The following is a 71,408-nucleotide window of genomic DNA, read 5'->3' on the forward strand; positions in this document are numbered from 1 at the left end:
TTTATGTTCTGCACCAGATAGGTCTGTCTCGGTTTTCACATTTGTTATTTTGTATTTTTGTATAGTGTTCACGTATTCGTCTCTTTGTTTATTAAATATGTTGAACACTAGCCGCGCTGCATTTTGGTCCTCTCCTTCACCAATGGAAGAAAACCGTTACACCTGAGTGCACTTATTTCTCGTTTGCCTGAACGAAAGCCAGTATGCGTGTGCGGAGCCTTTCACCAAATGCAATTCTTAAAGTGGAGTAACTCTACAAGTTCACGGTCAAACCAGGGGCTGTGTTTGTTAACAATACCACTGAAATTATCAAAAAAGAAGGTCCAAGCGTCTTGGACAGAGGGGATCAAGCTGATTCTATACCATTTTACAGAGGCCAGTTCATGAAGGAAGGCTTGCTCATGAAAGTTTTTTAGCAAGCGTCTATGACAAATCAGGACAGGTCGTTTCACTGAGCAGCCATTACGAACACAGGCTGTAAAACAGTGATCACTAAGGTCATTACAGAAAACACCAGACTGATACCTATCAAGATTATTTTTGAGGATAACATTGAGAAGAGTAGCCTTTTCTGGGTGTTTGGAGTCATACCTTGTGGGATTGGTAATAATCTGAGAAAGATTTAGGGATTCCCATTGCTTTAGGACTTGATCTGGTGGTATAAGCATGTCCCAGTTTAGGTCACCAAGCAGGACAAATTCAGACTTAGTGTAAGGGGCCAGGAAAGAGATTAGGGCAGGTAGGGTACAGGCCGGTGCTGATGGAGGACAATAGCATCCAGCAACAGTCAAAGAAGAGCTATTTGAAAGTTTAACGTTTAAAACCAGAAAATCGAATTGTTTGGGGACAGACTTGGTGGAGACAACCGAGCACTGAAGGTGATCCTTGGTAAAGATTGCCACTCCCCCACCTTTGGAAGATCTGTCTCGCCGAAAAAGGTTGTAACCAGCAAGGTTAACATCAGTATTCAAAACATTCTTCCAACACTTCTCAGTAATGACCAACACATCTGGATTGGAACTGTGAACCCACACTTTCAATTGATCCATTTGAGGTAATACGCTTCTAGTGTTAACGTGCAGAAAACCCAGGCTTTTACGAGAGCAGAAATCAGTGAAGCAGATATCAGAGCACAAGTCAGAAGTGGGGCTAGCAACAGTAGATGGGCCAGAGTGTACATGCACATTTCCAGATATGATCAACAGTAATACAATCAAGGCACGGCATAGGACAGGGAGAGCTCTGCAGTGCTGATGTATGACATCTGAATGTGCAGGTAACATGAATACAAAGCCGGTGATTGGTGGTTAGAATAGGATGGGAGGCCAAAAGTCTGTGTAACCAATAGAGAGTCAGAGTCCCCAGTGTGGGAACAAACATAGTCTGTCCCACGTTTGTGTAGAGAAAGTTTGTAGTCAACAAAGTATGCAGGAGTCATGAGGCAAATAGCAAAATAGCAAAATGCACAAGAAAAATATGAAATATATAACGACTTGGGGCTAGCCATTGTAAGTTCAGAGTCACTCGCCCCAACAGTGCGTGAGTGCTGGAGGCGAGCGAAACCTCGGGAGAGAGAGGTGAGTGTGGTGGGGGTACCTGTACCAGACAGCGGTCTGCTACCTGAATTGACTCAGGAAAAAATAAAAAAAATACTCTGAAAAAACTAGGCCTACAGTATCACCGCGAGGTCAAACAGGTGTGTGTGTTTCATTATCTAGGATCCACAGCAACAATATTGATAATTCTCAACTCTCAGTGCATGTGGTACTATCTTAGTCATGCTCTCATTAACCCTAATCTTTTCTCTTTCTCCCCTTCCGGAGGGCCTGAGGCTCTTGGACCACAGACCTTATTTTCAGCGTTTATCCAAAACCCCTTCAAAAGTGGCATTCATTTCCCTGTAGGCTTTGTCCAACGAACCGTGGCAGAGTTACTCCTCATCCTGAAGTTGTGCCATCGACTAGCTTTTGGTGTAGCGCTGACTGGTAAAACGCTTCAGGAGGGTGGTCACGTGTGCCAGCAAGGAATTTGAGGTGGCGCGATAAGACGCTTGAGGGAGGACGGTCAGGCGGTCACACATGGTTTTGATGGTAAATATTTGTCACGCAAGTAAAAGAGAATATGTTACATCATCTATGTTCATTTACATTAGTGCAAATTTCCCACCGATATTCATGTAATTTCTCACCCTTTTTGGTTTTATGAAAGTTTATTTCCCCTCAGACACACACTTTTGTTTTTTGTTATTATGAAAGTCATTTTCCCCACATTTTTCTTTACATTGCTTATGTACTGTATATTTGGTGGCCTGATTGCATCCAGACCTTCACTTGGATTCACCTGTTCAGACTGTCATGGAAGAGCAGGTGTCCATAACGTTTTGTACACTCAGTGTACATACCATGCACAATTTTGACAAGGTGGAAGATACATACTGAATTTATACTGTTTTTCATACTAAGATGGACTAAGATATGTGTTTTGCAAGAGTTGGTTGATTGGTTGGTTCAATTGTTTTCCAATATGTTGATGCCATTGGGTAAAAGAGTAAGAATAGGATACAATGTCTAACCCAAATTATAAGCTTGTTTTACTCCATTGTTTGTAAACAATATAATTGTACATAGCAATTCTTAGTTGGTTGCATAAATAATTATGATTAACTACACTAAACAAAAATATAAATGCAACATGCAACATTGAAATAAAAAAAATCGGAGTTACAGTTCCTATAAGGAAATCAGTCAGTTTAAATTAAATAATTAGGCTCTAATCTAGGGATTTCACATGACTGGGAATAGAGATATGCATCTGTTAGTCACAGGTACCTTTAAAAAAAAGGTAGGGGCGTCAATCAGAAAACCAGTCAGTATCTTGTGTGATCATCTTTTGCCTCATGCAGCGCGACACATCTCCTTCGCTTAGAGTTGATCAGGCTGTTGATTGTAGCGTGTGGAATGTTGTCCCACTCCTCTTCAATGGCTCAGCGAAGTTGCTGGATATTGGCGGGAACTGGAACACGCTGTCATACACGTCGATTCGGAGCATCCCAAACATGATCAATGGGTGATATGTCTGGTGAGAATGCAGGCCATGGAGGAACTGGGACATTTTCAGCTTCCAGGAATTGTGTACAGATTCTTGCGACATAGGTCTGTGCATTATCATGCTGAAACATGAGGTGATGGTGGAGGATGCATGCCACGACAGTGGGCCTCAGGACAAATGCAATTGTGTTCGTTGTCTGTAGCGTATGCTTGCCCATATCATAGCCCCACCTCCACGATGGGGCAGTGCTAGATGTGCCATTAGAGATCCAGGTTAAATTCCAGGCTCTGTCGCAGACAGCCGCGCCTGGGAGACCCATGGGGCGGCGCACAATTGGCCCAGCATCGTCCGGGTTAGGGGAGGGTTTGGCCAGCAGAGATGTACTTGTCCCGTCGCGCACTAGCGAATCCTGTGGCAGGCCGAGCGCAGTGCACGCTGAGGTCGCCAGGTGTACGGTGTTTCCTCCGACACATTGGTGCGCTTTTGGGTTAAGCGGGCATTGTGTCAAGAAACAGTGCGGCTTGGCTGGGTTGTGTTTCAGAGGATGCACGGCTCTCTACCTTCTCCTCTCCCGAGTCCGTACGGGAGTTGCAGCGATGGTACAAGACTTTAACTACCAATTGGATACAACAAATTTGGGGAGAAAAAGGAGTAAAAAAAAGAAAATATAAAAGATCCTGGTGGAGACGATGAGCACGCAGATGAGCTTCCCTGAGACGGTTTCTGACAGTTTGTGCAGAGATTCTTCTGCTGTCCGGGTGACTGGTCTCAGATGATCCTGCAGGTGAAGAAGCCGGATGTGGAGGTCCTGGGCTGGCATGGTTACACATGGTCTGAGGTTGTGAGGCCGGTTGGATGTACTGCCAAATTCTGTAAAACGACATTGGAGGTGACATACAACTACAAACAGCTCTGGTGGACATTCCTGCAGTCAGCATGCCAATTGTATGCTCCCTCAAAACTTGGGCCATCTGTGGGATTGTGTTTTGTGACAAAACTGCACATTTTAGAGTTGCCTTTTATTGTCCCCAGCACAAGGTGCACCTGTGTAATGACCATGCTGTTAAATCAGCTTCATGATATGCCACACTTGTCAGGTGGATGGATTATCTTGGCAAAGGACAAGAGAAATAAGCTTTTTGTGCATGTGGAACATTTCTGGGATCTTTTAGCTCAGCTCATGAAACATGGGACTAAGACTTTACATGTTGAGTTTATATTTTTGTTCAGTGTCAATGTTACATGAAATGTAAATATGAAATATCAAAACAGAATGGAAACCGATTTGTTAATATGTATTGGCAATAAATTAATGGTGAGGCATGGAATAAATAAAAATGTATATTTTGTCACGCTGGATGTTTGAAATATGAGTAGGTTATTAATGCTTCTTCAGTAGTGGAATACAGTTAATTAGCACTTGAATGTTGCAAATAAATTGTGATGTATGATTGTTAATAAAATAGTTCATAGACCAATTTCTGATACTGTGCACATGTGTATGCAAATACATTGAAATTATGTTGTTTTCAATTTATAATTTCAACCAAAACCGAACGTCTATTGGACGTCTGGCACATTCGTCTTTTCAACGACATGTTGCTAGGTGGGATAGTTCTCTATATTATGCGGGGAATACTTTGGAACAGATTTCCAAAATGGAAATCACTTGGAGCTGATATCATGGTGTTAAGAGTTTTTTTTTTACTGTATGCCCCCCACCCCAAAAAATGTTTTGCTCAGAAAACTTGGGGGGGAATCGAATCAACCGCGGGACGCCAGATAGGGACAGACCTGTTGTTTCAATGCTCTCTCTTACGGTCGGGTTGACGACACTATTTTAAGAAAGGTGTCCATGTGCGCGCACGCAATTGCATCTTTTTAGTCGCGCGCTGTCTATCATAATGTGAGAAAGCAGCACGTGAACACATTTACGAAGAGCAATTTGCTGCAACAGAGGTATGTTGCCTTGTACAATAATTTCTCAGGAATAAAGCTATATTTTATTAGTTAGGTTATGCACCGTGTTGTATTTTCATCACGTTTACATAGCTACAAACCTACAATAAAGACGAGTTTTGGAAGCATAATGTCAGTCAACTAGCTACAGTTCGCATAGCTGGCAACATTAGCGTGCTAATAAATTAGATGCAACGGCAATTGTATTAGCTATCAAGTGCACTGTATGACAGATAAAGCAATCACGTGCAAGAGTGGCCACACTTATGTAAAGTGTGATAAACCACCAGTCACATTGTTTTGTTTTCCCCTCTGCCCTCATTAACAGTAGCACCACTTTCAGCATCTAGCTACTTGCAGACATGGTAACAGCAGTGCAGTGTGTGATAGCCAAGTTGTTGGCCCCACTATGGAGAAAGGTAGAGGAGGATGAAGTGGATGGGTTATTTGGCGCAGGTAAGTCTACAAATGAGCTCACCAAGCAGCCTGACAGCTTCTCAATGCACCTGTCCTGTTTCAGTCGACAGCAAATGAGTGCTATAAATCCCAGAATGAGAGCGATCCAACACTGCCAGTGGCTACAACCCACCTGTTCTCAAAGGAATTTTAAGTACTTTTCTGTGTCAAACCTCTGATTTAGTCAAAACCCTTGACAGTTACAGTAACAAGAAAAAGTATGTGAACCCTTTGGAAATACCTGGATTTGTGTGTAAATTGGTCATAAAAAATGTAATATCTTCATCTAGGTCACAACAATACACAAACACTGTCTGCTTAAACGAATAACACAAACAATTATATGTTTGTCTTTATTGAACACACCGTGTAAACATTTCCAGTGCAGAGTGGGAAAAGTATGTGAACCCTTGGATTTTATAACTGGTTGACCCTCCTTTGGCAGCAATAACCTCAACCAAACATTTTCTGTAGTTGCGGATCAGACCTGCACAACGGTCAGGAGGAATTTGGGACCATTCCTCTTTACAAAACTGTTTCAGTTCAGCAATATTCTTGGGATGTCTGGTGGGAACCGCTCTCTTGAGGTCATGCCATAGCATCTCAGTCGGGTTGAGGTCAGGTCTCTGACTGGGCCACTCCAGAAGGAGTATTTTCTTCTGTTGAAGCCATTCTGTTGTTGATTTATTTCTGTGTTTTGGGTCGTTGTCCTGTTGCATCACCCAACTTCTGTTGAGTTTCAATTGGCGGACAGATAGCCTTACATTCTCCTGCAAAATGTCTTGATAAACTTGAATTCATTTTTCCGTCGATGATAGCAAGCTGTCCAGGCCCTGAGGCAGCAAAGCAGCCCCAAACCATGATGCTCCCTCCACCATACTTTACAGTTGGGATGAAGTTTTGATGTTGTGTTGTGCCATTTTTTCTCCATACATAGTGTTTTGTGTTCCTTCCAAACAACTCAACTGTAGTTTAATCTGTCCACAGAATATTTTGGCAGTAGCGCTGTGGAAAATCCAGGTGCACTTTTGCGAACTTCAGACATGCAGCAAAGTGTTTTTGGACAGCAGTGGCTTCTTCTGTGGTGTCCTCCCATGAACACCATTCTTGTTTAGTGTTTTACGTATCGTAGACTCGTCAACAGAGATGTTAGGATGTTCCAGAGATTTCTGTAAGTCTTCAGCTAACACTCTAGGATTCTTCTTAACCTCATTGAGCATTCTGCACTGTGCTCTTTGCAGGATGGCCAGAGAGTAGCGACAGTGCTGAACTTTCTCCATTTGTATACAATTTGTCTTATCGTGGACTGATAAACATCAAGGCTTTTAGAGATACTTTTGTAACCCTTTCCAGCTGTTTGCAAGACAATTCTTACTCTTAGGTCTTCTGAGATCTCTTTTGTTCGAGGCATGGTTCACATCAGGTAATGCTTCTTGTGAATAGCAAACTCAAATTTTGTGAGTTTTTTTTATAGGGCTAGGCAGCTCTAACCAACATCTCCAATCTCGTCTCATTGATTGGACTCCAGTTTAGCTGACTCCTGACTCCAATTAGCTTTTGGAGAACTCATTAGCCTAGGACAGGGGTGGGCAAACTTTGTCTCGAGGGCCACATCGGGATTTTGAAAGTCAATGGAGGGCTGCATTTTTTTGAGGGACCAATTGTTTGTTAAAATCAATTTGCGGGGGCCTCCCGAGTGGCGCAGTGGTCTGAGGCACTGCATCGCGTCACTACAGACCTAGGCTTGATCCCAGTCTGTGTCACAGCTGGCTGTGACTGGGAGACCCATGAGGCTGTGCACAATTGGCCCAGCGTCGTGAGGGTTTGGCAGGCAGAGATTTCCTTGTCCCATCGCGCTCTAACGGTGACACCAGGTGTATAGGCTTCCAGGTTAAGCGGGCATTGTGTCAAGAAGCAGTGCGTCTTGGCTGGTTCGTGTTTTGGAGGAAGCATGGCTCTCGACCTTCGCCTCTCCTGAGTCCGTACGGGAGTTGCAGGGATGGGACAAGACTGTAACAACCAATTTGGATACCACGACATTGGGGAGAAAAAAGGGGTAAAAAACAGTCTCGTGGGCCGGATTGAAGGGCCGTACTGTGCCCCCAAGGGGCCTATACTTTTTCCAACCTACACTGTGAATGTTTAAATGACGTATTCAATATAGACAAGAAAAATACAATAATTTGTCTGTTATTAGTTTAAGCACACTGTTAGTCTATTGTTTTGACTTAGATGAAGATCAGATCAAATTTGATGACCAATTTTTGCAGAAATCCAGGTAATTCCAAAGTGTTCACATACTTTTTCTTGCCACCAAGTTTTTCAATGCACTGATCAATGACCAGTCATAATCTTTTGTGTCAGCGATGGAGGAGGTCCGCAACCTGCGCTGCGGCGTGGTGACCCTACTGTGTCAGGACTACGGCATGATCGACGACGATGTCTACTTCACCACAGGAGAGGTGCTGGGTGGCGTGCCGCTCAGGGTCGGGGATGCAGTCAACGGCCTTGCAGTACGAGACAGTGCCCAAGGAGGGTGGAAAGCACTGAGGGTAAGACACTTTGACCAAGACCTCACTTTAACCAGTATGTTTTTGTTATCTACGAAGATGAGACCTGGCCTTTATTACAATTGCCAGGTGAAATGACTAGAGCCCGACTGATATGAGATTTTTGGTCCGATTTTAGAGTGGAAATATACAATATCTGCAGATATTTTTTATTATAGTTTTAATAATAAAATAAAAACGTCTGTATGGATTGTGCTTAAAACAGCCCAACAAAGATACTCAGAAAGCTGATTTCTTAAATTTGAGGAAAGAACATTAATGTGAATGGCGTCAAGTACACTCACAGGTAGTTAGCTGGCTAACTAGCCAGCACTCGTCATGGAAACGGGGTTGGCGAAAAGGGAATTTGCACCAGTCCCTGACAAGTGACAAAACATGCATCCAAGCGTCGCTATGAAGCACTACTTTGTAACCTTCTATGTTAGTGTCTCTGAAAACATTTGAATGACAGAGCTTGAGGAATACCCTTGGCAAAGAGCAAATATAACACTCCAGATTTCGTGGGATTCACTCGTGGGCTGCAACGATAATGTTACCACAGAGTAGAACATTCTGCTTGCTTTACATTTGGGCATAGCATCCATTGTTTGTCAAAACACCCTACCATGACACTTTACATAACAGTACATGGCCAGTGTGTATTTTTTGCACTTTATTGAGCTGGCAAGCTTCTACCTACTCAGCACTCACTGTAGAAGCAGTAACTTCACTCTCCTCTCTGACTGGTGTAGTTGCGTTGGAGAATAGTGTTGAGTCTTGCTGTAGCACGCCAAGGCAAGATAGGCTTATAGCCATGTAAAGAGCGCCCTCTCCAGGACAAATAATGAGATACAAAAAAAAGTCAGTCTATGATGGGGGAGGGGGATTTTGGTGCGTTTTCTCTGCATCTTGTATCGGTCCTTTTCGGTGGATTAAATATATCTGATACAAATACATCTGTAAAAGGCTAATATCAGCCGATTAATATCGGTCAACCGATAATTAGGTTGGGCTCTAGAAATGACTATAGGTTTCAACAATGTATTTTTTTACAATATGTTATTTTTTATTCAAAGAGTCAATCATGGACACTTACTGACAGTTGTGGCTGCTTCACGTGATGTATTGTTGTCTCCATCTTCTTGCCCTTTGTGCTGTTGTCTGTGCCCAATAATGTTTCTCTCATGTTTTGTGCTGCTGACATGTTGTTTTGCTACCATGTTGTTGTCATGTTGTGTTGCTACCATGCTGTGTTGTTGTCTTAGGTCTCTCTTTATCTAGTGTTGTGTTGTCTCTTTTGTCGTGATGTGTGTTTTGTCCTATTTTTTTATTTTTAATCCCAGCCCCCGTCTCCGCATGAGGCCTTTTTCCTTCTGGTAGGCCGTCACTGTAAATAAGAATTTGTTCTTAACTGACTTGCCTGGTTAAATAAAGGTGATTTATTTTTTATTTTTCTAAAATTGGAGGCACTTTTCAAATCATTGGTTGTGAAGGAATGGAGAAAGGAGCATATTGAAGAGTATTGGGACACATCCCCCTTGTTTGTCTTGTATGTTACAACCATAGAGATGCATACATACTATGTTCTGTGCTTACAACTGTGGCCATTCCGTTCCTCAGGTGGAGAAGAACGCTGATGCCTGGGAGGAAGGAGGGGGAGGAGCCTCCCTGGAGGCAGACAGGAACCAGCTCCGTCCTCTGATTGGTACTGTGACGTCATGTGACCGGGACGGTGGCTTCATCAATCAGACCACTTTTTTTCCACGACAAGCTCTTTGTGATGGTACTGTCAACGATCAAAATAGATTTACTTCTATTTATGTTCTACTATTCTATTTCTATGCTGCCAAGCTGTCCCAGATGCTATACCCGTTTAGGCTTTAATTTCCTGTTCTATGCTTCCTTTTTTTCAATTCCTTGCTCCTGTCTATCAGGTTTTGAACCCATGAAAGGGGACTGGGTCCAGGCCCAGTACTTCATTAGTCCCACCCAGTGGAGCAGCCAGGCCCGGTCTGTGTCCCCCTTACGCTACCGCCGCATGGACCAGGTCAGTCCCTCCTCTAGAACCCCATTCATTCCTTGCAAATGGCATTTCAACTTTACCTCACTGAAAACATGGCAACATACAGTACCTACGTGTTTCCTGCCCATGGACTTTGATCTGTAGTCCAATTATCACAGTCAAGTCCACATTAATGTGATGATACAAACTTTTAGTCTCACCCACTTCTGATTTGGAAAGGCACACACCTGTCTATATAAGGTCCCACAGTTGGCAGTGCATGTCAGAGAAAAAAACAAGCCATAAGGTCGAAGGAATTGTCCGTGGAGCTCCGAGACAGGATTGTGTCGAGGCACAGATCTGGGGAAGGGTACTAAAAACATTTCTGCAGCATTGAAGGTCTAGTCTCACCCCCTTCTCTGCACACACACACACGCACACTCCCCCCACCCTACCCAGGTGCGTGTGTCCAGTGTGTTTGGCAGCAGCGGCGTGGTGGAGGACAGTGTGTTCTTCAGCCTGGACAACCTGCTACTCCCGGCCGGGTACCGTCCCTCCCCTGGGGACATGGTCAGCCTAGTGGTGGTGGAGAGCAGCCAGTCCTTCTACTGCTGGAGGGCTCTGTGCATGGCTACCAGCGAACACAGGTAAATAACCACCAAACAGTTCTGCTGGAGGCTCTGTGCATGGCTCCAGCGAACACAGGTAAATAAACCACAACAGTTCTGCTGGAGGGCTCTGTGCATGGCTCCCAGCGAACACAGGTAAATAACCAAAACAGTTTCTGGAGGCTCTGTGCATGGCTCCCAGCGAACACAGGTAAAATACCACAAACAGTTCTGCTGGGGGCTCTGTGCATGGCTCCCAGCGAACACAGGTAAATAACCACAAACAGTCTGCTGGAGGGCTCTGTGCATGGCTCCAGCGAACACAGGTAAATAACCACAAACAGTTCTGCTGGAGGGCTCTGTGCATGGCTCCCAGCGAACACAGGTAAATAACCACAAACAGTTCTGCTGGGGGCTCTGTGCATGGCTCCCAGCGAACACAGGTAAATAACCACAAAACAGTTCTGCTGGAGGGCTCTGTGCATGGCTACCAGCGAACACAGGTAATAACCACAAACAGTTCTGCTGAGGGTCTGTGCATGGCTCCAGCGAACACAGGTAAATAACCACAAACAGTTCTGCTGGAGGCTCTGTGCATCATGGCTCCCAGCGAACACAGGTAAATAACCACAAACAGTTCTGCTGGAGGGCTCTGTGCTCATGGCTCCCAGCGAACACAGGTAAATAACCACAACAGTTTGCTGGAGGCTCTGTGCATGGCTCCCAGCGAACACAGGTAAATAACCACAAACAGTTCTGCTGGAGGGCTCTGTGCATGGCTCCCAGCGAACACAGGTAAATAACACCAAACAGTTCTGCTGGAGGGCTCTGTGCATCATGGCTCCAGCGAACACAGGTAAATAACCACAAACAGTTCTGCTGGAGGGCTCTGTGCATCATGGCTCCCAGCGAACACAGGTAAATAACCACAAAACAGTTCTGCTGGAGGGCTCTGTGCATGGCTCCCAGCGAACACAGGTAAATAACCACAAAAGCATTCTGCGGAGGCTCTGTGCATGGCTCCAGCGAACACAGGTAAATAACCACAAACAGTTCTGCTGGAGGCTCTGTGCATGGCTCCCAGCGAACACAGGTAAATAACCACAAACAGTTCTGCTGAGGCTCTGTGCTCATGGCTCCCAGCGAACACAGGTAAATAACCACAAACAGTTCTGCTGGAGGGCTCTGTGCATCAGGCTCCCAGCGAACACAGGTAAAAAACCACAAACAGTTCTGCTGGAGGGCTCTGTGCATGGCTCCCAGCGAACACAGGTAAATAACCACAAACAGTTCTGCTGGAGGGCTCTGTGCATCATGGCTCCCAGCGAACACAGGTAAATAACCACAAACAGTTCTGTCTGGAGGGCTCTGTGCTCATGGCTCCCAGCGAACACAGGTAAATAACCACAAACAGTTCTGCTGAGAGGCTCTGTGCATGGCTCCCAGCGAACACAGGTAAATAACCACAAACAGTTCTGCTGGAGGGCTCTGTGCATGGCTCCAGCGAACACAGGTAAATAACCACAAACAGTTCTGCTGGAGGGCTCTGTGCATGGCTCCCAGCGAACACAGGTAAATAACCACAAACAGTTCTGCTGGAGGGCTCTGTGCATGGCTACCAGCGAACACAGGTAAATAACCACAAACAGTTCTGCTGGAGGGCTCTGTGCATGGCTACCAGCGAACACAGGTAAATAACCACAAACAGTTCTGCTGGAGGCTCGTGCATGGCTTCCAGCGAACACAGGTAAATAACCACAAACAGTTCTGCTGGAGGCTCTTGGCATGGCTCCCAGCGAACACAGGTAAATAACCACAAACAGTTCTGCTGGAGGGCTCTGTGCATGGCTCCCAGCGAACACAGGTAAATAACCACAAACAGTTCTGCTGGAGGCTCGTGCATGCTCCAGCGAACACAGGTAAATAACCACAAACAGTTCTGCTGGAGGCTCTTGTGCATGGCTCCAGCGAACACAGGTAAATAACCAACAAACAGTTCTGCTGGAGGGCTCTGTGCAAGGCTACCAGCGAACACAGTAAATAACCACAAACAGTCCTGCTGGAGGCTCTGGCATCATGGCTCCCAGCGAACACAGGTAAATAACACAAAACAGTTCTGCTGGAGGGCTCTGTGCATGTCTCCAGCGAACACAGGTAAATAACCACAAACAGTTCTGCTGGAGGGCTCTGTTGCATGGCTCCAGCACGAACACAGGTAAATAACCACAAACAGTTTCTCGGAGGGCTCTGTGCATGGCTACCAGCGAACACAGGTAAATAACCACAAAACAGTTCTGCTGGAGGGCTCTGTGCATGGCTTACCAGCGAACACAGGTAAATAACCACAAACAGTTCTGCTGGAGGCTCTGTGCATGGCTCCAGCGAACACAGGTAAATAACCACAAACATTTCGCTGGAGGGCTCTGTGCATGGCTCCCAGCGAACACAGGTAAATAACCACAAACAGTTCTGCTGGAGGGCTCTGTGCATGGCTCCCAGCGAACACAGGTAAATAACCACAAACAGTTCTGCTGGAGGGCTCTGTGCATGGCTCCCAGCGAACACAGGTAAATAACCACAAACAGTTCTGCTGGAGGGCTCTGTGCATGGCTCCAGCGAACACAGGTAAATAACCACAAACAGTTCTGCTGGAGGGCTCTGTGCAAGGCTACCAGCGAACACAGGTAAATAACCACAAACAGTTCCTGCTGGGAGGCTCTGTGCATCATGGCTCCCAGCCAACACAGGTAAATAACCACAAACAGTTCTGCTGGAGGCTCTGTGCATGGCTACCAGCGAACACAGGTAAATAACCACAAACAGTTCTGCTGGAAGGCTCTGTGCATGGCTCCCAGCGAACACAGGTAAATAACCACAAACAGTTCTGCTGGAGGGCTCTGTGCATGGCTACCAGCGAACACAGGTAAATAACCACAAACATTCTGCTGGAGGGCTCTGTGATGGCTACCAGCGAACACAGGTAAATAAACCACAAACAGTTCTGCTAGGGCTCTGTGCATGGCTCCCAGCGAACACAGGTAAATAACCACAAACAGTTCTGCTGGAGGGCTCTGTGCATGGCTCCCAGCGAAACACAGGTAAATAACCACAAACAGTTCTGCTGGAGCTCTGTGCATGGCTCCCAGCGACACACAGGTAAATAACCACAAACAGTTCTTGCTGGAGGGGCTCTGTGCTCAAGGCTACCACGAACACAAGTAAATAACCACAAACAGTCCGCCTGGGAGGGCTCTGTGCATTCTGCTCCCAGCGAACACAAGTAGCTACAAAAATAGACCCTAGACAATGATCAGTGAATTAATACATTTTCCACTGCTACCCACACACCCTTGTATCAATTAAATGACCTATGATGGTCTCATGGCATTATCAGGAATTCCACCATGTATTTTGTGTTGGGTGAAATCTCAGGAAGAATTCACATGGTATTAAAGGCTGATAATGAATTAGGACTCGGGCCTCTGACCTACACCATTACTCTCTGGTCTTTTTCCTCAAACAGTATGAATACTGTCAATAACAGGTCCATCCCAGAGGCGGAGATCAATAGTCTCCTGGAGGACAAGGGGGGCCTGGTGGTTGGCGACAAGACACACTTTGGGGTTCTGCTGCTGGGAGAGAGCCGGGAGCTGGTTGTCTGGATACAGTGAGTCAGCCATGGAGTGTCTACTTGTCTTAAATGACAGAGAACTACACTGTAAATCTGTAAATACCCTGATGAAGGCTTTTGTTGAAATGTGTTAATTTTACAGTGCGTTCAGAAGGTACTCAGATCCCTTCCTTTTTTCCCACATTTTGTTACATTACAGCCTTATTATAAAAATCATTAAATATATTTTTTTTAACTTATCAGTCTACACACAATACCCAATAATGACAAAGCGAAAACAGGTTTAGAAATTTTTGCTAATTTATTCAAACAAAAAAATCAGAAAGGCCTTATTTACATAATTATTCAGACCCTCTGCTATGAGACTCGAAATTGAGCTCAGGTGCATCCTGTTTCCATTGATCATCCTTGAGGTGTTTCTACAACTTAATTGGAGTCCACGTGTGGTAAATTCAATTGATTGGACATGATTTGGAAAGGCACACACCTATCTATATAAGGTCCCACAGTTGACAGTGCATGTCAGAGCAAAAACCAAGCCATGAGGTTGAAGAAATTGTCCGTAGAGCTCCGAGACAGAATTGTGTTGAGGCACAGATCTGGGGAAGGGTACCAAAACATGTCTGAAGCATTGAAGGTCCCCAAGAACACAGTGGCCTCCATCATTCTTAAATGGAAGAAGTTTGGAACCACTAAGACTCTTCCTAGATCTGGCCGCCCGGCCAAACTGAGCAATCGGTGGAGAAGTGCTTTGGTCAGGGATATGACCAAGAACCCGATAGTCACTCTGACAGAGCTCCAGAGTTCCTCTGGAGATGGGAGAACCATCCAGAAAGACAACCATCTCTGCAGCACTCCAACAAGTATGCCTTTATGGTACAGTGGCCAGACGGAAACCACTCCTCAGTAAAAGGCACATGGCAGGCCCGCTTGGAGTTTGCCAAAAGGCACCTAAAGGACTCTGACCATGAGAAACAAGATTCTCTGGTCTGATGAAGTGAAGATTGAACTATTTGGCCTGAATGCCAAGCGTCACGTCCGGAGGTAATCTGGCACCATCCCTACGGTGAAGCATGGTGGTGGCAGCATCATGCTGTGGAGATGTTTTTCAGCGGGCAGGGACTTGGAGACTAGTCAGGATCTAGGGAAAGATGAACGGAGCAAAGTACAGAGAGGTCCTTGATGAAAACCTGCTCAGGACCTCAGACTGGGGTGACGGTTCACCTTCCAACAGGACAATGACCCTAAGCACATAGCCAAGACAACACAGAAGTGGCTTTGGGACAAGTCTCAATGTCCTTGAGTGGCCCAGCCAGAGCCCGGATTTGAACCTGATCTAACATCTCTGGAGAGACCTGAAAATAGCTGTGCAGTGACACTCCCCATCCAACCTGACAGAGCTTGATAGGATCTGCAGAGAAGAATGGGAGAAACTCCCCAAATACAGGTGTGCCAAGCTTGTAGCATCATACCCAAGAAGACTCGAGGCTGTAATCGCTGCCAAAGGTGCTTCAAATTAGATATTTCTGTTTTATTTGTATATATTTTTTTATATATAAATATGCAAACATTTCTAAACTTGTTTTTGCTTTGTCATTATTGGGTATAGTGTGTAGATTGAGGGTGTGGTAAACCATGGGGTGTTGGGTTTGAGCACACAGATGGACACATACAAGGAGGTTCTAGTCAGAAAACATGCCTTTACTGGGCAACATAGAATAAACGTAACAACAAAATAACTTCGGGTTGGCTCGGTCCTTCTTCTGAGCCACCGCCTCGCATTCAGTTCCGTCCCCCGGGAGCTTCGTTCCCTTCTGTAGGTTCACTCCCTGCCTCCCTTTTTCTCTCCCGTGGTCTTTACGGCTGGTTGGCACTCCCCCTAATTCAGTGGTACTCATTGCGCTGTGGTTTTCCATTCATAATACATAACAATGATTCAACTCAATGTGTTGTAATGTAGGCCTGGATCACTTCATTGAATATATCTATTGTTCCCTGGACGGCAGATAGATGGCAGCATAGCGTAGCTGTTGAACAGAAAGGCCGAAATAGAATGTTTGCCTAAACAGAACGCAATTGCTCAGCTACAGCGACCGACACATCAGTTTGCTACTTGATAATTTTGCAGTCTGGCTGACATGGATCGATTTATTGTAAAAAAGAAACGTAAATCTATTGACAATGAAAACGAGGGGGAAGAGCTGGAGAACAACGTGACAGCTATGAACGGACAACCACCGGAGAATCAGGAAGATGGAGGCGGGGAAATGCAGCTAGCTAATGTGGCTCTGGTGGCTAAGAGAAGGATACGGACGATTCAAGAACACAAAGTTCCAGGAGAAATGAACAGACAAGTGGGTTTTTTTTGTACTGCATAATGGGACTAGTTCACTTTGTCTTATTTGCCAGAAGGCAGTCAATTGTTTTAAACAAGCAAATTTAGAGCGACATTTCCAGTCACACCATGCCCACTTTGACAAAACATATCCACCACAAAGCAACCTCAGAAACAACAAAATAGCACGCACAACTCAAAAGGACAGCTCAATGGACAACAACAAATGGACAGATCTAGCACTGTTGCAGAGAAAACGACAGAGGCAACATATGAGATTGCTTGTCTACTCGCGAGAAACAAGAAGGCCTTCAGACTCAGATTGTCAAATAAATATTTTTTGACCTCAGCCACAATATTGTATGCTGATTTCACAAACAAGGAAGCTATTTTAAAGCAAAATAAGGGACTCTGACTCGACCATAACAAGATGCATAAAATACATCAGCGAGGACATCGCTAAGCAACTGATTACTGACAGATCCGTGGCCCCGTGTTTTAGTATTGCGCTTGACAAAATTCAAAAGGAACTCGCACATCTGAGCAATCTTATTTGCAGGTGCATGGCAACAATTGAACAAGATGATGGAAAAAGGAAACCACACACTGCTCTTGATAGTATCACTGATATTTAATAAGCTTACGTATCGGCCTCACGGCCTTCAACAGCGCTTTTGTGAATTTTGGGAAATTTGCACCCTTAATATAACTATGCATTTCATAAATATTACATAAGTTCAATCAGGAGGAACAACAGGGATTATCCAATCGCAGTACATTTTAATGACTTAAAGCATGACATTTCTACCTTTTTTAGATTTTGTGGCATAGAGAAAGTTAAGATATCAGACAGGGGAGGTGATATTAATAATCCTCTGAGTAAAAGAGAATGTTTTGGGATTTTCACCCTCCAGACATTATTTCCTAAAGGACTTAATGATGAAATGCCTATGTATGTTATGTTGTGAATTTGAACATGAATTATGTGCCTATTTAAGATGACTCTGTTTTTCATACGATGTACCCAATGACTAATGAAAACTTGCTATGTCCTCATTGTGGTTTTACAGATGTGTTTAATACGTCTTATTTATAACACTTGTAATATTTATGAAATGCATATTGTTATATTTGGTAGCACTTATTTGTTTTTCCTTTGCCTCCAACCCCCTTCGATGTGTGGAACGGACGTGGGTGGGGCTAGGTTTACATAAGGGTGCAAATTTTAAAAAATCTACACAAAAGCTCTGACGAAGGCCGTGAGGCCGATACGTAAGCTTGTTAAATATCAGTGATACTATCAAGAGCAGTGTGCGGTTTCCTTTTTCCTTCATCAGTATTGCGTTTGACGAAAGCACTGATGTGTCATTACCCATTTATGTGTTTGGGGCCGTTTCCCTCAAAACGAATCGTTCAGAGAGGAACTTGTAGGTTTACTGCCCCTTCAGGAACAAACACGAGGAGAGCATATTCTGAAAGCCCTTGTTACATTTTTTGCTGATAATAATATTGACCGGTCAAATCTGTCATCTGTGTGCACTGAAGGAGAAGGGACTCATAGGTCTGATGAGAAAGAGAGAGGATGTTCCCGAATTTTGTTACGTTTCATTGTATCATTCATCAGGAAGCACTAGTGGCTAAACTCAGACTGTGACTTTCAGAATGTGATGCAGCAAGTCGTGCTCGTGGTGAACATTATTATTGCAAGGGCATTGAATCACCGGCAATTCCACCAGTTACTGGTGGAATACCAGACAGAATACGACAACTTGATATTTCACAATGAGGTTAGATGGCTGTCTCGTGGCAGAGTTTTTGAATGATTTCCTTTTCTCCTCCCTCAAATCTGTGAATTTGTTGCAAGCAAGGGGAGAGAGGAGTCACAGCTAGATGATCCACAATGGATATTAAAGCTGGCTATTTTTTTAAAACTGACATCACCTGCCACCTGAACACAGTGTATCTCCAGCTCCAAGGGAAAGATAAAACTCTGGGCAAAATGCTGCGTGTGGTCACAGCGTTTCAACATAAAAACACCACGCTGTTCATACCTGACAGTTTGTTCATTTCCCAAACCTCAGAGCAGTCACCACATCCAACCCTGACATACTGCCACATTTTAGCTATGATGCATTTGTGCGTGTGTTGTAGGAGTTGAATTTTGAGTTTGAGTAAAGATTCATGGATATCATGGAGTACAACATCATTGAGAACCCCTTTTCATGTGCCAGTGTCATCTCTGACCCTAGTCATCACAGCCCTCTGTCCTGACCGTGCTTTAATAGAGAATGAGATTGTGGAGCTGCAGGCAAATGACACATTGCAAGGTGAACTAAGATCAGGTGTTACCCATTTCTGGAGCCTTGTGTCACACACAGAGTATCCACTTCTGAAGCCGTGTGAGAAAGGTGACTTTTTTTTGTCAGCACTTATTCTTGTGAAGCAACATTATCAACAATGAACATTGTGGAACAAAAACAGAGAATCAGACTGACCAATGCACACCTGGATCGCCTCACAAGGATAACAACAACAGACTATACATTTAGAATGAATTCAGTCAAGGAGCAGAAGGGACATTTTTTGCTCATCCAACTACTGAGGTAGCCCTTAATATGGGTCTTATACATGTGATGTAGCCTTATACATGTGATGTAGCCTATGTGATGTGTGTATGTTTATATTTGTGATGTGCTGTACATCAAATCAATTGCATGTGCTCTGAATTTGCTCTCAATTGATAATATTGGAATAAAAAGTACAACAAATTAAAGATCTGTGCGGTCCTCTGTCTCATCTCAAAGTGGTCCCCTTACAAAAAATTGTGAATAACACTTCCCTTTAATTGTTGCCGTCGGGGTGCCCAGCACGGGTACTCCCAGCAGAGGGAGCCAACGTCGCGGCATGTACCTCCCCCTCTATCACAAACCCCCAGGGTAGACCTCCCGGGATGCCGCGAGGGGGAAAAACTATTTAATCCATTTTAGAACAAGGCTGTAATATAAAAAAATGTAGAAAAAGTAAAGGGGTCTGAATACTTTCCAAACGCACTGTAATAACATTTAAGCACAATTACCAGCACGATTGTCCTACCAAGACTCTGAATATCATTTTATTGTGAGACTTATTTAACCTTTTTATTTCATCAGGTGAGCCCTGAATTAGAAAAAAAAAAAAAAAAAAACATTAATCAGTAATAAGGTCCTCAAGCTTTCTGAGTTGACCTAGAGGCACCAGAACATTTAACATTTTGAAGATTTTACCCCAAAAACAGTGCAGAAAAAGCTAAACGCTGATTTTACCTAACTCTGTAGAGACTGAATGAATTTCCAGAGTTGGCCATCCCTGAGACCGGGTGTGGTAACTAGTATGTCTAAAGGTTAGTAATGATGTTCGATAAAGTGGGACTTTTTTCTAAAAGGGCTTTGTAAATGCAACCATAGCAATGTATCAACCTACGTGACATCAAAGAGGGCCAACCATGCAGTGATGAGTACTAAACCTAATGACCCTGCTGTTTTAATCAGCTTCTTGATATGCCACTTGATATGGCATATCTTGGCAAAGGAGAAATGGTCACTAACGGGGATGTAAACAAATTTGTGCACACAATTTGAGAGAAATAAGCTTTTGGTGCTTATGGAACATTTCTGAAATCTATTATTTCTATTATTATTATTATTTCAGCTCATGAAACTTGATACCAACACTTTACATGCAGAGTTTATATATTTGTTCAGTATAGATGCCCAGATATTTGTAAGCAGGGACACGATCAATATGGGCACCATTTTTAAAGTACATGTCCTTAAATAATCAGTTATTTGTATGCGCTCTAGAGAACAACATATACTTAGTTTTAACTGCATTCAATACTAATTTCAGGTCAATAAAGTTTTTCTGTAAAACAATGAAGGCAGGCTGTGGTTCAGATAGAGCCTGTTCAACCGTGGTGGCAATACCATACACAACAGTATTATCGGTATACAAGTGGTTACAATTTCTTTTACAGACAAGTCAATATTGCTAATGTAAACAGGGTAAAGTACAGGACTAGGGTTAGGCAATATGGCCTAAAAATCATATCTCGATTATTCTTTTCAAACTTGTGGGCAATTCAGGATATGTCTCTCAATTATAAAATAATGATTGTTCTCTAAGCGGCGTTGTACAATTAAAGGTCAAATACACTGCATATCAAATTAATTCAGGACTTGTGAAGTTATACCCAGGTTAATATAAGCCTTCCACAACCATAAGACCCACTAATAACTTTATTTTATCAAAATAGTTTAACATTTGTAGGAAAAAATGCATCTAGAACCATGCATAATGCACGTTCACTAATAATGACTAAGTTCTTGTAGCAGACATTAGGCTATCGAAAATGTAACTGCTTGTCAGAGGAAGATGTGATCTCTCAACTTTGTTGGCGTGTGAGGCAGGGGGAGGGGCTTGGTTTGTGTGTAAACCATAGAGGATAAGGCGACGCGAGAGGTTTCACTCACACTAAAATCGGTCCAAAATAAGCCTGATGTGTTTCAATGGGCTTATTTTGGATCTAAGCTTGTCGCCTGCCTTTGTGACCACTCCCATTGTTAGGGGCGGAGGCGTGCATCTCGTCATTATATATAGCTCTCTGGGGTAAATGGTGAGGTGCACACAGCACAGAAGGAGCGAAAGAGACGACCAAAAATACAAGACGAGAACAAGCGGACATAAACGCTCAAAATCGATACAGGCATTTGGAATATTGCTCAAAAACATACATTTAATTAATCCGATCATCCAGCCCTATGCAGGACCCAGAATCGACACCTTTCGTTATATCCAGAAAACCTGACTTAACAACAGGATGGGCAACTTTGATGGGGGTGGGGGCCCCAAAAAATCTGAACTCATGAGTCTGTGTACTTACATCCATACCCGCTGTCATAGCTGACCCTAGCTTTTTGGGTGCTTTAAGCAAAAATTGTCTCCCCCCACACCCACCTTGCGAGCAAAACATTTTAGCGGCCTACCTTTTGACAGCAGCGAAAAATTGAAAGTTTTAAAGTACATTTCCTGAATACTGCACATAGTGCCATGGGCGTAGAGAAAATGTTGCAGTTTTTTTATAGCAGGTTTGCTGCAATTCTACACATTTTACGATTTGGTGGAGAGAAACGTTTGCCGTGTTTAATATTCTATCTGAGTGAGAGTGACTAACAATCAATGCCCCCCCCCCGGTCGTTAATTTGACCATGATTACTATATGTTTAGATAGCTGACCGCTTAACTACTAGCTGACATGGGCTAATGGGCTAATTGACTGACTGTCAGTGACTGACATAACAAGAGAGAAACTGCTGATGCGCAACCAAATTTCGAAGTTGCACCTTGTGCAATTTTCCATCCCTGAGCTGCAGATACATACAGCCTGGTCTAGGCCAATTTGAGGAACGCCTCTGAATTAGCAGTGAGTGATCAATAGTATCGAAGGCCTTTGACAGGTCAATGAAGAGGACAGAACAATGTTGCCTGTTATCCATTCAATTAACCACTTTTATAACTAGGGATGCAATGACCTGCTCTAAAACCTAACTGATGTACATTTTGCTATGAAATGTGTTCTAAGAAAGATCTGATAATTAATCAAGGATTCTAATATTTTAGCTAGGTAAGGAAGTTTTGAAATAGGGCAATTTTAGTTATGTAGGTCACAAGGGTCACCAGCTTTGAAGGGGAGTACATGAGCCACCTTCCAAACCTTGGGGATAGCACCAGACAGTGGAGGCTGCTGACGGGAGGACGATTGTTAATAATTGCTGGAACGGAGCGAATGGCATAAAACATATGGAAACGATGTGTTTGATCTTGTTGATACCTTTCCTCCTGTGGTACCAGATATACAGTGCCTTCGGAAAGTCTTCAGACCCCTTTACTTTTTCCACATTTTGTTACGTTACAGCCTTATTCTAAAATTGATTATATATATTTTATTCTCAGCAATCTACACACAATACCACATAATGCCAAAGTGAAAACAGGTTTAGACATTTTTGCTAATTTATAAAAAATAAATAAAAAGTGAAATACCTTAAGTATTCAGAGGCCACTGTGTTCAACTTGTAGAAACATCTCAAGGATGATCGATGGAAACAGGATGCACCTGAGCTCAATTTCGATTCTCATAGCAAAGGGTCTGAATACTTTTGTAAATAAGGTATCAGTTTATTTTTAATAGATTTGCAAGCATGTCTAAAAACCTGTTTTTGTTTTGTTATTGTGGTATTGTATGTAGATTAGAGATTTTTTTTTTATTTAATCCATTTTAGAATAAGGCTGTAACGTAACAAAATCTGGAAAAAGAGAAGGTGTCTGAATACTTTCCGAATGCACTGTATTCTCTTTTCTCTTGACAGGAACCAAGGCTCTGAGACCCATAGACTGAAGTGCTGTGAGTTTGCTGGCTGGGACTCAGAGGAGCAGTTCAACCTAGGGACTGTGACAGACCCACCGGGACAGAGAAAGGGGGTAGTACAGCTTCCTGCTCTAACACAGATCCTCTATCAGGGTATTCAGGGCCTATCCAGCAAGCGCACTCCCATGGTGGGTCCCGCTCTCTACCCGCAGTCCGTGTCTGCTGGGCCTACTGCACTGCTCAATGGTGATAGGAAGGAGATGAGTGAGATAGATGGAGATGTGGTTGGAGAAAATGGTGAGGCACATCAGGACACTGTTCACAAGCCTGCCATACGGACAGATGAGCGAGACGTGGAGATTGCACCAGGGGAGAAGGTATCTGTGAAAGTGGGCTGCCGAGCCAAGTAAGTCATGCTTAGCTAGCTGCTGTCTGGTATAGTTGTCTATTTCTGGTGGTGTCACAAATTATCTGACTGAATCAATTTCATCTGAAGATTCAGGTTTTTAAAACACTGATTTATATATCCCTCCATCTTACCCTAGGAACTTGGGGCGTTGTGCTGAGCTGCTGCTCCTGCACTTCCCCTCTTTCACCATCGGGAGGCGTCTGGAGGTCACAGTAGGCAGTAAAGAGGAAAGTCTTCTCCAGCCCTATGCTCCCTACTGCCCGGCAGCCCCACTGCCCCTTCCTCAGGCTGCCCAGGTTGTCACTGTAATGGCTGCACATCCACCTCAACGGTAAACTACACCCTGATAGTGTCTCTGTGCTGTATTATGTAGTGAAGTATGTTCGGCATACCTTCGAACCACATTTCCCTATAGAATAAGGAAGATTATCTTGACTAGTTGGTGATACTGTCCACCAACGTTCTCTCTATAATCAAATGTTTTTTTCCTCTAACCTAGTTACTCTAACCATGTTGAACATGTTGAATGATGACAGTTTGGTCCACATTGTTGAATTACACCCCTCCTGTGTAGTTAGATAAAGTCGCTAGCCTATGACTTTCTATTCTTATTTTTTTATTTCACAGGCTGACTAAGCGCCACCTGCCTAACTTCCTGAGTAACTACCCGGTGCCCCAGGCTCTACGGGACTGTATGGAGGCCGACCGTGACGTTTTGGTGGCCCAGCCATGTCTAGGAGAGGTAAGGGAACCGCAAGTTAACTCAGAAGGAAGTCTTCTATAGTCAATTAAATGCTTTGTTCCCGCCAGCATACAGGAATTTGGCACCAATTTGGTTTTGATTGAAAAGTCGCTCTGGATTTTGATATGGGGGCCTTCGCGCCTCCACTGTAAAATAATGGATTAGTTAATCTCCCTCTATTTCTGACAGACTCTGTCGGCGGCCAACATGCGTCTCCGTTTCTCGTCCCTGCTGTGGCTGGAGGAGCTACAAGCTGAGAGCGAGCTCAGGGAGTTCAACATCAGTGGAGCCCTCCTCAGGAGAGGTGCCATCTATCTGCACCTAGAGGTGCTTGGCCTGGCTGAGGGCAGGCCCAGTCTCTTCATAGGTATCTGTTGAGTCTTCATTTGGCCATGTAATAATAATAGGACGTTTGATTGTCTCACACTCCAGATAGGTACAATGTAATGTGTCGTTTCACAGAGTCAGCCATACTTGAATTGAGATGTTTGACATAGTGTTTTGTCTGCTCTACAGGTGACAGAGTGGCACTGAAGAAGCCAATCAGTGGAGGCGTGGTGATGGAGTACATCGGTTACGTCACAGAGGTACTCAGAGGTTTTGATCTTCTTAGCGTTTTGCTTGCCTCTGATATTTCTCCTTGTGCTTTGTTCACACTGACCTGAACACTGTTTGTGGACCATATCCACAGATCAGTGACGAGGACGTGAGTCTGAGAGTGAACACTGAGTTTCAGCATGGCTACCTGGGAGAGCCTCTAGATGTTGAGTTCACCTTCAACAGGTACCTGCCTTGTCCTGGTTCTGGGAAGGATCCTTTCTGTGTCACTAAGTGTTGATCTCTGTTCCTTTAGCATAGATAACGTGTGACAGGTTGACAGTATATATATTTTATTATTTTTTTTTTTTTTACCTTTATTTTACTAGGCAAGTCAGTTAAGAACAAATTCTTATTTTCAATGACGGCCTAGGAACAGTGGGTTAACTGCCTGTTCAGGGGCAGAACGACAGATTTGTACCTTGTCAGCTCGGGGATTCGATCTCGCAACCTTTCGGTTACTAGTCCAACGCTCTAACCACTAGGCTACGCTGCCGCCCCTATACAGGTTGATAGTATATGAATTATGTATGATGATGTTTGCGTTGACAGTATATGGATTATGTATGATGTTTGCGTTGACAGTATATGAATTATGTATAATGATGTTTGTGTTGACAGTATATGAATTATGTATGATGATGTTTGTGTTGACAGTATATGGATTATGTATGATGATGTTTGCGTTGACAGGTTGTCCATGAGGCGATGCCACTTAGCACTGGACCAGAACAAGCACTTTGAAGAGAATGGTGATCTTGGCTTTTTTTTCTCAATCCCATTTCCAAAATGTGTTGTATTTAGTCAACTATTTCTTCTCTTGTCTCTCCCTATCCCCAACCCCTGGTAAGTTTATTTCCTGTCTGGTCCACTCCTGATTGTGTCCTCTCCTCTCTTCCCAGTGTTCTTCCCTAAAGCTGTGACGCTTCAGACCCCTTTATGGACGGGAGAGTGGGGTCCAGAGGATTTGAAAGAGGGCACCCTCACAACCGATGGGGTGAAGCTGTCAAGCGTCTCCGTTGACATGGTCTCAAAGGCCACACAAACCAAACCAGGTGATATAAGCATTGGGACTCCTTCATTCTGACAGCACAGAGATTCCCTGTATACTACAGCTGCTGAAGTGTCATAAACATGAAGGGCATTCGAACTCGTGTCCTAACTAGGACAGTTCAGTATATTTGTGAGACCGAATGAATGATCAGTGAAGGAGAGGGGAACGAGTATTGAGCCTCTTTAATTCTCTCAGATTCCAGGCTGCCATCTAAACCCATCCCTAACCCAGGCCAGTTATTCAACCAGCAGCTGAACCCGTCTCAGAGGGAGGCAGTGAAGCGTATCCTGGCAGGGGAGTGTCGGCCCACTCCGTACATCCTTTTTGGACCCCCAGGGACAGGAAAGACTATCACCCTCATAGAGTCCATACTACAGGTAGACACCCCTCAACCTGGGAAGTATCCTAGTGGTTAAGAGCGTTGGGCCAGTAACCAAAAGTTCGCTGGTTTGAATCCCTGAGCCGACTAAGTGTAAAATCTGTCGACGTGCCCTTGAGGAAGGCAATTAACCCCAATGGATATCAAATGTTATTTGTCACATGCGTCATAAACAACAGGTGTAGACAAACAGTGAAACTTACGGACCCTTCCCAACAATGCAGAGAGAAAAATAAACAACCAAACCCCGGGTTCAAATAGGATTGGTTTTCTTTCAAATGTTTTGACTGTTTGGGTCAGCCTGTCTGATGAGCAGGGTTTGCACTTGTAGTATGTTCCATCGATTCCATTGCACCTGGCCAAGCTCTATCAAGTTTCTTGTATTTGGTTATTTACAGCAGTTTCCCTCCATTTTAGTTCCCTGAATAAAATAATAGTGGCCTCCTCCCATAGGTGTATCACCGCCTGCCCAGTAGTCGTGTGCTGGTGTGCACTCCCTCCAACAGTGCTGCAGACCTCGTCTGTATCCGTCTCCATGAAAGTGGGTACCTGAACGCTGCCAGCCTGGCCCGCGTCAACGCCTCCTGTCGACAGGAAGAGGTACTGCACCCATTGCCGCAGCAGGAATTTCATCAGTCCTATTTTTTTCCGACCAGTTCGTGCCTCTGTCTTTATCGTATTTCCCTCTATCCATAGGCCATCCCGGAGGTTCTAAGGCAGTACTCTCAGGCTGGGGAGGACATTCGACACGCCTCCTTTCACAGGATTGTGGTCAGCACCTGTTCCAGCGCTGGCATGTTCTACCAGATTGGCCTGCGGTGAGGGAGGGTAATAGGGTTCAGTGTTAACCTCCCTCACTAGAGGAAACTTAACTGTCGTAAACCTGATCTAACTAAGGTCATTGTCTCTTTGCTGCGTTTCCTCAGTGTGGGTCATTTCACCCATGTGTTTCTGGATGAGGCTGGCCAAGCCACAGAGCCAGAGGCACTGATACCTCTGGGGCTTCTGTCAGAGAGAGACGGACAGGTTAGATTGAACACCGAGTACTACAACCACAGTACAACCCTTACTACAGTGGCGCAACTGTGAAGAAAGCAACCCATTGCCTGTAACTGACAGAATTCATAATTGACACTGCGTTCTGTAGCCTGATCAGGAAGTGAGTCATATTTTCTGTTGCTCTCGCCATCCTTTAGATAGTTCTGGCCGGAGACCCCCGGCAGCTGGGTCCAATTGTGAAGTCCAAGCTTGCGCAAGCGTTCGGCCTGGGGATGTCCCTGCTGGAGAGACTGATGGCCAACCCTCTGTACTCCAGAGAGAATGGCGGATACAACCCAGTGCTGGTGAGTAGACACGCACAATCCCTGTCGGTGCCATGATCACTAAATCCTGCGTAGTGAATCCACCAACTAGGAATACAAATTCTGCATATTTTTCTCCATAATGTTTTGCCCTTGCATTGTAATATAATGTATGCCATTTAGCAGACTTGTTTTATAACCTACAGTCATGTGTGCAAGCATTTTACTCATGGATATCCCCAGCAGGGTGTTGCAATCACCAAGCTCAACGTACTGAGCCAAACAGGTCTGCGTGGTAAATGGATGCTACCACTGTTGACGCATTCTCCTGGTGGCCTTTCTTCTTCCTATTCCAGGTGACCAAGCTAGTGTACAACTACCGTTCCCACGAGGCCCTCCTGGCCCTGCCTTCTAGACTGTTCTACAACGGGGAGCTGTGTGTCAGGGCCCAGAGGTTCGTAGTGGACTCCCTCTGTCACTGGAGCCGTCTGCCAACCAAGGGATTCCCCCTCATCTTCCACGGAGTCAGGGTAAGGACCCCGTCTCTTACTCCCTGTTCTCTTCAGTCAATCAATCGAATGTGTTTTTTTAAAAGCCCTTTTTACATCAGCAGTTGTAAAAGAGGGGGGGGGGGGACAGCAGGTCAGGGACAAGGTAGCATGACCTGTGTCCCATAGTCGCAGGCAGAACTTGCCCAAAATGAACTGAGGCCATGTCTTTTCTAAATAGTCTCGTCTTTACATACTCGTATCCTCCTGTCCTCTTCCAGCCTCTTTCTCAAACAATCAGTGTTTCCTCTCCTTGCTTACCACTGACATTTTTTGAACATTTTGACAAATATGGGTTTTCCTCTTTGGTTGGAGCAGAACCTAGACGTCGAACACCAATAATGCCAGTCATCATTCCCCCTCTCAGGGCACAGAGATGAGAGAGGGCAACAACCCGTCGTGGTTCAACCCTGGAGAGGCGGTACAGGTGATGCTGTACTGCTGCCAGCTGGCCAAGAAGCTCTACAATCCTGTAGCTGCTAGTGACATTGGCATCATCGCCCCCTACAGGAAACAGGTTAGTAGTGCACATTTCGGCCATCAACAGTTGATCCTATTCTGTTTTGTCAATCTGCTAGTTTTGATGTTAACCCCAGAGCCTAAGCCTCTAGAAGGCGATATCTACTAAGCTAACATTTAAAATGCCTCAAAAAATCATAAGTGACTCATTCTGTCACAGTAGTACAGTTTTCCCTTAACTCTGAAGACCGGTCTGAACCCCTGATCCATGAACCTCTCCTCTCCAGTCGGAGAAGATCCGTGTGCTGCTCCACCGGGTGGGCCTGTCTGACATCAAGGTGGGCTCTGTGGAGGAGTTCCAGGGACAGGAGTTTCTGGTTATCATCTTGTCCACGGTAACGTTCCAATCCTTCCTCTGTCCTACTCATTATTGAACTCTTTGACTAATTTCTCCCTTTACAGGGTCTTGGTTCCATTCCTTTTTAATTAAGGGAATCAATTCTGAAATTGAAAAATATTAAATAATGTGTCACTTTTGTATGAGCTGAATATCACTTTGCTGAAATTGACTGAATTGACATTGTAATTTACCCCTACCCTAAAACATCTAAATAAATGACCTCTTGTTGTTCCAGGTGAGAGCAAATGAGTCGGTGCAGGGCAACGACCTGCAAAGCATACTGGGATTCCTGTCTAACCCTAAGCGCTTTAATGTAGCCATCACGCGGCCCAAAGCCCTGCTCATCGTCGTGGGCAACCCGCACATCCTCGTCAAGGACCCATGCTTCACCGCTTTACTCCAGTACTGTTTTGAGAACGGGGCCTATCTGGGCTGTGACCCCCCAACCTGTCTCAGGGCAGCACACCAGTGTGTTTAGAGTGTATTATGCACCACATACACACCATTTAATTTGAGTAAAATCAAGACGCTTCACGGTGTGGCTTTAATTTGTCGGTAATAACACACATTCATCGCTTTCTCCTCAGAGCTGCCAATGAGAAAGAGGATTGAGTTCACCGCCCTCACCGCTGTCCAACACTCCACTACTACCTGTACTATTATGTTCAAATAGAAGTTTCTTCTTTCATTCTTTACATTACGATGACTTAGCTCTCTGCATTTGTTATTAGACACTGTCGGCTGCATATGTCTTAATCGGTGAGAAATGGAGAAATGGTTTGTAAAAGACGTATTAAGAGAATGCACTTAATTTCTTAACTGCTGTATGTTGCTGTTATCATGCCGTCCACTGGGTGGCAGTAATAAATATGACACAAACCTTTGGTGTTTTTTCTTACTGGGTTATTGTACTTTCACACCAGTGTCAATGATGCATTATTGATGATGCATTATACCTGTATGTGTGCTTAAGACTCATACAGGTATAAGGACTGGTACCAGGGACTACCTGTGAGAAACCTAGCATGAATTCGAGGGGGACTGGGACTGTTACCATGGCACCTGAATCCCACATCAAAGAGCTCATGTAGAAGGGGGTTTTAAGTGAGGCTCGTTGGCAACTCATTAAAGTTCTATTGAGTGATTGAGCCCCCCCACCCCCTTCTCTCTCCAGCTCCCCCTACTCTCACTGGGCTCCATCGGGGCTGACTGTCACTGGAGATTGACTGTCAGTTGCCACATCCAGTCTGTGTGTGGACCTGCAGACAGACAGACGCTGCCCGTCTGCCACACAGGTGTTCAGACACGCTGTCTCCTGCAGCCCAGTGTATCCCATTCCTCACATTGCTAAATAAATTCTGAGATGCTTAAAAATAGTCACTCATTAGAAAGCTTATGCTTTTCTAAATCTAATGGTTGGCATATCTGCTAGTACCCTGTGTTTTGCTCAATAATGTGACATGCTTGGATTTTTAACCTTTTTATTTAAAGCTTTTTCATCAAACTCCCTTTTTTAAGTCTGGTAGTCCAACAACCTCAGACAAATGCTTTCATTTTTTGTGTAAGTCTTATTTCTGGATAAGGATAAAATCTTGCTATGTCATGTGATTGTGCAAAACACAGGGCTCTGGCCTATGCTAAGTCAACTCTCTCCTTCACTGTCAGAAGATGCTGTGTTGACTACTTACGGGTATCTTAGTTAAGAGCATTGGGTCAGAACGGAAAGGTTGCTGGTTCGAATTCCCGAGCCAACTGTGCCCTTGAGCAAGGCACTTAACCCTAATTGCTCCTGTAAGTCCCTCTGGATAAGAGCGTCTGCTAAATTACTAAAATCCTTTCTTATTTTTTATGTACAATGAAAAGACCTTTCAGTTCCTTACTCCCATGGTTTAGGAATTTTGTATGGTAGAGGCAACATGAGTGACTACTCATGAAAGTCAAGCTAACAGACCTACAAGTGATCTATGGCTCCAAATACTATTAATTAGTATCTAAATATAAACAATGGAGTCTTAAGTGAGAACTTGATGACATGGACCGGTTTAATTGTAGAGAAATGGTTGGTAACTTACAGAGCTCCCTCGGCTATTGTGGTACTGGTTCAATGACCAGTTTGTCTGGACCCCTATTGTACACTGAAACCAGCTGTTCACACACTACAATTATGGTATAGGTAGATGCACCTACAAGATGACCATAAACACAAATACTTGTATGCTAGCTAGTCCAACTGTGGTTTTACAGTGAACATACTGGATATGTGAGTGTGCTGTTCCTGTGCATCCCCGCTAGACGTTTGATGGACAGGTGCCCAACAAAACAATAGTCTCCATTATTAGCAGGCAGCTTAGGGCAGTCCACACATTATCAACACAAACACAGTGTCTACAGATGGGCAGGGGGGCCGTTAGAAAGAAAAACAGCTCCCTGCTGGGATAATGGCAGAGGGAGCTTGTTAAACGTGTGGCCTCATTGTTCTGACAAATTGGTCTGTGGCTCTAATTGCCCCTTAGTAGCGCTCCTTCGTCTGAACCCAGGCCCCCGGCTCAGATCAGACGGGCTGGGCAAGCAGTAATCCTTTAGAAGGGGGCTGCATAGCTAGGGCCGGTGGAGCTCTGACTGGAGACTGAAGGCTGTGGGAAAGTAAGGGGCCAGACCGACTGGGCCTGTATTCATAAATCATCTCAGAGTAAGAGTACTGCTCTCAGTTTTGCCTTTAATATCATAAGGAATAAGATGACATGGACAGGGGGACCTGATCCTAGATCAGCACTCCTACTCTGAGACGCTTTATGAATACGGGCCCCGGGGCTTAGCTTGGCTAGCCTGGCATGTCTTCAGCCTCAGCCACTATTCCTTGTGTGTGCGACAGCAAGACTCAGCCCTATTACTGACTTTAAGCCTTCTGGGCACAAACCCATCGAAGATACACATTGGAACATAGTTGTGGAGACAGGCATAATCCACACAACAATTGCATTGAGTTACTTATCAACTGTACTTTCATTTTCTGCTGCCATTAGAAGCTAAAGTCCTGAGAGACGGAGGGAGTGAGAGAGCCAGACCGTCATTAGAAGCTAAAGTCCTGAGAGACGGAGGGAGTGGGAGAGCCAGACCGTCATTAGAAAGTTAAAGTCCTGAGTGACGGAGGGAGTGGGAGAGCCAGACCGTCATTAGAAGCTAAAGTCCTGAGAGACGGAGGAGTGGGAGAGCCAGACCGTCATTAGAAGCTAAAGTCCTGAGAGACGGAGGGAGTGGAGGCCAGACCGTCATTAGAAGCTAAAGTCCTGAGGGACAGAGGCAGTGGGAGAGCCAGACCGTCATTAGAAGTTAAAGTCCTGAGAGACGGAGGGAGTGGGAGAGCCAGACCGTCATTAGAAGTTAAAGTCCTGAGAGAGACGGAGGGAGTGGGAGAGCCAGACCGTCATTAGAAGTTAAAGTCCTGAGAGACGAGGGAGTGGGAGAGCCAGACCGTCATTAGAAGCTAAAGTCCTGAGAGACGGAGGGAGTGGGAGAGCCAGACGTCATTAGAAGCTAAAGTCCTGAGTGACGGAGGGAGTGGGAGAGCCAGACCATCATTAGAAGTTAAAGTCCTGAGAGACGGAGGGAGTGGAGAGCCAGACCGTCATTAGTTCCACTGGATGTCATAAGGTGAATGCACCAATTTGTAAGTCGGCTCTGGATAAGAGCGTCTGCCTAAATGACTTAAATGTAAATGTATTAGAAGCTAAAGTCCTGAGAGACGGAGGGAGTGGGAGAGCCAGACCGTCATTAGAAGCTAAAGTCCTGAGTGACGGAGGGAGTGGGAGAGCCAGACCATCATTAGAAGTTAAAGTCCTGAGAGACGGAGGAGTGGAGAGCAGACCGTCATTAGAAGTTAAAGTCCTGAGTGACGGAGGGAGTGGGAGAGCCAGACCGTCATTAGAAGCTAAAATCCTGAGAGACGGAGGGAGTGGGAGAGCCAGACCGTCATTAGAAGCTAAAGTCCTGAGAGACGGAGGGAGTGGGAGAGCCAGACCGTCATTAGAAGCTAAAGTCCTGAGAGCGGAGGGAGTGGGAGAGCCGACCGACCTCATTAGAAGCAAAGTCCTGAGAGACGGAGGGAGTGGAGAGCCAGACCGTCATTAGAAGCTAAAGTCCTGAGAGACGGAGGGGTGGGAGAGCCAGACCGTCATTAGAAGCTAAAGTCCTGAGAGACGGAGGGAGTGGGAGAGCCAGACCGTCATTAGAAGCTAAAGTCCTGAGAGACAGAGGGAGTGAGAGAGCCAGACCGTCATTAGAAGCGGAGCCTGGACCACCAGTCTGCATCGCAGTGTGAGATCTCTTCTAGTTGTCTGAGAGGGTAGGAGCATCCTGTGGCTGTCTGACGATAATATGACTGTGTTCCTCCAGAACTGCATTGAAATACTTTTTCTGTTACGATCAATATAATCCATCTCGTCTCTTTTCCCCGGAATATCTGGAATCTTTTTTGTACCCTTAATGTGTAATACAAAAGCATAAAAAGTATGCATTTGCCTAATTACTTTTTTGCACAAGCTTTAAAAGAGGTGAAGTTGGCTCTATGATTTAAACGTGTAAATAATTGCCAAGAGAAATCCCACTGGCACAAGCTGGTTGAATCAACGTTGTTTCATCATAATTTGTCAGCATATTGTGATATGGTATCTATGTGGAAAATACAATGATTCTGACATATCATATTTCAGGATTGTCATCAGTAGCTAGGTTTCCATCCAATTTGTGAGAGATTTCCATGTGAAATCTGCATAAAATAATATGCCAATATTGGAATTTTTCTTTATATTTTTCCAGTGGAAAAATGACTCAGTTGTCACACTTGAGTAAAAGTAAAGATAGAGTAATATTAAATGACTCAAGTAAAGGTGAAAGTAACCCAGTAAAATACTACTTGAGTAAAAGTCTAAAAGTATCAGATTTTAAATGTACTTAAGTACAGTGTTGTAAAAAGTACTCAATTGTCATACTTGAGTGAAAGTACAAAGTAAATGTAAACGCTATACATCAAATTCCTTATATTTAGCAAACCAGACAGCAAAATGTCATTTTTTATTACTTGTTTTGACAGCCAGGGGCACACTCCAACACTCAGACATAATTTACAAAGGAAGCGTTTATGTTTAGTGAGTCCACCAGATCAGAAGCGGTAGGGATGACCCAGGATGTTTTCTTGATAAATTAGTGAATTTGACCTTTTTCCTGTATTGCTAAGCATTCAAATTGTAACTAGTACTTTTGGGTGTCAGGGAAAATGTATGGAGTAAAAAGTACATCATTTTCTTTAGGAATGTAGTGAAGTAAAAGTAGTCAAAAATATAAATAGTAAAGTACAGATACCCCAAAAAACGACTTAAATAGTACTTTAACTTAGTACTTTTTAGTTCCCACCAGAGATGTACATCAAAACTGACGTTTGCGGATAAAAGTCTGTGCGTGATGACTTCCTGCACATACAAATAACGTTTGCGGTTAATTTCCTATGTACCGAATGAAAAATACAAGTTAAATGGGTTTCCATGGCATTTTCTACTCCATCGTTTTGTCATAAAAAAACGGTTGCTATGTGCCCACTGTTCTTGGCACGTGCGCTCTAGCCAACAGCTGGCAGATACAGTGCGGGTAGGCTAGTCTACATGTTGAGATTATTATGAACAAGAGCTGTGTTATTTGTATTTGTCAAACGGCAGTCAAATATCGATCATCATGTCACCAGAATAAGACCCTCGATATTTATTTGAAAGGAGCATCACCCTCATCACGTGCATTTTCACCACTCAGTGAAGTTGATCATTATTTATTTCATCTGTAGCCTAATAAACTGCATGGTTTCGCGAGTCGTAGTGGGAGGACCACACATTTCATCGCGTGACTCCCAAGTTTACTTCGATATGATGGTTATTATATCAAAATTGCGTTTCCACCGCAATTTCTCGCATAATTAATTTTCCCGGAACAACAAGATCCTTCCATGTCGAACATATATATATATATATAAAATTGAACGGGCAAATCCTGTCCCCTTCAGCCCAGTTATTACTTTTTTAATGTGAGATAATACATCTGCATTAAATGGTTGGATGGGAACCTGGTTAGTGTAACCAATTTTCTACATAGACAAACCGTGTATGAAATATGCTGGATTTGTGCCTTTGAAACCATTAAAGAATATTGGGCAAATATTGTACAATCCAGGTGTGCAAAACTCTTAGAGATTTACCCAGAAAGACTCACAGCTGTAATTGCTACCAAAAGTGATTCTAACATGGATTGACTCAGGGGTGTGAATACTTATGTAAATTTTATATATCTTTATTTCATTTTCAATAAATTTGATAACATTCTAAAAACATGTTTTCACTTTGACATTATGGGATAATGTGTGTAGATGGGTGATATAAAAAAAAAAGTAATCAATTTTGAATTCAGGCTGTAACACATCACAATGTGGAATAAGTCAAGGGGTATGAATACTTTCTGAAGGCACTGTATAAATGTCTTCTTACGTAATCATAGAAAGCATACATGTTCAAGATAGCATGCAAAGGTCGCAGGTCTGTGGAGATCTTGACAATTGCCATAATAATCTGCGCAGAATCTTGAAAAGCATTGATCACTTACACTGTGTACTTTTAATGTAATCTCAACTGCCATCCAGGTCATTTGGTTGTGCTATTAAATGAAGCACAGTGATAATACATGAAGTTCTTGTATAAATACTAAATATCTGACATTGTATTCCCATTTTAACTTTGTTGTGCCTTTAAATAGTTGAAATTATCACTTTAAAATGAAATGGTGTGACCAAAGTGGATTTTATGTATTTTTTGCAACATAGAGACTTATAGCTTCATATGACTGTTTGTGTCTATCTATGCTGCAGTCGAGTATGATCAGATAGCTACAGTAGGTAGCCAGCTGGAGCTTGCTGTTGTTTAGCATTTGAAGTAGACAGTAATCTAGTATCACATCAAAGCCAGGTGAGAGAGCTGGAAACACTGTCCTGCTAATGGGAGTGTGATCTGTCTGATCAGGACCCTTCTCAGGAAACCCTTTATGTTAGTAAAGGAGGAGACATGAAAGAGGCTCAATATTAAGGAGACTTCCTGTCTGTCTACACAACTCTCTAAAAGGAAATACACTTTTACTCCTGTGTAGAATATGAACTATAAACATTCTTCATCAAATCGTTTTTAGAAGAGTATACATTTGAGAATCTGTCATTACACTACTGTATTTGCCTCTCAAAACAATAAGCTCATAAGAAGAAAAAAAAGTGCAAAATGCATGAATACATAATGTCCAGCAAAGCAGGCTGTGTGAACTAAACAGTACGGTAGCTATGTCTAGTGTCTAGTGTGAAAGTCATGGATTTTCAATGGTGAAATGGACTGGGTAGAAACAAATATAATAGTTTGCTTTGGTTGTGATTGCTCTCATAATGCCCTGGGTGTATTAGTTTAACATTTTTATTGGGATAGTTTTGTGGAGCTGTCATGTTGGACAGTCAGCTGTTTTTCAGGCAACAGTCAAAAGACCCCTTTCAGTTTAAAACATTATTTTTGTAACACTATCAGTGTTGAAATATAAATTCCTTATCAGAGATAAAAAGATAAAAAAATTAAATAAAAACACGATATTCAAACACCTCACAGTTCTAAGTGTTTGAGGGTGAAAATGTCAAAAGGCCTCATACCTACAGTGTAAGAAAAAGTTGTTAGTTATACAGTACCAGTCAAAAGTTTGGACACACCCCCTTCCATCCACCTATTACCCCCCTCTCTGTCTACATTCATCACAAAACAAGCCATCGTCTCCTCTCACACGCCGTCTCAGTCTCTTTGATGGGTAGTTGATAACAGTCTGATTGGGCTGGGCTGACTGCATATATAGAGGAGACCACTGGTACAGAGAGACATTACCTCTCCTACAGAAACAAGCAACAGCAGCACCCACCTTCTCGTTTGGATTCTCACTCAGGACTTTGTTTCTCTTCACTATGGATCTCCTCACCGTAACCCTGGCTCTCTTGGTTCTCCTGACCCCAGCCTGGGGCTTCGACATGGGCCAGTCGACCCGGTGCGTGCCCATCCCCCACCAGATGAGTGTGTGCCAGGACGTGGGCTACTCAGAGATGAGGCTGCCAAACTTCCTGGGCCACAGCAGCCTGGAGGGCGAAGTGGTTCCCCGCTCGGAGGACTGGAGACCCCTGCTGCAAACTGGCTGCCATCCCCATGCCCAAGCCTTCCTCTGCTCCCTCATCGCCCCCGTCTGCCTCGACACGTACGTCTATAGCTTCTGTTAGCCTTTTACCTATTCATGTCCTCTTCTACCTTTGTATGTTCTTGCTGTGCGTCCGTCCGTCCGTCCGTCCGTCCGTCCGTCCGTCCGTCTGTCCGTCTGTCCGTCTGTCCGTCCGTCTGTCCGTCTGTCTGTCTGTCTGTCTGTCTGTCTGTCTGTCTGTCTGTCTGTGTCTCTATCTCCATACTATGCCTCTCTCATCCTTCTCTGTCAATCTGGCTGTTCTTTCTCCTGTGTTTGAGTCGGTCTGCCTAGTTCCTTCCCACTTTCTCGTGCTAACTCCTTCTTAAGAGGAATCTATCCACTACTCAATTTTCACCCTCAAACTATTCACACCAGTGTGTGTCTACAGTGTAACATTCCTTCAATTTCCAGAGAGTGCCCACTGCGTTCGTAAATGTAACCCCGTGTCTCTCCCATCTCCAGGTTTTTCCAGCCGTGCCGTAGCCTGTGCGTGGCCGTCAGGGACAGCTGTGCTCCAGTACTGGCCTGTCAGGGCCACGTCTGGCCAGAGGCGCTGGACTGTGACCGTTTCCCTGCCCAGGAGGACATGTGTCTGACCCCCCACCCCAAACACAGCAACAGCCACCTCGCCAAAGCATTGCCTCAGCCTGCATGCCAAGCTTGTCCTTCCGTGGAGGAGCACCCTACACTGAAGACAGTTCTGGACGCTCTGTGCCAGGATGACTTTGGTAAGCATGTGCAATAATGTACTTTATGCCTGCGCATGTTTCTATTGATTAGTGTGTTACGGAAGTGTATTAATGTTATTTTGTGTGTATATTTGTGTGTGTTTGTACTATACATATGTGTGTAACTCTGTCCAAGCTAGTGTACTCACCCTCTCTCCTCTTTCTCTTCCCCCAGCTGTAACAGCCAAGCTGTCTCGCCGGCGCCGGCCCTCGGGGGAGCCAGAGTTTGAGGTGGAGGGTCGGGTGGAGTTTATCCGCCAGGGCCCCCTGCTTCCCTACGACACCCAGCACCTCCTCCAGCAGTGGCTGCTCATTAACCTACGGTGTGCCAACGCCCTAGTCCGGCCCGGCCGTGCCCAGCTCTACCTGCTGACTGGGGCGGTGCAGCCAGAAGGCACCCTGGCCCTCACCCACCTCTTCCCCTGGCACAAGAAGGACCACGGCATCGCAGTGGCCACACGCAAGTGGAAGCACCACAAGTGTTGAGTGCCTGGACGATGTATAGGAATGGAAAAACCTGAGCTCTGATGAATCTGTGTTGCTTAGAACGGCATCCTTACTCACACAAGCCAGGACTCGGCATAATATCAGTTTTCTTGAAAATAATTTGGTATATGGCCTAAGTATATGACGTTTTCTGATGTTACTGACTTGATGCAGAGGAGCGTGGAGTTGGAGCTGGACTCTCTCACTGACATGACCCTCTGCTTCCCTCTGCTGCTCCTTCACAGTAGCTCAGCTCCGTCTGAAAGCACACAGCAATAGAATGCACTCTAAAAACTGTACATAGGAAGAGCTAAATGTAAATGATTTCTAAAGAGTATTCTTTTCTATTTAGATAATGCCGTATTTATGTGTTTTGTATGTTCGATTTGTCTGTTAAGTCAGTGAAAAGGATATTATAATAAAATATTTACCGACCGTATTTCGACTGAAGTAGTGTTGGTTATTCTACTGTCTATGATTGATACATTTGATTTAAAATAGCCGAATAGCTGGACTCTTATGGCTAAGGTGAGTGCAGAATGTTTTTTTGTTTTTTTACATGTCCTTATAGTGTAAGATGTCCAATGGATGATGAAAATACCATAATATACTGTGTTATTATGTACAACAAACAAGTATTGCCTGAATACACTTTTCAAGTTAATACAATCAATCAATCAAATGTATTTATAGAGTCCTTTTTACAACACCAGTTGTCACAAAGTGCTTATACAGAAACCCAGCCTAAAACCCCAAACAGCAAGCAAAGCAGCTGTAGAAGCATGGTGGCTAGGAAAAACTCCCTAGAAAGGCAGGAAACTAGGAAGAAACCTAGAGAGGAACCAGGCTCTAAGGGGTGGCCAGTCCTCTTCAAGTCTCCAGTCATCTAAAATGGTGTAGAATTGCATAAAATGTGTTTATAAAAGGCCACATTTTTGGGGGGAACCTTGGCAAATGTTTTTCTGCAAGCACCTCACGCTACTGCTCTATGCCAGTATGTAAAAGCGATGATAATGCATGCAATGCTTTATAATAAAGGTGATCTTTTTTTATGCATTTCGGTACCTCGGTGCCCTCCAGGTCACCTCCCTCTCGGGCTCACTTTTTGTTCTGGTACCTCCCAGTCTACAAATGAAGCACTGAATCTGTTACCTCCACTGTACCACCACCAATTAGGTCATATGATGTCACATAAGGTCACATTGGTATTAGGGATGGAGTGTTTCGAGACTCACACATGGACTTTGTTTGTTAAGGATTTGGAGGGATAGTGTGCAATGTGAGTTCTTTTAGAGTTCTTATGCAGTTCATACCAGGTCATACCAGACTGTGGAGGGCCAGTAAAACTTTATTTCAGGGCTCCATTAAAATACATTCATTAATTTCTGCTGACGCCATTGTGATCTGCCTGATTATCTGTCTCTCTCTCTTTTTCTCTGTCTCTCTTTTCTGATGCGATGCCATTCCGCCTGGTTTCCTTCTGTCCGCCCCGGGGTGTGAGGAGTGGATATGACAAACAGAGACAAAACCATAGCTTTATTACCCCCTCCTCATGTTTAATGAACAACGACGTCATCATACAGTCATAGTCATAGAGTCCAGTCATGTAGTCCAGACAGATGCCTGGAAGGTCAGTGACAGACCACTGCTGACCAACCACAACAAATGTTAACCCATCAACAGAACTGGCAACCAATCGGACGGACCATGAAGCACAGTAAGAGCTGGATGTAGTTTTAACTTGGATTTCCAGTTTACATTTGCTTATGATTTGGGTATCTCCAACTGACTTTTTCCTCTTGCTGTTGCTTTCTCTTACATTGGCGTGGGTTGTTTTCCTTGTCCTGGTATATGTGGACCATAAGGCTGGCCGGGCCCCCATCTGTGCCCATAGACAGGCAGGGTGCCATGCACTGTCCCTGGCAGACCTTTTCGACAGGGTATTCAGCTGTCTGCCAGAATGCATGGTATCTCCAGCGATCTACACTCAGAGTCGCTCCTCTATTTTAGTCTCCTCTGCCCTCCTTTCTCTTGCTCGTTCTCTCTTTCTCTCACTCTCCTCTCTCAACTTTGAGATTACATCATTACTTATTATCTACTTATTATCCCCTGTCCCTCATTTTTATCATCCTTTTCTCTTATTTTACATCTCTTCCAAAGGAGCAATATTTCCTCCCCATGAAAAACCACATTAGAAAACGGAAATGCCACAGCTTTCACAAACTTACACCGGATGACAAAGAGAATGCACAGAGACTAGCAGTGAGCCTAGCACTTTATAGTCTAAATCAGGGGTGTCAAACATACGGCCCGCGGGCCGGAACCGGCCCCCAAGGAGGTTCGATCAGGCCCGCAGGATAATTTGAAAGTGGAAAAAATGCATAAAAGACATGGAATTAATATTTTTAATTCGCTGCAATTCATGGATTGTCCGCTAAGGGGCGCACTCTTTCCATCAGAGTAGAAGACAAGCCGCATCACTGAGACAGACTGAAAACAGCAGACGGTATCAATGCGCCATCTGCTGCTTGTTACGACGTTGTTAATACCTTGGTCTCTACCTCTCCGCTACACCCTCATTAGCCAAAATGTCGTTATCCAAACGGAGAAAAGTAGATAAGGAGTGTAGAATTTTCAAAGAAAAATGGACCACGTCCTATTTATTTACAGAGATGCACGGAAAACCTTCGTGCTTGGTGTGTTTGCAACAAGTTTCGGTATTGAAGGAATATAATATTCGACGCCACTACGAGACTCATCACAGCGAAAAATATGACGGCTTGCAAGGACAACTGAGAAGAGATAAGATTAACGAATTGCTGGCGGGTCTGAGGAAACAGCAGTCAACTTTCATCCAGAGCCGAGAAGTCAGTGAAGCAGCGGTAAAAGCCAGCTATATGATATTTTGGTTATTTATAGCAGAGTATGGTATAATTTTAATGGTCCGGCCCACTTGACATCTCCCTAGGCCGTATGTGGCCCACGATGCGAAATGAGTTTGACACCCCTGGTCTAAATGTTGTTTTGTCTGCATGTGTTTAAACTCTCTCTGCATGTCTCTTCTGCATGTTCATATCTGCACCCTTCTGTATCATGTTAATATAGTGACAATTTTTACTTTTTTTTATTTCACCTTTATTTAACCAGGTAGGCCAGTTGAGAACAAGTTCTCATTTACAAAAGCGACCTGGCCAAGATAAAGCAAAGCAGTGCGACACAAACAACAACACAGAGTTACACATGGAATAAACAAACGTACAGTCAATAACACAATAGAAAAAATCTATATACTGTGTGTGCAAATGAGGTAAGATTGGGGAGGTAGGGCAATAATTAGGCCGAAGTGGCGAAGTAATTACAATTTAGCAATTAAACACTGGAGTGATAGATGTGCAGAAGATGAATGTGCAAGTTGAGATACTGGGGTGCAAAGGAGCAAAAAAAAAAAAAAAAATATGGGGATGAGGTAGTTGGATGGGCAATTTACAGATGGGCTATGTACAGGTGCAATGATCTGTGAGCTGCTCTGACAGCTGATGTTTAAAGTTAGTGAGGGAGATATGAGTCTCCAGCTTCAGTGATTTTTGCAATTCGTTCCAGTCATTGGCAGCAGAGAACTGGAAGGAAAGGCGGCCAAAGGAGGAATAGGCTTTGGAGGTGACCAGTAAAATATACCTGCTGGAGCGCGTGCTACGGGTGGGTGCTGCTATGGTGACCAGTGAGCTGAGATAAGGCGGGGCTTTACCTAGCAAAGACTTATAGATGACCTGGAGCCAGTGGGTTTGGCGACGAATATGAAGCGAGGACCAGCCAACGAGAGCATACAGGTCGCAGTGGTGGGTAGTATATGGGGCTTTGGTGACAAAACGGATGGCACTGTGATAAACTGCATCCAATTTGCTGAGTAGAGTGTTGGGGGCAGTCTATGACATCGCCGAAGTCAAGGATCAGTAGGATGGTCAGTTTTACGAGGGTATGTTTGGCAGCATGAGTGAAGGATGCTTTGTTGCGAAATAGGAAGCCGATTCTAGATTTCATTTTGGATTGGAGATGCTTAATGTGAGTCTGGAAGGAGAGTTTACAGTCTAACCAGACACTTAGGTATTTGTAATTGTCCACATATTCTAAGTCAGAACCGTCCAGAGTAGTGATGCTGGAAGTGCGGGCAGGTGCGGGCAGCGATCGGTTGAAGAGCATGCATTTAGTTTTACTTGCATTTAAGAGCAGTTGGAGGCCACGGAAGGAGAGTTGTATGGCATTGAAGCTCGTCTGGAGGTTAGTTAACACAGTGTCCAAAGAATGGCCAGAAGTATACAAAATGGTGTCGTCTGCGTAGAGGTGGATCAGATTATCACCAGCAGCAAGAGCGACATCATTGATGTATACAGAGAAAAGAGTCAGCCCGAGGATTGAACCCTGTGGCACCCCCATAGAGAATGCCAGAGGTCCGGACAACAGGCCCTCCGATTTGACACACTGAACTCTGTCTGAGAAGTAGTTGGTGAACCAGGCGAGGCAGTCATTTGAGAATCCAAGACTGTTGAGTCTGCCGATAAGAATGTGGTGATTGACAGAGTCGAAAGCCTTGGCCAGGTCGATGAATACGGCTGCACAGTATTGTCTTATATCGATGGCGGTTATGATATCGTTTAGGACCTTGAGCGTGGCTGAGGTGCACCCATGACCAGCTCGGAAACCAGATTGCATAGCGGAGAAGGTACGGTGGGATTCGAAATGGTTGGTGATCTGTTTGTTAACTTGGCTTTCGAAGACCTTAGAAAGGCAGGGTAGGATAGATATAGGTCTGTAACAGTTTGGGTCTAGAATGTCTCCCCCTTTGAAGAGGGGAATGACCGCGGCAGCTTTCCAATCTTTGGGGATCTCAGACGATATGAAAGAGAGGTTGAACAGGCTCGTAATAGGGTTGCAACAATTGCGGCAGATAATTTTAGAAAGAGAGGTTCCAGATTGTCTAGCCCAGCTGATAAGTAGGGGTCCAGATTTTGCAACTCTTTCAGAACATCAGCTATCTGGATTTGGGTGAAGGAGAAATGGGGAGGTTTGGGCAAACTGCTGCGGGGGGTGCAGGGCTGTTGACCGGGTTAGGTAGCCAGGTGGAAAGCATGGCCAGCCGTAGAAAAATGCTTTTTGAAATTCTCAATTATTGTGAATTTATCGGTGTTGACAGTGTTTCCTAGCCTCAGTGCAGTGGGCAGCTGGGAGGAGGTGCTCTTATTCTCCATGGACTTTACAGTGTCCCAGAACTTTTTGGAGTTTGTGCTGCAGGATGCAATTTTCTGTTTGAAAAGCTAGCCTTTGCTTTCCTAACTGCCTGTGTATATTGGTTCCTAACTTCCCTGAAAAGTTGCATATCGCTGGGCTATTCAATGCTAATGCAGTACTCCATAGGATGTTTTTGTGCTGGTCAAGGGCAGTCAGGTCTGGAGTGAACCAAGGGCTATATCTGTTCCTGGTTCTACATTTTTTGAATGGGGCATGCTTATTTAAGATGGTGAGGAAAGCACTTTTAAAGAATAACCAGGTATCCTCTACTGACGAAATGAGGTCAATATCCTTCCAGCATACCTGGGCCAGGTCGATTAGAAAGGCCTGCTCGCTGAAGTGTTTTAGGGAGCGTTTGACAGTGATGAGGGGTGGTCGTTTGACCGCAGACCCATTACGGACGCAGGCAATGAGGCAGTGATCGCTGAGATCCTGGTTGAAGACAGTAGAGGTGTATTTAGAGGGCAGGTTGGTTAGGATGATATCTATGAGGGTGCCCGTGTTTACAGATTTGGGGTGGTACCTGGTAGGTTCATTGATATAATTGATATAATGGCAACGGAAGGGATGGCTGCCGTTTTACGGGCTCCTAACCAACTGTGCCATTTTTATTTTTGCATTGTTTGTAACTTATTTTGTACATAAAGTTGCTGCTACCGTCATTTTTGACTGAAAAGAGCTTCTGGACAGCAGAACAACGATTACTCACCTCGAACTGGACAATGTTTTTTTCTTTAATGAGTCCGACGTGAAGGATATACTGCTTCCCGGAGACCAGGCCCAAATTACTTTAATTCAGTGAAGAAAAGACAGAGATACAGGGGACGAAGGTCGGGGTGCCTTCTGAAGATTTGTAGGTAAGTGAGTAAATTGCAATTACCATCGGTTCTATTGGCCAACATGCAATCACTGGAAAACAAACTGGATGATCTACGGTCGAGACTATCCTACTAACGGGACATTAAAAACAGTAATATTTTATGTTTCACCGAGTCGTGGCTGAATGACGACACAGATAATATAGGGCTGGCTGGTTTTTCCGTGTATCGGCAAGAAAGAGCAGCTACGTCTGATAAGAAGACAACTGGTGCGCAATGTTTACTATTAAAGAAGTCTCGAGGTATTGCTCGCCTGAGGTAGAGTACCTCATGATAAGCTGTAGACCACACTATCTACCAAGAGAGTTCTCATCTATGTTATTCATAGCCGTCTATTTACCCCCACAAACCGATGCTGGCACTAAGACCGCACTCAACGAGCTGTATAACGCCATAAGCAAAAGAAAATGCTCATCCAGAAGCGGCGCTCCTAGTGGCCGGCGACTTTAATGCAGGCAAACTTAAATCCGTTTTGCCTATTTTCTACCAGCATGTCATATATGCAACTAGAGGAAAAAACACTCTAGACCACCTTTACTTCACACACAGACATGCATACAAAGCTCTCCCTCGCCCTCCATTTGGTAAATCTGACCATAATTCTATCCTCCTGATTCCTGCTCTCGAGCAAAAACTAAAGCAGGAAGTACCAGTGACTCGCTCAATACGGAAGTGGTCAGATGACGCGGATGCTACGCTACAGGACTGTTTTGCTAACACAGACTGAAATATGTTCCGTGATTCATCCAATGGCATTGAGGAGTATACCACCTCAGTCACCCACTTCATCAATAAGTGCATTGACGACATCATCCCCACAGTGACCCACAGTACGCACAACCAGAAGCCATGGATTACAGGCAACGTCCGCACTGAGCTAAAGGCTAGAGCTGCTGCTTTCAAGGAGCGGGACACTAATCCGGACGCTTATAAGAAACCGCGCTATGCCCTTAGATCAGGGGTGTCAAAGTCAAATGGACGGAGGGCCAAATAAAAAATTTAGCTACAAGCCGAGGGCCGGACTGTTCGAATGTTCATTGAAAAGTTTTTAAATGACGCATATAGTCTAGTGAACCTAATTGAACCTACTGAAAACCTAACAAATATATTCCAATATGATCAGATAAATAAAGCAATATTTTCTTATGGCTCTGTCAGTAATCTTTAATTTTCAACAGACACAAAAGACAAATTTCCTTTATATAAAAATCCCCATAACATGAACATTAAATGAAAGAAACCGGTATTCAAGGCACCATCAGTAGCCTATATTTTCTATTTTAGCAAAAGTGGGCTAAATTTACTTCAAAGAAAAAAACAATAATAGCAATTTTCTATCATCCACTCAACTGGGAAATATTTTTAAAATATGAATTGGATTGAAATAACAATAAAATAAAGTGCAAAAATCTATTAATCAAAAACACAACACTTTTGTTTAAGGAGAAGTAACATGCAGTGAAAACAAATATTAAACTTTAACTTTTAAACTTGAACTGAGTAAAAACTCTAAATATGTGATTGGCACAGTAATGTTCACTTGTTTTGAGGTTGAGGGTGATACTTGGTGGTGTCCCATCTTTTCCACAAGTTCATCAATGTTCGGGGTAAGGCTCTGAGCTGAGGAAATCCTCAGAATTGAGTGAGGTGTTCAGCAGTAAGTCGACTTCTGTTGTGATGTTTTGTTCAGGGTTCATCAAAGAAAACAGTTGTTCACACAGGTATGTGCTGCCAAACATAGACAACGTTTTGAGCAGCCTGGATGCGCAGCTGGGCATTGTGTCGGGGAGGAAACGGGCGAACTCCGCAGCACCCACTGCCGCATATTTTGCCCTCAGTGCATCATTGCATTGGAGGTCAATCAACTCCATTTGGAGGTTGGTGGTGAGCTTTCCACGTCAACAGCCAAATGGGTTACCGAGCAGTTCCAACCTGCTTTTTTGTGCTTCAAGTCAGCAAAATCGGCGTCGAAAGTCAGCGGCAAGCATACCTATTTTATCAGCCAACTGTGCGCTCGGGAACGCACTGGTAGAGAGCTTCTCTTTCATGGTCTGGCAGCTGGGAAGTGGCTCAAATTTTCTTTCCGCATCTGCGTCTCCCACAGAGTCAGTTTGGTTTTAAATGCCTTCACTGTACTGTAAGCATATCAGAGATGACATGATCCCGACCCTGGCCAAGCTTGCAAGTTTTTCATTGGCATTTTTTTCAGATGAAAACTCGTAATGTTTTCACACAGAAAAGCCATTTCACACAGAAACATTTCGTCTCGGAGTTGTGTTGTGTCTTTCCCTTTGCTGTCCAAGAACAGACAAAATCTCCTCACGAAGCTCGAAACATCTTTGAAGCACCTTTCCCTGGCTTAGCCATCGCACCTCTGTGGTGATAAAGGCAAATCACCATGCTCCGTTTCTAACTCCGTCAGAAATGCCTTAACTGGCGGTGATTCAAACCTTTGGCTCTGATAAAGTTAACTGTGCGCGTGATGATGCTCATTACATGCTCCATTTCAAGGCTTTACCGCACAACGCTTCCTGGTGTATGATACAATGATAAGCTGTCAGCTCACCTGTCGCGTTTTCCTCTTGCATCTTTTCCCGTATCTTCGCCACCAGTCCGCTCCTGTGTCCACACATCCGCAGGTGCTCCGTCGGTTGTCAACCACGAGTTTTTCCAGGCAGCTCCATCTCATTTACACATCTTGACACCTCTTCAATACAAATCATGCCCCGTAGTTGTGCCATGCATAGGACGTAAAGCCAAAAACTCCTCTGTCACGCTTAGGCTGGAGTCCACTCCGCGGATGAAAATTGACAACTGGGCAATGTCAGAAATGTCGGTGCTCTCATCCACAGCCAAAGGAATATGCAATGAAATCTTTTCCCTTTTTCACAAGCTGCTCTTTTTAGATTGATGGACAACTGGTCTACTCTTCTCGGGCAATGGTGTTTCTGCTCAGACTCAACATTTAAAAAGAGTTTGCCTTTTTTCTGGGCAAACTTCGTCACAAACTTTAATCATGCAGTTTTTGATGAAATCCCCCTCCGTAAATGGCCGGGCTGATTTAGCGATCTCTCTGCCAAATAAAACTGGCCTTGACAGCAGCCTGGCCTTGTGATTTGGCTTTTTTGAACAGAGCCTGTCGAGATTTGAGGCCTCGTTTTAATTCTCTGGCCTTTTGTAGCCTTTGTTCCATGTCCATATTCTTGTTTTTGTTCCGCGTGTTTCGTTTCATAATGTCGTTCTCAGATATACTCTTTCAGTACCGCCACTACTTTCTCCACACAGAAGACACACAGGTTTTCCAGCTCCTCTCGTTGAAACATATACTCCGACTCCCACCTTGTTTGAAACCCCCGGTTCTCAGTGTCCACCTTCCGTTTTGCCATTTTTGATGGGTATCTGAAAGTTAATTTTACTGTGATGCTGACGACTGCTGTGCCAATAAATATTGAAATGAAGCAGCCTACTGCTCGGTGCGTCACCGTTGCATTGTGGGAAATGTAGTATTGGTGCGTGTAAAAGATCTGCGGGCTGCCGGCTTGCTGCGGTCTGCGGGCCGGTTCTAATAATAAATCAAGATCATCCCAGGGGCCGTAAAAAACCTTCTCGCGGGCCGGATGTGGCCCGCGGGCCTTGACTCTGACATATATGCCTTAGATGAACCATCAAACAGGCAAAGTGTCAATACAGGACTAAGATTGAATGTAAAGTACTTAAGTAAAAATACTATATAGTACTTCTTAAGTCATTTTTTGGAGTATCTGTACTTTACTTTTGTGATAGAAAAATGACATATTTACCTGATTTGTTTGATATTAATAGTTAGCGATTAATACTTAACAAATAGGACATTTCTGTTCTGTTTAATTGTGTGTTTCTGTAAAGAGATGGTTTCCACTCCAGCTTCCTGCAGTTAGTCTGCGAGAGATAGCTTGAGCTGACAATGACTTGGTGATACAAACCTAAAAGCTGGCATTCCATAGACAAGATGTGGTGTGTGTGACCCAATATAGAGATAGCCTGGAAGAGTTTAGAACAATGCCTCATTGTCTCATCTTCCTGGAATCTGGGAAACTAAGCCGGGTTGGGGGTAAAACACCATCCTGTGTAGATAACCAAGGTGGCTTATGGGAGTTGGAACCAGTCTGACTTAGCATTTTTAAGTCTTATATAAGGTCTCTGTTTTATCATTATCAGTTAGTCAAGACTGTTGGGTTGACAGTTTAATTATTGCAATAATTAATCGATATTGAATAAAGATGATTGTTTGAAGAAATGACAAAGTCTCTCTCACTTGAAAAGAATATTCCAACACACTTTACTATTCATATTTATAAATGGTGTACTTTTTATTCCATACATTTTACCTGACACCAAAAAGTACTCGTAAGGGCAAGCAACAACACATCTACCACACTGATCCTCAACACCGGGGCCCCTCAGGGGTGCATGCTTAGTCCCCTCCTGTACTCCCTGTTCACCTACGACTGCGTGGCCAAGCAAGACTCCAACACCGTCATTAAGTTTGCTGACGACACAACAGTAGTAGGTCTGATCACCGAAAATGATGAGACAGCCTATAGGGAGGTCAGAGACCTGGCGGTGTGGTTCCAGGACAACAACCTCTCCCTCAATGTGAGCAAGACAAATGAGTTGATCGTGGACTACAGGAAAAGGAGGGCCGAACATGCCCCCATTAACATCGACGGGGCTGTAGTGGAGCGGGTTGAGAGTTTCAAGTTCCTTGGTGTCCAGATCACCAACAAACTATCATGATCCAAACACACCAAGACAGTTGTGAAGAGTGCACGACATGACATTTTCCCCCTCAGGACACCCAAAAGATTTGGCATGGGTCCCCAGATCCTCAAAAAGTTCTACAGCTGCACCATTGAGAGCATCCTGACCGGTTGCATCACCGCCTGGTATGGCAACTGTTCGGCATCTGACCGTAAGGTGCTACAGAGGATAGTGTGTAGTACATCACTGGGGCCAACCTTCCTGCCATCCAGAACCTATATACTAGGCAGTGCCAGAGGAAGGCCCAAAAATCCAAGTCAAAGACTGGTCTCTCTCTGCTACCGCATGGCAAGCGGTACCGGAGTGCCAAGTCTAGGTCCAAAAGCTCCTTAACAGCTTCTATCCCCTAGCCATAAGACTGCTGAACAATTAATCAAATGGCCACTCTGACTATTTACATTGACGCTCGCTATTTATTACCTATGCATAGTCACTACCCCTACCTAAATGTACAAATTACCTCGACTAACCTGTACCCCCGCACATTGACTTGGTACGGGTACCTTCTGTATATAGCCTCATTATTGTTATGTAATCTTATTGTGTAACTTTTTTGTATTTTTTTACTTTAGTTAATTTAGCAAATATTTTGAACTGTGTTGTTGGTTAAAGACCCGGTAACGTTGTTGGTTAAAGTCCCGGTAACGTCTACACCTTTTGTATTCACCGCATGTGACAAATAAAATTTGATTTGATTTGACAAGTGGTAGTCTCTTGTCTGCCTGCTCTGTATAGTACTGTAGAGTAAAGTTGACCATAATTGATTCCACTGGTATAAGTGAGTAAAACTGACTCACCTGGACAGATGAAAGTGTAATAACTATCAATAAAAGTTATTGTCTGTATCTGACTTGGACCCAGCCGTCCCCCCCTTCCTGCCAGAGAGAGGAGCTGACAGAGGTCATCCTGAAGCTTCTGGGGGCTTGGGGAGAACCCCTGTCCCAGCTCCACCACAGCATGGCTCAGGGCCAAGCTCAGGCTCAGCACCAGGACCAGGAGTTTAACCACTACAGCTCCAACAAGTCTCTGGCGATGAGCGACATGCTGCAGGAGTTACAGAACGGAGTGGAGAGAGTGGCTGAGAAGGTAAGAGTCAGACACTGTGCGTGTGTGTGTGTGTGTGTGTGTGTGTGTGTGTGTGTGTGTGTGTGTGCGTGTGTGTGTGTGTGTGCGTGCGTGCGTGCGTGCGTGCGTGCGTGCGAAAGAGTGTGACTACTATGTGCATACAGTACTTCCATCTCTGCAGCCTGTTGTCTATAGTGATTTGTATCCCACAGACACGGTCTCTGTATGTTTATCTGCCTCAGATGCAGTTGCTGGGAATGATCAGTAACTCTCTGAGGCCCTGGCTCATCCCCCCTCCTCCTCCCCCCCACCTCGGAGATTGACCCCATGGACCACCAGTACCTCCTCTACTGCTTCAGACGAGACTCCAACAAGGTCCAGAGCCGCATCCTCAAGTATACCATCCTCCCTGAGCAGGGCTGTTGAGGTGTGTCCAGCCGTCCAAACCACAATCTATCATCCGCTCTGGTTGCACAGTTCCAGCATGTCATCTGACATTCGCTATGGTTCATTTGCATACGGTTACATTTATTGGGCATTTTATATTTGTAAAATCTGTCATTTATTTGATATTTTCCCTGAGGTCCTTGGTTAAAAGCACTATCTTTAGTGATGAAGTGTATTTTTGTAAATATTGAAGACTAACTTATTAAGTTTGTCTTGTACTACTATGGGATGCTCAGCGTCTTGAATATTAACATGGAATGAAGAAATCAGCATTTAATGAATCATTTTATTTACAGATTTTTTTTCAGTTAGGAGTAAAACAAACATTCTGAACACAATATCACATGTTAAAGCATTTACGCATGGTTGTGTGTAGCTGACTAACCTTCAATGTGTGTTAATATACAATGTATGGTCTAATAAATGTTTTGTTTTTGAGATTTGTATTGATCATTCAAAAACGCTTTCCAAAAACACATTCAAAAACACTTTTAGTCAGTCTACAAAATGTTGCTACACAATAGCAACCCACACAATATTAAAATGACAAGTATTTTATTGTTATGGAGTGTTAGTCGTTTTATCCAATGCTCAGACAGTCCCTTTTCAATCATGCCTCACAACACTGACCCTCATCTTCCCACTGGGCACAGACGTCATTTCAACTTCTAGTTTTGGTTTACATTTGGTTGAGTTGTCAACTAACATGAATTCAATGTGAAATCAACAAAAAAAATGACCATGCCGTTGGATTTAGGTAAAACATTGGATGAAAAAAAGACTAAATTGCCTTATGTTGATGACTTTTTTCCAATCCAATCAGTTTCCACGTTGATTCAACATCATGTATAATTTTTGGTTGAAATGACGTGGAAACACCGTTGATTCAACCAGTTTTTGCCCAGTGGTTTCTCTCATTCTTTCATCTTCTCAGGGGTCAGAGGTCAAAGTGTGTCTGTGCAGACTCAGTGGCTGTATCAAAGTCACATGTTTCTTGCATGGCTCTTTCTCTATGGTAACTCCTGTTTCCCTGTCCCACTGCTGTGATGATGATCTGTCTAATGCCGTGCCCGTGCTCTCTGGTGCCTCCTCTTCCTGTTTGCAGCCCCGGGACATGAGCTCCTCCATGGGGGAGCGGCCGCTGTGGGCCTCCTTCTCCTTACAGTTCCTCCACTTCATCCTCCGGTTCTGGAACCAGATCTTCACCTACAGTAGACACACAGGTCAGTGAGGGGTTCAGACTGAGGTGCCATTCGTTTTGTTTAGTCAAATCTAAGTCTATGATACAGCAGAGAGCATGATCTATTTGATCTACTTACAATTATCACAGTAGTGAAAGCCGTACTGTAATAGCATTTTAAGATGAGGAACACTTACAATAGAAGTGGCTCTAGATATTTACTAAATCTAGGCTGGAGCACCCAAATAATATGTGTTTGTATGCAATGAAGAGGTGAGATGAGAAGGCCTATAATGTAGCATGTGATGTAAAATGAGGTTGTTATGGGCACCGACCTAGACAGGAGATATATGGTATCCTACCTGAGACTCCTTCAGGCTGAGATCTGCTGCCAGTTTGTTCCTGTCTGTCTTGCTGATGTACTTCTGTCTCTTGAACGTTTTCTCCAGCTCCTTCCTCTGTTCCTCAGAGAACACCGCCCTCCTCAGGATCCCTCGCCGGGATTTGGGGCTCGTATCCGGGGACCACATGGGAATGTTGGCTCCCTCTGGAAGGTCAGAGGTCAAAATCATTCATATTAATGTTTTTATTCCATCTAATAATAACCTGAAAGGGAAATGTCACAGGGTTATGGATGAGTTAACTCATTTGCATTGACGTATATTCTCTGTTGCATGAAGGCAATGGCACATTGCACTACTAGAGACAAGTACCAATTATTGAATATGGAAATGGGTCTAACTTAAATAAGGTCAATAACAAGCATGCATTTGAATAAGAAAATAAATGTATTATATTTCCATATCAAGCGTACCGAAATAGAAAATAATCCAAATAATAAATGGGAAAATTATCTGCAGCCTTATTCTGGTTTATCATGTCCAGTCCAGTCCAAAGCACTGAATATATCCTCATACTGATGATAAAAGGCAGACTCACTCATCCACTAAATGGCTCACTTCCTGACTCACTATCTACATGGATTGTGCCCATCTACTGTAGCCAATCTTATACACGCTTACTCTCCACTTGCGTCAATCTGTCTAATTTAACAAAATGGGGGTGACTAAAGAGAGAATGGAGACCCGTTTTCACCGGGGAGAAAGGGATTTGGTGAACTCTGAGGAGCAATCCCACGCTGCCTCACTCACAGGTGCACGCACAACAAAAGTCAAGTGGAACAATTTACCAAATACCATTGAGCAATGCCTTTTTAATCTGTACGACAAATCTGCACACAGACCACCTCGGGGGAGCGAGTAACCGGTTTAGACATGCTCCTCAGGCCTCCATTGGGCCTCAATGGCTTCCACTTAAACGGACGATTAACAGGTCACTCCCGGGGGCTACGTGTGTGTCTGCCCCCTTGGTCTGAGCTCACAACCCTGAGGAACCCACCACAAAAGAGACTGTTTGTTGAAAGGCCACTACTCTTGCTGGCTCAGCGCTCCTCACTAAATCTTTTCTCTTGCAGGTATGGGCCCGGTTCTATGGGAAGATGAGCTCGAATAAGTCTATAAAAGTCACTTTCATTGAGTTCTTTATGTTCCATTAAGGGAACTTTAAATGGGCAGGAATGAGAGTGAGGTGACAGGAGAAAGGAGGGAGTCGGGAAACTGGGTTCTTTGGCCACACAAAGGGTTAGTGGGCTGTTCCCGGGCACAGCCCCCTTTCTGCAGAGGAATGGCTGTGTTTTCTGTGTTTTTGTGCTTCGCAGAATTCATTGCTGCGGGGAAAAATTGCAGCGGGGTCGCGTGTGGATGGTGGAGTGAAAGTGCCGATTGGTCACGGCCGGGCATGGCATTGTCCTGTTGCTGGGCACTGTGGGAAAGTGTCAGCCCACTAAGAGGGACCAGGGGGTATTTACTGAGGGATGCTATTTGCTGCCTCACTTGTCAGAAGTCACAGGACTTAGCAACTAGCATCACAACCCTGACAGAAGTTAGGATAAATCGATGTTGTCCACATAATGAGACGTTCCCTATGAAAAGGTTAGTACAGACTTCGCAACAAATGCAATTACATAATATAATTCAGATCCATATTCCAGGGGATATAGATTCTGGTTTGATCTACATTTTTCAGATAATCAGCTACAGGAAATCATCTTAAGAGCATCATTATAAACACAAACAATCCCTTCCTTTGGCAGGATCATAAACAGTTTCCTCAGACTGGACCAATTATCACAGTTGGATCAACTATCAGCCAAGCGTTCCTTTTTGCTGAGGCTGAGCTCAATGCCACTGAGAGGCAATAAAAATGTCACACCGAGACCAATAACAGACTGTTACAGTGGCATCTCACTGATCATTACAGTCCTAATCTGACAGAGACAAAATGTTTATTAGCTCTGCATATTTGAGTGAGTCGGTGTGTGTATCTATATGAGTGCAAATGGAGGCCTCTACGGCCATAAAAGCCCCCCCACCACCGCTCCATAACCTCCTCCCCACCCTACTCCCTGGGTCTAAATAGCTGTGAATGGTCATGAATAGCAGTGCAGAGAGTTGAGTGGAGAATGAGCTCCCTGGCATTGCATCAGTAATTAGCCGTAGAGAGTATAGGAAACCCTGCTGCTAATGCTTAGAGAGGAGCTGAGGCATCGCTGATGAAGCATAAAACACTCACCGGAGAAGACAGACGGAGGGCTGGACCCACCACAGCACACTGCTGCCAGCAGATACTGAGGGCCCCGTAGAAACACACTGCTCAACAGGCCTGTAGAGAGGAGGGTGGGAGGGAGTTTCATTAAATTACACTGTAAATGTATAATAAATGCTGGCAGGTGAAAATCCATGAATGAACTGTGGTGGAAGTATATATATTTTTCTGCTAAACCATCCACTCAGTGTAAAAACAATTACATACATCATGTTTTGAGTAGCCAAATGATTATCGTCTGGAAATGAAATGTATTAAAAATAAATTAATGGCTGTAGTGAAATTAAATGTGGTAGAACATAACAGCATTTGGTTATACAGTATGTCATTAAAGGGGCAATCTGTAGTTTGCTACATTCATTTTTGGACTTATAAATTAATGATACACACTCAATGATTCTTTAAGAATATTATATATGTCTCATGAGCTTAGTTCAACTGTTGTACCCCATCAGAAAACAAAATATAAGCTTGTCTTATTTGTTAAAACTATAATTTGATAGCATGGACGGTTAGTCCTTGCATCCATAGCTCTGTCTAGGAATTTGAGAGTGGTTACATTTCTCCAGACCTATCCCTCAGCTATTTACCAAAACAAGGGCGGGGACATTTCTTTGTTATTGTTTCAACTGTTGATTGCCGTTGTAATATTCTGCTTTGACTGGGATTAACACAATGTTTTACATGTGTAGTGCTATGTTATGTCTTATTTCTTAGAATAGATCTTAAACATGAGCCTTCTTCTGTAAACGTTTTGATAAATACAATTTCTAATGTTTTAGAATTATATTTACAAAAAAGAAAGCAAATTAAGAAAAAGCCAGTACAGTGCATACATTTTTATCTGATATTATCTTCCTAAAAATAAATATTATATCTGAACTGAACACAGGAAAGACAAATAAAGTAAGATATTGTAGTGTTTGCACTTCCTTAAAGTAGCTTTTTAATGATACATCTTTATAAAAATGTTTTATGTTATTTCTGGAAATACACTAAACTTGATTGACTCTGAATGATTCAGATCATGTTAAATAACTGGTTTGGTCAAATGGGAAGAACATCTTTTGTCATTAGACAAGATATATTCAAAAAAGTTTGTTACAATCTATACACTAAACAAAATCAGAAACGTGCATTTTCCCCAAGTGTGGTTTCAAATATCTACAGTCTAGATCTCACAATCAATAATATGATAGAATAGCATACATAATACTCATCATGATGTTTTGTATCATATGAGGCTTTTACCTGAGTGTGACCGAGGAGGAAGCCCCCTGTCTTTGACTCGTTTACAGTTCTGACTCTGGCCCTCGTAGACAACATGCTGAGGGCCCCAGGTTCTCCTGTGGTGGCCGGTCAGGGGACCCCTGAAGAACCCACCTGTTGGTCCATCTGAGTTGGGCGAGGATGAGGAAGAGGACGGCCCCGCCGAGCGCAGCAGATTGTCGATGAGGAAGCTCTTCCCTGATCTCCCAAAGCCTGGGTGAGTAGGTGAAACTGCCGCCATATTCATGCTCTTCTTCCCGCTCTGCTTCTGTCCTGCGATCATCCCCTTCATGTGACCCTAAGGAAAGCTCCCTCACTCACCTCACAGCACAGCAGTCACAGGGCCAAGTAACACAAGTGACTCCAGTCTGAGCTATAATCCCTCCAAGACTAAACAGGGCCAACTTCATTAAAGTACCAGGAAAACAAAAGTTCTCTCTAACTCTCTTCTTCTCTGCTGTCCTTCTCTTCTCCAGGGTCTGCAGTTTGCTCCGGGGCTGCCTTGTGATTGGCTAAGAGGCTCTAATGTGATTCTCAATTCAGATAAGACTGGGTCCGTTCTGGAGTGGCAGAAGGTGTGTCCGTCTCCATTCATTATGTCAACTTGCCTATTAAATGATAGACACCCGAGACAATGGACTGCTGGCCAAAGTTTAACGTGGACCAAATGTATTTCTCAGTCTTGCAGTAAATAGTTTTCTATTTTCTGCAGCCACCTTCAGAGCACCCATTGTGTCCCATAGAAAGGCATGGAGGCAATTAAATAGTTGCAGCTTCGTTCACACAGTGCATAATAATGTTATTTGGTTTGGTTTGATCTAGGTCACCGTTTGTGTTAAGTTTGTTGCACGACGACCAACGAGGAAAAAAAAGTTAATTCCCACATAGAATGTGATTCTGCACATTGCGTTCTCATTAATACATGTTTCAAAAGTCAATAATTGTATAATTATTCTGATGGTGTAATACTGTCCAAGTGTGACATAGAACTGAAATATCCTTGACATTTAAATGAACATTTTTCCCCCTTTGTTTTCTAGTCAAATGTCAAACTTATCAGGTCATTCATATTCAACTTCTGACTCTATGAACTCAAACCAATTAATACCTCTTTCAGTTTGCCTCTGTAATGTCCTAAGTGCTATTCCCCAGCCACTTCCCTCCTCTTTTCAGTGACTATTTGGACCACTCCACTATGGCTTGTCACTCACACATTTGACAGGCCTATTGGTTCCTGCTTGAGATAGAAAATTACTCTGCCCCCGGTTGCCAGATTCTGTCTGTTTAAAAAAAGACTTACCGTCCAGCTTGACAGAAATATGCACAAAGCTGATACAGTACTGTATGTGAAGGATCTACAGCAGTTAACGCCAGGTTCTGATGTGGACGAAAGGGAGAGACTTTGTAAGAGATCAGAACTATAGACTCTACTCCTACTGTACTGTGGAGTTGAAATATCAAAGATCAAATTAAGTGGTTATGTGGGAAGAATTAGACTAGCGGCTGCAGTTTATCACTGTATATAATATTGCAGCGAATTCCATAGTAGCCAAACTGGGACTCAAACCCAGACCTGTTGTTATACATTCATTGAATTTCAGAGGCACAGTTGAAGCCTACAGACACACAAACACAGTGAGGTTGCGTGTGGTATATATTAGCCAATGGGTGGCTGGCGTCACGTGTAACCATGTAACCCTGATCTGACTGCTCCTGCTAATGATACTCAGCCTCATAATAGAGGAGCTGGGGAAAAGGAGGCCGACTGAAATGAAACAAAATTGGGGGACAGTAAACAAGCATGTCCGGGCAGGGAGAGGGGGGGTGCACGGTTCGGGGGACACCTCATGCTGGGCATGGAAATTGCTCCAGACAGCCGGGCCCATTGTCTGGCCACCAGGGAGCCAAAGGTTGCTTGTAATCAAATTTGAGGTTTTATATTCCCCAGACTAGTGGAGAAAGCGACTGTGGTGTCTCGTGTGAGGGGTGTTAGTGGGCTCAGGCTGTGCTATCTACCTCTGTGTGTACCTAATGCGGGTTTACATGCTCCACATGGGCCGCTGTTTGTGATACTGCCATAGGCTTTTGTCTGGTGCGGAAGGGAGCCATTTGTTCATGACACAGTGAAGCACAGGCTGAGCCACAGGCAGCAGTGTGAGACGATTAATCTCCACATAAATAGATACTGCAAAAGCAAAGTATTACATTCATAAAGCACACTGCAGCTCTTAGGATAATGGCTGCAAGATGAGTGCTATGTTGTTTGTGTAAGAGTGGTGTCATTTGAGAAGCTGATGATGTAACGTGCATGTTTCTTTGAGTTGTTCCATTTCAGCTCTGTACCAAAGAGGGTTATTTCCTTGATGATTTTGACTACACTTATAAACAAACGGATTGTGCGTGGCTTGTAATCTTGTAAGACTTGATATTTGGTATGAAAAGCATCGTTAGGATTCACAACTTGTTAATGGGACAGACTCCGTAGGTAGCATTCCAAGGGAGGGAGGTATAATTGAGCCATTGGGAATGCAGTTCTTGAAAATACCCTGAAAGCAAGTTCATGTGAATTTATTTGATGTCCATTCTACTTTCTATTGGAGGGAAAAAGTGGGGTCCCCCATTCAGAGCTCCACAATGGTCCTGTTGAGATCCAGCACTGTGCAGACCAGCTGAGCTCCTTTCTGTCCCTGGCCTCTTAAAAAGATACCGGGCCATTACACACTCAATTGATATTCCACCACTCGAACTTAATATCATGAATGGAGGGCCAGACTCTATGAATCAGAAGACAATGCGCTTAGCTTAGCAGCAAACTGGCACTTTGTGTGGTGTCTGTGGCAGCAGCGAGGAAGTGTCTAATGTGAGGCTCACAATTGTGCTTCTATAGAGTTCTAATGAGCTTCAGCGTGGAGGATGAATGGTCAAGCCCATTCAGAGCCAGCTCTGTGCACACCCACACAATGGAACCCAGATGAGGGGAGGCAGGCAGGCACTGCACTGCAGGAACACTGCCAAGCAAAGCTATGACAGTCTGTAATATATAGCAAGACAACGAGAAAGAGATATATCAAATATAACCCCACGCTGAATACCCAGTGGGCACACCACGTCATTTCAACGTGGATAATTGGGTAATATCTGGTTGAGACGTTGATCAATGACATTACAACCTATATTCACCCACTCAAACAGGTGTTAGAATTAGATTAATTTAGATAAAAGTTGGACACATGTTCAATATGTTCTCACTATGCTTTCAACCATCTAAAAAGCACAGCCAAATTCCAGTGCAAAAAAAATTAGGTCTGATTTTTGGTTTAGTTGTCACGCAAATGTCTATCACTGCGCCTTCAACCATTTAAAAGCAAAGTTCAAAAGGGAATACAATGTCAGATATTTCGTTTATTTATACAACAGATGAATGTGTTATTACTGTACTTCATCTAATAGCAGAACCAAATGACCCGGATTACAGTTGAGAATACATTAAAAGTACACGGTGCAAGCTTTATTTGATTACGTAAGAAGATATTTATAGTTACAGTAATGTCAAATGAATGATTTATATGTTGATTTCACATCTCCATCTCAACCAAAAATCAAAGACAAAAATTGGACTAAATCAAATCAAACTTTAAATGTGCTTTAAATAAAGTTTGATGTGATTTAGTCCTATTCTTTAACTTACATTCTTGGTTGAGATGGAGACGTAAATCCAACATATCAATTATTAATATGTAGACAAACTGGAATTAAAGACAGACTAAGTCAGTTGCACAGATGGAACTATCCAAGCAGATGTTTCAAATGTTGACATTTGTCTGTGTTGACAACCACAAACAATATCATTAAATATCATTACATTTGAAATCAACCAGAGCTTGAAACCCTAGCCCTATTGTATTGTCTATTTTTTTGTTGAATTCTGTGTTGAATTGAAACAAAAGCTGTTGATGACTTTGCAAATACTATATAAAATAGCATCATTGATGATATATGAGTGAGAAAGTATGGTCACATTTCATTTGCTTTGTTATACCTACTCTTTGGAATGACTTTGCAACAGTGAATCTGTTTCGTTTTTAAGTGGTGATCTCTCAACGGTCACTCTCAAGATAGCACATTGGTAGTAGTCAGGTACAAATATCATTGCAGGGCTGGGCTTGGTTAAACCCTGGATGGGAGACCAGATGGTAGCTGTAGATACAGTAGATCAATTCTCCAGTAGGAGGACCTGCCCAGCCTATTGCTTGTTTTCTGATAGAAGATATAACGTTGACGATCTGAAAGTCACAATTTCAACATATTTTATGCAAGGTTTGTCTATGTTGAAATTTGGTTACCATGATGACATAATCCTTTGGTTGAAATGTCACCCTCAAAACAACAGTTGATTACTTTTTTCAAATCCAATGTATTCCCCGCGTAAATTCCTCGTCACAATATGTTGACAAAGGACATTGAAACAACGTTGATTCAACCAGTTTGTGCCTAGTGGGTAAATACTGAAATGTGTGGTTTCATTGTTTTGACTGAATTGAATGTACATATATTTAGCGTTACTGTCACTTATGTGACAGTAACGTGTATGTGTTATTATAGTAAACAAAGAACAATGTTATTTGTTTGAGCTTACCATGCAGGGAGCTCAGCCATGCACACCCTGATGTGACTGAGTCACTATTACAGACAGTAAGTAGCAGTTTCTGACGTGTGTGTGTGTGTGTGTGTGTGTGTGTGTGTGTGTGTGTGTGTGTGTCGGTGTGTTGTGTGTGTGTGTGTGTGTGTGTGTGTTGTGTGTGTGTGTTTTTTTGTGTGTGGTGTGTGTGTGTGTTGTGTGTGTGTGTGTGTGTGTGTGGTTGCTTATCTGCGAACCCCATAGAGGGGTCATAATAGTTTGTAGACCTACAGACGATTTTGTGAGAGGACCAATTTTCAGGATGTCTCATGGTCTGACAAATATTGCTTGTGTGTGTGCGTGTGCGCGTCTGTGTGTGCGTGTCTGTGTGTCGGTCTATCTGCTGTAGCCCCAGAACGTCACAATGACATAAGGCTCATGTCTCCTCAGACTCTCATGACTATCATTCACGAGTCTAAGGACCGGACATCATCGTCACAGCTGCATTCCGCTTCACAATCACCATGATTAAGTCTGTATCCAGCGGGTTTATCCAACTGAATGGGGTAAAAATGTATGGAAGTTGGAATAAAGACATGGGGGAAATCAATCGACTCAATGCTCTGAAGACATTCACCCTTCAAGAAAATAACACAACCACCAGTATTAGTAGTTTTTTAGTGATTATGAAGGAACATCTTAGCCCCAGAACTGCTCACATCAGAAAGCTTTTTGTTACAGCAGTTCATTGCAGCAGTACAGTATGGTGCTCCCCTCACATAGGGAAGAGTAGGAAGCCACTGTATGTGGTTTGGGAACCATTGCAATGGACTCCGTGGTCTTTGGGGAGACGTATCGAGACCACATCGCCCTCCTCCAGCTCTAAAGACAATGTATTAGACACACGTGCATCCTATCCATTAGAATCATATATAGAATTATCCATAACTTTCTGATTATTGTGGTGGAGGAAAACGGTCATATAATGTATAGTGTGGTAATTATGGGCTGTACATCTGAAGTAGTATACCTTTTTTCACTGGTGCTGTGAAGATGCTTGCAGTTGGGTTGTAGGTCATGCCAGTGTTGAAGACTCTACTGTATACCAATATTCATTATTGAACGGTCGTACTTGTCCTAAATTAGCCCAACTAGCAGAGAAGGCCACCTTTGGTCTGACTGGGCTCTCTGCCTTTAGCTCCTCCACCTCCCTCTCACTGACTGTGACTCTGGCCTTCAAGGCTGTGTTCCCACTCTCACTGGCTGTCACTCTGGCCTCCATAGCTGACAGTTCATCAGCTTGGGCTGCATTTCCTGTCTTCAGCTCGTGCACATCCTCCTTGGTCAGCCTAAGCTAAAGTTGTTGCTCCTCCGCCTGGTCCTCCCTGTCCTTCAGTCTGGCTTCCGTGTTCCTCAGCTCTGTTCTCCATTTCACCACCATGTCTCTTAGTTCTTTCAGCTCGGTCCAGATGTCAGGGGTTGTAGTTGTCCTGCTGCTTGTCTGTTTGCAGGTCGTCTCTGTAGCTTTAGTCCGTTGGCTCTCGATCAAACTCTCTCTGATCCCTCTGCTCTCTCCCATAGCCCATAATCCAGACAGACAGATTAGCAACACCAGCAGATCTACAGCACCCCTTATTCTAAAACAACACCGAGGTGTTCTATGAGCCGCAGTCCCCTTCTTGATATGCACTCAGAAGGTAGTGAGCCAACACGTAAGCTGTAATGTATTCTGATAAAGTGAAACACTGGGTGAGCTGCAGACCTCATAGCAGATTGTTTGAATCTGACAGTGCATAAAGGTGTGGGAGAACTCAACCCATTATTTGTTTGATGTTCTCTCCATCTCCATAAAGCCTGCACGTTAGCCCTGGGTTTACAGCTTTTGTGGATTAGGTATACACTCCCGTCCGTATTTATTTGGAGAGTGAAGCTACGTTTTTTGATTTGGCTCTATACTACAGCATTTTGGAATTGAGATCAAATGTTTCATGAGGTGACAGTACCAAATGTCACCTTTAATTTGAATGTAAAAAAATTAAAATAAATCAATATCTGTTTTACTGTTTAAAAATGAAAGCACTTTATGTATCTAGTCCCCCCCCCCCCCATTTGAAGAAGTCATAAGTATTTGGCCAAATTCGCTTAACCTCTACTGCGCACATTTAGGTTTTTAATGGAAAAACAATTCCATAGGATTTTTTGGAAGATGAAGTATTTCTGATTGTAGACCCAGAATAGCCAAAGGAGGTGATAGGTGGGAATGAGGACCCATGATTGTACAAAAACAATACTTTAATTTATTACAGATGCAGGGTTTCAGGATACATGGCTTGTCTCCTTAGCACCAACATTCAGGATACAAAAACGGACAAAAATGACAGCGAGTCTAAAGCTCAGCCCCTCAATAGGGTTCCTGCTGCAGCTAAGACAAGGCCTAAATGCTAAACAGCATAACAAGGAATTACCCCTTTCCAGCTCTAAACAGAACCTAACACTCTCCTTACTGGGAATAGCCTAAGTCAACTGCCTGTACATACGGGACACAACAAACAAACTGCTACGGAGCACATTGCAAAATGGTGTTTAACCTGAGCACAGCATATATACCTTTGCTCCTCGAACCCGTGCACACTTATTAACCAATGAGAATGAGCATTTCATTAGAATAACTTTACGTTGTTTATTAGACCACGTAACACTATGGAAAACATGATTTAAGTTAATTGCATTAATTTGTTTAAATGACCATATTTAGTCACGTAAACTTTAGTTTAAAAGACAGAGCTACATCAAATAGAGCATGATTAGAACTACTACTCAGGGAGACTGAAAGCATGGCTGAATTACACGCTAGTTATCTAACTCAACACACCTTGCTTAAACCTGAGCAACCAATACGGTAGCAAACAGTTAAGGTCAGGAACATCTACACTGGTAGATAGCTATGCATGGCAATCGACTAGTGCACTTTATCCAAACCACACATGTATATACTGTACCTTTACTATTAACTTCATTAAAAATACTTTTGAAATACTTTTTAAAATGGTGATGAGACTAAGGCTGCCTCATCACACTGATAATGTATCAATAATAAAAAAGGGTAACTTCTACCCACACACCCAGTGTGTTGCTTCAGGGCAACGCTATGCCATAAGGTTACTGAAACACCAAGGACAATTTGATCTTTTCGGGAAACATTTATTAAGTGAAATATAATAGAAACAACCACTGTTTTCATAAGGAAATACAAGTTGGGGCATAAACTAGTATTTCACTGCCTCTCAAACCTGATTCTGCCTCGCTGTCACTGTCCTCCAGCTCACTGTCCTCACGACAGGAGGACTGCTCCATTAGGATCCTTTCGCCAATAGAATGTCGCTGTGTCCATTGCCTGTGAATGTCAGTGGATATTTTGGCAAAGATATTGACCAAGCCATAATTTTACATCAAATTACATGTCTATCACTGAGAATGACATTGCCCTAAAACTGAACTGAACTGAACAACGTTGCCCTGAGCCAAAAAAAAGTTGCCTAACTGCACAACATTGTCCTGAGGCAACAAGAAAACAACATTTTTGAAATATATATTAAATCAAATATGCTTCATTAGAGCAATGTATCTTACCCTTCACTCACATCATGCGCTTATGTTGCTCTGTTTCCTGAAAGAAGGTCCCATCCCTTAATTGATACATCATACCAACTTCTGCACCTCATTGGATTGTTTAAAGACATGCCATCACGTATTGTCATGTAATATGGGGTTGTGTGAGGAGTAAACAGGTTTTCTGTTGCCTGATGTCAACGATGTGCAGTAGAGGACTTAAAGTAGTCAGAAATGTAGTATTTGGCCCATATTCCGAGCCCGCAATGACTACATCAATCAAGCTTGTGACTCTACAAACTCGTTGGATGCGTTTACAGATTGTTTTAATTGTGATTCCGGCAGATTATGTTTTGCCCAATAGGAACTGATTCAAAATACTGCCTTGAGTAAGGTATGTAAATCTAACACGTTTATTCTTAGATGTACACTCTCTCTAAACTGAAAAACTGGATGTCATAAAATATATATGGCTGAATGTAGAATATATACTGAACAAAATATATAAATGCAACATGTAACAATTTCAAAGATTTTACTGAGTTACAGTTCATAGAAGGAAATCAGTCAATTGAAATAAATAAATGAGGCCCTAATCTATGGATTTCTCACACGACTGGGCCGGGGCGCAGCCATGGGTGGGCCTGAGAGGGCATAGGCCCACACACTTGGGAGCCAGGCCTAGCCAATCAGAATTCGTTTTTCCCCTCTAAAAGGGCTTTATTACAGACAGAAATACTCCTCAGCACCCGCCTCCTCCTCAGACGATCCTGCAGATGAAGAAGTTGGATGTGGAGGTCCTGGGCTGGCGTGGTGCACGTGCTCTGTGGTTGTAAGGTCGGTTGAATGTACTTCCAAATTCTCTGAAACAACGTTGGAGGCGGCTTATGGTAGATCAATTAACAATCATATTATCTGGCAACAGCTCTGTTGGACATTCCTGCCGTCAGCATGCCAATTGCACGCTCCCTCAAAACTTGAGATATCTGTGGCATTGTGTTGTGTGACAAAACTGCACATTTTAGAGAGGCCTTTTATTTTCCCCAGCACAAGCCACACCTCTCAGGTGGATGGATTATCTTGGCAAAGGAGAAATGCTCACTAAAAGGGATGTAAAACAAATGCAAACACAAAATATGAGAGAAATAAGCTTTTTGTGCATATGGAACATTTTTGGGATTTTTTTTATTTAAGTTCATGAAATAGCGGGACCAACACTTCACATGTTGCATTTATATTTTTGTTCAGTGTACATAAGACCAAAGTATCAACTCTCCCCAGCCTCCATACAGTGGAACCACAGTGACGCCACCTGTTCTGATCCAGTACTTCTACTAATATATTGGTCAAACCTCTGTAATTCCCAACCGTGCTCACTAGATGGCACCAAGAACTAGAACTCAGACCAATATCAAGTGTTCCACTGCAAAAGCAGGATTTTTACTTACCATTGAGCTGTATTGTTAACTTGAAGCTTGTAGGTAACAAGTCCATAGGCTTATTAATAACTCACCATAATATGAATGAATGTATCTTAGCAATAGGAACATTGTCTGTATTTATATGATCTCTCACCATTTTGGATAATGCCAGACTTGGAATGCTTCAGGCTTAAAATCATATGCCTTATCCCAATTATTCAAATATATGTTTTCCAGACAAGTCAATTGTCATGGCTCCTGCACAGGACACATGAAGATTGTATAATCACAACAAGTCTAGTATTGGAAGTGATTTATGTAACAGTCAAGGAGAACTGTCACTACGAAGCTTGTACAGTATCAGGTTACAGTATAATATCCCAAAGGGACACTGGGGGCCGAGAATAGCCATTTCCCCAAGCTAGTTTCAAACACAAATACCCTGAAGTAGCTACCAACACTGACTATGACTGCTTAATGCCGTAGCCTTTTTGATATTTGTATTGCTAGTTGCCAAGATTATAGAGAGTGGGTGAGTTCCCAAGTGAACGGCTGGCTATGCATCCTCCATCTGCCTACTCTCTCTGTCATTGTCATAAGAGGCTGTTTGCATTGTTGTTTATTTTTGGCTGCACGGCCACATGTTTGAATTACTTTATTTTCCTGACAGCACTTTAGGAAATGATGACATGTGGGCATTACAAAGTAATTACATTTCCTGTGCCTTGACCCAGATGAGATTCAGTATTAATAATGAATTGAGAGTTGGAAGCTCTCTCATACAGCAGATGTGCTTCCTTGGCACGGTTGTCGTATTGGAAACAATAACTTGGTTTTATTCACAATGGCTGCCCAGTGTTACCAAAGATAGGTTGAAGAGTAGATATCTAAGTTGAATAAAGACAGACAGCTAAAAGTTGGAGTATGGAGAGTATTCGCCATAGATTCACAACAAAGGTCAAAACATAACTGTGAAGCAACAATTCCAATCAAGACAGTAGCAATGAATTGTTAAAACAATTCTAATAAATACAACAGTTGGACAATGGATGAAGATAGCCCAATTTCTTTGAATTTTTATAATCCATCAGATATTGACTAAATTATAGCACATAAAACATTTTTCTGGCGCAGACAAATCATGAATGGAGTTCAGGGATTTTGGTGGGAATTCAGGTATTAAACTTTTTTTCTTAGGAGGCACTATACATTTTATTATTGTATCAGGTATTAGTTTGTACATTTCGTGTTAAAATAAAGACAATTATATGTGCTTAATTTGCTAAATATGGCAGGTGTATTTGCATATATTAATCAATAAACAATAAAGGGGTGGAGCAGAGATGCAAACACCAAACATTTTCTCTGTCTACCCTCCCTGCTCTGTCTACCCTACCTGCTCTGTCTACCCTACCTTCTCTGTCTACCCTCCCTGCTCTGTCAACCCTACCTTCTCTGTCAACCCTACCTGCTCTGTCAACCCTACCTGCTCTGTCAACCCTACCTGCTCTGTCTACCCTACCTGCTCTGTCAACCCTACCTGCTCTGTCTACCCTCCCTGCTCTGTCTACCCTCCCTTCTCTGTCTACCCTCCCTGCTCTGTCTACCCTACCTGCTCTGTCTACCCTACCTGCTCTGTCCACCCTACCTGCACTCACTGTGCTGTCTGGACTGCCTGTTGTTGTCACATTCTCGTGTATAATTTAACAAGTGTGTCAATAGCTAGATACCCTCTGATTAAAAATCAACACTCTTGGCTCTAGATTACACCTATCTAAACACACCTTTACATTGTTTGTGAGATCAAACATTATATCACTATAATCCAAGTGTGCATTTTCATAAGTTTGATTTCAGCGCATATAATTTGTAAACATTTCAACTGTATTAAATTATACACATTTTTAATTCCGCAAAAAAATGAACACCCATCAAAATAAAGTTATCTTTCTTCTCTTTCTTGTGATGTAGCCTAAGTGTCGAGACGGTGCGTTAAATTCCTGTCAAAGCTTTAGCGTTCTTATAGATAACACACTGTAGTAACACTTGCAGTGGAGGCTCCTAACAGGAGGAAGGGGAGGACCATCCTCAGTGAATTTCTGAAACATTTAAATAGTGAAACATTAAAACAGTTATCTTTTTTAGATAAAACTGTACAAAATATATTCACGTCACCAAATAATTGATTAAAACACAGTGTTTTGCAATGAAGGTCTACAGTAGCCTCAACAGCACTCTCTGGGGTAGCACCATGGTGTAGCCGGAGGACAGCTAGTTTCCGTCCTTCTCTGGCTACATTGACTTCAATACCTAACCTAGGAGGCTTATGATTCTCATCCCCTTCCATAGACGTACTCAGTAATTACGACAACTTCCGGAGGACGTCCTCAAACCTATCAGAGCTCTTGCAGCATGAACTAACATGTTGTCCACCCAATCAAAGGATCAGAGATTGAATCTAGTTCTGAAAGCACAAGCTACAGCTAGCTAGCACTGCAGTGCATAAAATGTGGTGAGTAGTTGAGTCAAAGACAGAGAAAGACAATAGTTTAAAAAATATATATTCAAAAATGAAGGAGAAGTAAGAGAGAGATAGGGAGAGAGAGAGAGAGCTATATTTCATTGTATTTTTTCACTTTCACTTACTTAGCTAGTGAATGCAGCTAGCTAGTTTAGCTTACTCAAAACACCTGTCTTAAATAGAGAGGTTGCTATGTTAGCTATCTGGCTATGACTATCCAACACGGGAACTCTTCCAAGTCAAGGAAAGCTTTTGGTTTTATTAATTTATTGCCCGTCTTTGTAAATGCTAGCTGTACACTGTACTGCATGACTGTAGCGGGTTTACTAACGTGCTAGTTCTAGTAGCTATGTTGACTTTGACTAGTAGCTACTGTATGTTGACTATGACGTTAGCTATTGTCAGCTATATGCTGACAACGATGTAGGCTGAGTGTAGCGGTTATTGGTTATGGTATGAAGGTTGAAGGTTTGGGTTTGGCTTGGAAAGTTTTTTTTGCCTGGTCACAGACAGCTTTTGTGTTGTGAACTGAAGTCCATAAGCAAAGGGATAAGGTGAGAGGAGAAGAGCGAGAAGAAATTATACAATGAGCAAAGAGATGATGCTGTTTGCTCTGACAAATTGAAAACCCTAGTCATTGGCGACTCCATTACCCGCAGTATTAGACTTAAAACGAATCATCCAGCGATCATACACTGTTTACCAGGGGGCAGGGCTACCGACGTTAAGGCTAATCTGAAGATGGTGCTGGCTAAAGCTAAAACTGGCGAGTGTAGAGAGTATAGAGATATTGTTATCCACGTCGGCACCAACAATGTTAGGATGAAACAGTCAGAGGTCACCAAGCGCAACATAGCTTCAGCGTGTAAATCAGCTAGAAAGATGTGTCGGCATCGAGTAATTGTCTCTGGCCCCCTCCCAGTTAGAGGGAGTGATGAGTTCTACAGCAGAGTCTCACAACGCAATCGCTGGTTGAAAACAGTTTTCTGCCCCTTCCAAAAGATAGAATTTGTAGATAATTGGCCCTCTTTCTGGGACTCACCCACAAACAGGACCAAGCCTGGCCTACTGAGGAGTGACGGACTCCATCCTAGCTGGAGGGGTGCTCTCATCTTATCTACCAACATAGACAGGGCTCTAACTCCTCTAGCTCTACAATGAGATGGGGTGCAGGCCAAGCAGCAGGCTGTTAGCCAGCCTGCCAGTTTAGTGGAGTCTGCCACTAGCACAGTCAGTGTAGTCAGCTCAGCTATCCCCATTGAGACCGTGTCTGTGCCTCGACCTAGGTTGGGAAAAACTAAACATGGCGGTGTTCGCCTTAGCAATCTCACTAGGATAAAGACCTCCTCCATTCCTGCCATTATTAAAAGAGATCGTGATACCTCACATCTCAAAATAGGGCTACTTAATGTTAGATCCCTCACTTCAAAGGCAGTTATAGTCAATGAACTAATCACTGATCATAATCTTGATGTGATTGGCCTGACTGAAACATGGCTTAAGCCTGATGAATTTACTGTGTTAAATGAGGTCTCACCTCCTGGTTACACTAGTGACCATATCCCCCGTCCATCCCGCAAAGGCGGAGGTGTTGCTAACATTTACGATAGCAAAATTCAATTTACAAAAAAAAAATGACGTTTTCGTCTTTTGAGCTTCTAGTCATGAAATCTATGCAGCCTACTCAATCACTTTTTATAGCTACTGTTTACAGGCCTCCTGGGCCATATACAGCGTTCCTCACTGAGTTCCTTGAATTCCTATCGGATCTTGTAGTCATAGCAGATAATATTAACATTTTTGGTGATTTTAATATTCACATGGAAAAGTCCACAGACCCACTCCAGAAGGCTTTCGGAGCCATCATCGACTCAGTGGGTTTTGTCCAACATGTCTCTGGACCTACTCACTGTCACAGTCATACTCTGGACCTAGTTTTGTCCCATGGAATAAATGTTGTAGATCTTAATGTTTTTCCTCATAATCCTGGACTATCGGACCACCATTTTATTACGTTTGCAATCGCAACAAATAATCTGCTCAGACCCCAACCAAGGAGCATCAAAAGTCGTGCTATAAATTCTCAGACAACACAAAGATTCCTTGATGTCCTTCCAGACTCCCTCTGCCTACCCAAGGACGTCAGAGGACAAAAATCAGCTAACCACCTAACAGAGGAACTCAATTTAACTTTGCGCAATACCCTAGATGCAGTTGCACCCCTAAAAACAAAAAATATTTGTCATAAGAAACTAGCTCCCTGGTATACAGAAAATACCAGAGCTCTGAAGCAAGCTTCCAGAAAATTGGAACGGAAATGGCGCCACACCAAACTGGAAGTCTTCCGACTAGCTTGTGACTTAATGTTAGATGGAAAGACAGTACCGTGCAGTATCAAAGAGCCCTCACTGCTGCTCGAGCAAATTACGGACTCCTCTTTAAATCTGCGTATTCCTCCAAAGCTCAGCTGTCCTGAGTCTGCACAACTCTGCCAGGACCTAGGATCAAGAGAGACACTTAAGTGTTTTAGTACTATATCTCTTGACACAATGATGAAAATAATCATGGCCTCTAAACCTTCAAGATGCATACTGGACCCTATTCCAACTAAACTACTGAAAGAGCTGCTTCCTGTGCTTGGCCCTCCTATGTTGAACATAATAAACGGCTCTCTATCCACCGGATGTGTACCAAACTCACTAAAAGTGGCAGTAATAAAGCCTCTCTTGAAAAAGCTAAACCTTGACCTAGAAAATATTTTAAAAACTATCGGCCTATATCGAATCTTCCATTCCTCTCGATTTTCTTTGAAAAAGCTGTTGCGCAGCAACTCACTGCCTTCCTGAAGACAAACAATGTATACGAAATGCTTCCGTCTGGTTTTAGACCCCATCATAGCACTGAGACTGCACTTGTGAAGGTGGTAAATMACCTTTTAATGGCGTCAGACCGAGGCTCTGCATCTCTCCTCGTGCTCCTAGACCTTAGTGCTGCCTTTGATACCATCGATCACCACATTCTTTTGGAGAGATTGGAAACCCAAATTGGTCTACACGGACAAGTTCTGGCCTGGTTTAGATCTTATCTGTCGGAAAGATATCAGTTTGTCTCTGTGAATGGTTTGTCCTCTGACAAATCAACTGTATATTTCGGTGTTCCACAAGGTTCCATTTTGGGATCACTATTGTTTTCACTATATATTTTACCTCTTGGGGATGTCATTCAAAAACATAATGTTAACTTTCACTGCTATGCGGATGACACACAGCTGTACAT

The 71,408-nt window shown here is 43.5% G+C and overlaps 3 protein-coding genes and 2 pseudogenes across 7 annotated transcripts; 3 read left to right on the forward strand and 2 right to left on the reverse strand.

The window, feature by feature from the left end:
- The first annotated feature begins 4,859 nt into the window (after positions 1–4,859).
- mov10l1 (Mov10 like RNA helicase 1) lies at positions 4,860–29,748 on the forward strand. Of its 4 annotated transcripts, XM_023985180.2 has the most exons (25): positions 4,860–5,007; positions 5,336–5,463; positions 7,828–8,015; positions 9,633–9,795; positions 9,947–10,059; positions 10,474–10,661; positions 14,146–14,289; positions 22,993–23,397; positions 23,537–23,731; positions 24,028–24,142; positions 24,332–24,509; positions 24,659–24,729; positions 24,834–24,925; positions 25,433–25,491; positions 25,642–25,794; positions 25,989–26,170; positions 26,626–26,772; positions 26,869–26,990; positions 27,099–27,198; positions 27,369–27,515; positions 27,830–28,003; positions 28,389–28,538; positions 28,768–28,875; positions 29,116–29,348; positions 29,468–29,748. In XM_023985180.2, exons 2-25 carry the CDS (start codon positions 5,370–5,372, stop codon positions 29,490–29,492), a joined length of 3,546 nt encoding a protein of 1,181 aa, XP_023840948.1. In that variant the 5' UTR covers positions 4,860–5,007; positions 5,336–5,369; the 3' UTR covers positions 29,493–29,748. The 4 variants fall into 4 exon arrangements, with proteins under 4 accessions (XP_023840948.1, XP_023840949.1, XP_023840950.1 ...); XM_023985181.2 differs by lacking the exon at positions 5,336–5,463 and having other exon boundaries at positions 4,861–5,007; XM_023985182.1 differs by lacking the exons at positions 4,860–5,007; positions 5,336–5,463; positions 7,828–8,015; ... (1 more) ...; positions 9,947–10,059; positions 10,474–10,661 and adding an exon at positions 13,513–13,545.
- Positions 29,749–36,897: 7,149 nt separating this feature from the next.
- LOC111960965 (secreted frizzled-related protein 5-like) lies at positions 36,898–38,377 on the forward strand. Its single transcript, XM_023983115.1, has 3 exons — positions 36,898–37,181; positions 37,626–37,891; positions 38,067–38,377. Exons 1-3 carry the CDS (start codon positions 36,898–36,900, stop codon positions 38,375–38,377), a joined length of 861 nt encoding a protein of 286 aa, XP_023838883.1.
- A 519-nt stretch (positions 38,378–38,896) lies between these two features.
- Positions 38,897–50,829, forward strand: LOC111960966 (prolactin-like; annotated as a pseudogene).
- Positions 50,830–51,121: 292 nt separating this feature from the next.
- Positions 51,122–56,442, reverse strand: LOC111962243 (homeobox protein DBX2-like). Of its 2 annotated transcripts, none has more exons than XM_023985184.2 (4): positions 56,078–56,442; positions 54,662–54,751; positions 52,393–52,577; positions 51,122–52,056 (listed from the first exon to the last, which is right to left on the reverse strand). In XM_023985184.2, the coding sequence occupies exons 1-4, from the start codon at positions 56,253–56,255 to the stop codon at positions 51,781–51,783; spliced, it is 729 nt and encodes a 242-aa protein (XP_023840952.1). In that variant the 5' UTR covers positions 56,256–56,442; the 3' UTR covers positions 51,122–51,780. The 2 variants fall into 2 exon arrangements, with proteins under 2 accessions (XP_023840952.1, XP_023840951.1); XM_023985183.2 differs by having other exon boundaries at positions 55,946–56,442.
- Positions 56,443–61,356: 4,914 nt separating this feature from the next.
- On the reverse strand, positions 61,357–62,160 carry LOC111960967 (complement C1q tumor necrosis factor-related protein 3-like; annotated as a pseudogene).
- Between the last annotated feature and the right edge of the window lie 9,248 nt (positions 62,161–71,408).

This window comes from Salvelinus sp. IW2-2015, linkage group LG4q.1:29 (genome assembly GCF_002910315.2).
Source record: "Salvelinus sp. IW2-2015 linkage group LG4q.1:29, ASM291031v2, whole genome shotgun sequence".
Lineage (NCBI taxonomy): Eukaryota > Metazoa > Chordata > Actinopteri > Salmoniformes > Salmonidae > Salvelinus > Salvelinus sp. IW2-2015.

Coding starts and splice junctions, on each gene's coding strand:
- LOC111960965 (XM_023983115.1), top strand. CDS start 36,898: ATGGATCTCCTCACCGTAACCCTGGCTCTCTTGGTTCTCCTGACCCCA. Junction 37,182..37,625: donor GCCCCCGTCTGCCTCGACAC/GTACGTCTATAG, acceptor TCCCATCTCCAG/GTTTTTCCAGCCGTGCCGTA. Junction 37,892..38,066: donor TCTGTGCCAGGATGACTTTG/GTAAGCATGTGC, acceptor CTCTTCCCCCAG/CTGTAACAGCCAAGCTGTCT.
- mov10l1 (XM_023985180.2), top strand. CDS start 5,370: ATGGTAACAGCAGTGCAGTGTGTGATAGCCAAGTTGTTGGCCCCACTA. Junction 8,016..9,632: donor GAGGGTGGAAAGCACTGAGG/GTAAGACACTTT, acceptor TCCGTTCCTCAG/GTGGAGAAGAACGCTGATGC. Junction 10,662..14,145: donor ATGGCTACCAGCGAACACAG/GTAAATAACCAC, acceptor TTCCTCAAACAG/TATGAATACTGTCAATAACA.
- LOC111962243 (XM_023985183.2), bottom strand. CDS start 56,255: ATGAAGGGGATGATCGCAGGACAGAAGCAGAGCGGGAAGAAGAGCATG. Junction 52,578..54,661: donor CCCTCCGTCTGTCTTCTCCG/GTGAGTGTTTTA, acceptor CTGACCTTCCAG/AGGGAGCCAACATTCCCATG. Junction 52,057..52,392: donor TCAGCCTGAAGGAGTCTCAG/GTAGGATACCAT, acceptor TGTCTACTGTAG/GTGAAGATCTGGTTCCAGAA.